The 58251-nt window shown below is 39.6% G+C and overlaps 1 protein-coding gene and 1 pseudogene across 5 annotated transcripts; one reads left to right on the forward strand and one right to left on the reverse strand.

Annotated features, from left to right (window-relative positions):
• Positions 1-2236: 2236 nt before the first annotated feature.
• On the reverse strand, positions 2237-21091 carry LOC147455023 (protein ABIL1-like). 5 transcript variants are annotated; one of them, XM_086516889.1, is made up of 9 exons: positions 20724-21090; positions 20439-20521; positions 20195-20345; positions 20018-20120; positions 19864-19938; positions 17000-17087; positions 16856-16899; positions 16702-16772; positions 2237-2507 (listed from the first exon to the last, which is right to left on the reverse strand). In XM_086516889.1, the coding sequence occupies exons 1-9, from the start codon at positions 20823-20825 to the stop codon at positions 2325-2327; spliced, it is 900 nt and encodes a 299-aa protein (XP_086373015.1). In that variant the 5' UTR covers positions 20826-21090; the 3' UTR covers positions 2237-2324. The 5 variants fall into 5 exon arrangements, with proteins under 5 accessions (XP_086373015.1, XP_086373014.1, XP_086373018.1 ...); XM_086516888.1 differs by having other exon boundaries at positions 16702-16775; XM_086516892.1 differs by having other exon boundaries at positions 2237-2483; positions 16702-16775; positions 20724-21089.
• A 26088-nt stretch (positions 21092-47179) lies between these two features.
• On the forward strand, positions 47180-55129 carry LOC147455024 (uncharacterized; annotated as a pseudogene).
• Positions 55130-58251: the final 3122 nt, after the last annotated feature.

The following is a 58251-nucleotide window of genomic DNA, read 5'->3' on the forward strand; positions in this document are numbered from 1 at the left end:
GTAGCTAGAGAGCGGTGTGCTCTACCACTTTTTGTATCCTCAAGAATGTGCCTTGAGATTATTTCTTATTTCCATACATTTCTTGCATCAGTCTATGATTTTCTACTTAGATTGCCTTGAAAGTCTTTTTGAATCATTAAATTTTTAAAAAGATTATCTCAAATGTCCACTCAATTTTCCTTAAAATGAAGCGACATGAACATTGATTTTTTAAGTTTTGAAAGTTTCCCAACATAATATCTATTATTTTATTCATTTCCTCAAAGTTTGCAAAGATCTAGATTGTTTACTTAATTTGCCTTGAGAAAAAACGCCTAAATAATGGGATTTCAGCCTTTTGTGCAAAAGGATGAAAAACACTGAACTTGAGTATTTTTTTTATAAGATAGCATTTAATACAATGTTTGGTGTTTTTTCTTGGTGCCCAATCCACACATGAGATTGTTTAAAAGATGTCCTTTTTGTTAAACCGGGTGGAGCTTATGCAAAGTAGATCGAGGGAGGAGAGTACTATCATAGCTCTAGCTCTATGATGGTGGTCAATGCCAATCACACCAAGCAGTAGCCGTAAGTAGCGATGTTGAGGTTGGGCTAGGGTTGCTAGCATATTTGACTTTTGTTTGTATTCCTTGATAGGAAAGGAGATTGAATGTATAAGAGAGAGAGCTCCCATAGCCAAGAGACCCCACATGATGCCAAGACTATCCCTGGGAGATAATAAGATTCCTTTGTGCTAAGAATAAGAAGAGAATGGCTTGTTAAGTGCTCAACAAGGAGAAAAATTGCGCACATACATATAATGTATAAGCTTCAAGAGAGCAATGAGTTTCCACGTACACATGGAAAAAAATGCCATGTGAGATTGGAATCCTTTTTTTACATCCACCTTCTCTCTCTCTCTCTCTCTCTCTCTCTCTCTCTCTCTCTCTCTCTCTCTCTATCAACCTCCTTCCTATATTTTAGTGGCTCAACATTTACCTCCCTCTTTATGGTCTCCAAAAATTGAACCAATATTTTATGTTGGATAGGTTTTTTAAAGTTGGGACGTCTCTACTCGCCACTAGCTATTGTTAAGGCACTTGCTCTCCCTTTTTCCAAGTGCTACTTATCATGTAAGAAGCTATTTCTCTTACTCTTGGATACTAATGCACAATGCTCATAAAATTGATTCACTTCAAAATGTGCATTATTAAGTCCCTCTCTCTTTCTCATTTGTAGAGAGGGAAACCTTCACATCAATTGGTAAGCATCTTGAGATCTTTTGTTAATTAGAAGCCTTGCATAAAGGACTATAAAAAACAGACGATCAATGGACCTAGCAATTTGAGATTGAGTACATTAATGTCTATTACTTAGTTAAATGTTAATTACATCGATAGAAAGTCATGCTATCGAATTCACAAGTCACGGTATCAAAGTTCCTAATAGGTATAGATGGGCTACATCAAATTGCCTACATTGATATCTATTTTTCAATGAGACATAAAGTACAAGTTATAGCCTTCTAAATGGGCTACATGAAATTTACCTTGGTGTCTGATTTTCAATCGAACTTGAGGTCATGTGCTTGCAATGCTCTTTAACTAAACTAAAATCTACACGAGATACAAAAACTAAGTGACCAAATGTAAGAACCTTTGTAGATCAAGGAGGACTAGAAGACATAAGAGAAGAAACCTCTTCTATTTCTAGGTTACGTTTCTTGACCATGGATTTTCTAGAGCTTGGATCTTGAAGCTATACTCCTCCCCCCCTCTCCCTCAAGATAGATTTATCAACATTGTCAATCAGGCCTCCCATCAAACCAACCGGAGCCGGCAAGGAGAGTCACTTTTGTCCATGTGCAATTTTGACTCTTCCGCTCTCACAAATTATGTAAAAACCATTGCCAGGTAAACCTCTAGCCCCCACAACCACTTCAGGTGATAGTAATTATCCATTCTTTGCAAGACATGAACACAACAAGACTCACAAAACGATGATGCTTCACAAAGAGTTTAAACCTTAATTGGTGAAAACATCAAAAATACGCAAGTTATAAAAAACACCAAATTCAAGCATTTTGTTGTCATCAAAGACTGCATTGAGGGAATTTAAGTCGGATATGAAAGAGGAAAGGTAGAGACGATAGGTCATGGCTATAAAATTGCACATTTATGTGTGTGTGTGAGAGAGAGAGAGAGATTTGAAAAAGTGCAAGACAACATCAGCAAGGTGAGTGAATATAGATCACATAAATCGAAATGATCCCTTGTTATTCCATTTTTCTCAACATTGGGCACACATACACAAGTAATGTAATATATAACAATCATTCCAACAGGCTATGATTGCTTGGATAAGTCAACAGATTTAGATTTAAGTCCTTTGGTTCTTCCCAAAAAGGAGACAAATGGAATTCTGCAAAATGCGGTCCCTTCTTTATGCTCCACATCCATCATGAACAATGATCCCAAAGTTTTTGAAGAAGGGGACATGAGTTTCTGCAATTGAGATACTTCAATCACCTTTGAAGGAAAAAGCATTGAAATTCAATGAGAGACAAGCAAGATTGCAAATCTGAGATGTTGCAATCCACAAAATGTGTGGGTATGTTTTTTTTTGAGTTTTTGAAAGTTAATACTACGCATTTAGGAATCATATTAATGCTAAAGCATGAGTGAATTGAATTATCTTCTCTCTCTCCAAACAGAGGAGAAAGAAGCGGGAAATCCAGAAGAAAACACAAGGCACAACTTCCGCTTCGTTCATTCCCTCACCTCCCCCTCTTAAATGTTACATGTTACTTAGTGCCAAGGCTTGCTCGTGGAAGGCCTTGGCACTAACTAACACAAGGCATTTACGAGGAGGAGGTGAGGGGATCAACGGTGAGGAAGTCACTTACGAGATCTCAAGGCGGGATCAACCAAGACACCGGGAAAAAAATAAGGCCGGACTAAATTTCAGAATTTACACACAATTTCAGAATTTCAAAATGTGCACTGTGTATTGCATTAAATTAAAAATTTATGCATTGCCCAATTTTGACAAATTTTGGAATTTGTGTATCATATTTTAAAATGTGGCATATGCATATGCTCTAAATTCTCTCTAACAATGCCAATTACCAAATTCAGAGTCTTGTTCAATTGCACATATGGGAAGGAAGTGCAAAGCGGAATGGGAATTTTTCAAGAGAGTGAATTTGTTAGCAAGAGGGCAGTATACTTGCAAGTACAAGTTTTGCCCCATGTCTCGGATGGGGGACCTGACCGCATCAAGACGCATATGCTTGGGTTGAAGGGCCATGGGATTGACAAAAGGTGTGTCACAAACTGATGACGTGGCTCACACACACACACACACACACACACACCCCTGTGGGGGGCTGAAATGGTGGCTGGCAGCAGGGAAAACCCTAAATGCTGACGTGGCTGGCTATACCCGAACGGAGGCAGTGCCACGTGGCAGGCTGTACGGACGACCAGCGGCAGTTTTGGGCGATGCTTTTTCTTTGCGCAAGGCTGGTCATGCTGGTTGCTTTATTTTATGCTGTAGTTTTTGAAGGTTGCTTTATTTTATTAAAGCAAGAAAGAAAGAACATTTGCTTTATTTTTACGCAAGGGTTGAGAGAGAGAGTAATTCCCTCTGCTTTATTTTTACTAAGCTTTTGATTTCCAGCTTTTGGGGCTCTGCTTTTGGCATCCCTTGTACTCTTTAAATAAGTGGGTAGGCCAAGCACAACTCTGAGGATCTGGATGCAGAGTCTGAGTGTCAGCGCCGCCTGCCCGCACTCTTGTACTTTGAACTCAAATTAATACAAGAAGAAATACCGAAAAGGGCGCCAGTCTTTGGGGCCAATAACTCTAGGCATGGAACTCCGTCGGGGGCCAGTGTCGAATTAATTGTGAATTGTGAACTATTTTGAAGTGGTTATTTGTGCTATCGCGGTAGATTCTCGACTTGGAGTGTCCAAGTCTGTTACAATGGTATCAGAGCACGGCCGATTTCTCTTCTACAGGAAATCCGATCCCTAATATTTTTTCCGTGGCACCTATGGCTTCAGGCAAAGATCAGTCGACTCCCTTTGCATCTGGAGATGCGGGAAGGGATCACAATGAAGATTCCGGCAAGGAGCATGGCCCGCCTCGGCCTACTCAGGCGGAGCGTCAAGAGATGGAACGCCGACAATTGATCGGCGATGCAACAAAGATGATGCTTAATTTTGCCAAGGACCTGAAATTGGCTAAATATATGAGCAAGACTTCTCTTGAAGAGGTGCACACGCAGTGGCAGAAAACTACAAAACCACCCCAAAACCCGCTCTCAAGAAACCTCCTACTCCCAGGAAGTATACAAAGAAAGAATTAGAAGAGGTGGTTGATGCACGAATTGCTCAACTTTTTGAAAGCACGGCAAAAAACAAAAGAAAGGCACTGACTTCCCGGGCTATTTGGGTCGTCAATCGACGTTTGAAAAGGCAAAGAAATAGAAGAAGTGTGTTCGATTTGAAGGAGTACCCAATTCTTCTTCTTCTTCTTTTGATAGTTCTTCTAGTTCATCTGACTCGAGCAAAGAAGACCGAAAAGGCAAAAAGAGAAGCAAGAAGCAACCTTCTTGCTTCGGAAAGGGCAAGAAAAAGGCAAAGAAGTCTAAATCTCGCCCCGTGAGTGACAGTTCTACAAAGGACTCGTCTACAGACAGTTCAGACTCTGACGACAGCAACTTTTATGCAAAAAAGAAGAATTTTTATAAAGCCAACCCGTATGACTTTTTGGAAGACAAAAGCAAGAAAGTCCGAGAGTTTAAGGAAGGTGGACAGTCAATTAAATTTGACACGTTTTCTCGTTATAGAGATGCTTCGAAGGCTTTGTCTTTTGTACAGCAGTTTGACATCGCTTTCGCGGGAGGGCATTACTCAGAGCACTCTAAGATTCGAAGAGCTGCCTCTTACTCTAAGGGGAATGCTCGAACTTGGTGGTCCACGCTTCTATTAAGCAAGACTGCGCCAATTAAATGACTGAAATTCAAGAGGCTTTTTATTTCTTCTTGGTTGACTCGAGAGTATGAACGCGATATACGAACTGCTTGGAACCATCGTCAAATGACCAAGAAGGATACAGTGGACGCTTATTGCGAGAGATTTTGGAGCTCTTTTCTACCCGCCTCGTCATTTAAGAAGATCTCGTTCAAGGAACAGATTGAGCGGTTTACCTTGGGTCTTCCTACAAAGATCCGAGATCACTACTTGGAACAAAAGTTGGCTTCCATTCAGGAGTTGATGAGTCATGCAAAACAAGGTTTTGCCATTCACTCAGGCAGTTTGACCTACCCCACAGATGAGATCATGACACAAAGAGCTGAACAGACTTCGACAAATGAAAGTAGAAACAGGAAAAGCAACCCAGGAAAGAAAGATGCACGACCCAAACTCACTCCTCAGGAGAGTTCACTACATCAAGGGAAGTGCTTTGGATGCGGGGAAACTGGACATATCTCCGCGAAGTGCCCTAAAAAGGCACAGAAAGAACAGAACAACAAGGATGATGAAAGGCCTGAGAGTTTGAGAGTAGCTGAGGAGCGTGGAAGAAAAGGCAAGATGAAAACAAGACTTGTTCCAGATTGGGTACCGATCTTAAAACGTTGGACGAGAGTACAGAACTTTGCCGAGCTTGGGGCAAAGTGAAAGACCAAGAAGCCCCGATCTTCTTTGATGGAGGAGCAAAGGCCAACTTCATTTCACCAGAATTGGCGGCGCGGCTCGAGATCACTCCCAATCGGATGGGACCACTTGCAGAGGCAGTTCTAGCGGCACTAAGCAGGGACGTAGCCATTCCACCTGTCATTGACAAACTTTGGTTGCATTGTCAGGGGTATTTGGGGCATAAGGACTTTTACATAATGCCTTTGGAAGGTTGTGATGTCCTCTTGGGAATTCCTTGGTACCACAAGAACAACGTCGTGGTCGACTATCGGGCGAGGAAAGCGACATTGACCATAGAGAAGGGCAGAACCATTGTACTCGATATAAAACTTAAGGGCGAGTCTGTCCCTATTGTATCGGCTTCGGCCATTTCTAAATTAATGAAATCCAGTTTGTTTGTTTGCTCGATCTTTTTGAAAGAGTTGAGTGATGAGGATAGCACAAATATGTATGAACTTGATAAAGAACGCCAAAGATTTTCTCCACTCTCATGCCGATTGCTTCTCAGAGGGCCTGCCAGGCGAGTTACCACTCGCTCACCCTGAAGATCATACTATTGATCTGATACCTGGAAGCTCGCCACCGAACCGGCCACCTTACCGTGTGAGCCGAGCCCAGAACGAGCCCAGAACGAAGAGATTATGAACCAAGTGAAAGACCTCTTGGAAAAGGGTCTTGTCCAGCCTAGTACTTCACCGTATTGCTCTCCAGTGTTGTTGGTTTTGAAGAAAGACGGATCTTGGAGAATCTGCATTGATTATAGAGCTCTCAACAAAATAACCATCAAGAACAGATTTCCGATTCCAAGGATCGATGATATCCTTGACCGACTCAGGGATCCTCGTGCTTTAGCAGGATCGACTTGAAAAGTGGATATCATCAAATCCGAATCGCGCCAGGAAATGTCTACAAGACAGCCTTTCGGACGACTTTTGGGTTATTTGAGTTTTTGGTGATGCCTTTTGACCTAACCAATGCTCCTGCGACATTTAATCGGATGATGGACAGGATTTTTCGAGAGTACAGGCTATTTGTTGGCACTTTCTTTGACGACATCATTGTTTTCTCCAAGGATGAGGCAGAACAAAGAGATCATCTGCTTCAAGTCTCTCAGGCATTACGAGACCACAAGTTAGTGATCAATGCGAAGAAAAGTGAATTTTTCCTACCAGAGATAGACTTTTTGGGACACATTGTGTCAGCAGGAGTGCAAATGGATCCGGCCTAGATAGAGACTATCCGTGATTGGCCCAATTTGAAGAACGTCCATGAAGTTAGAAGCTTCCTGGGATTCTGTTCGTACTACAGGTTGTTCATTAGAAAGTTTGCAGAGGTTGCTTCCCCTTTGCAGATCTTGACACAGAAAGGAGTCCCTTTCTCGTGGGGGACCCACAGAGGTGACTGCCTTTCAGACTTTGAAAGAGAAATTGACTACGGGACCAGTTTTGACTTTGCCGGACTTCCAGAAATCATTTGAAGTATATCATGATGCTTGTGGTCGTAGTTTGGGTGCGGTCTTAATGCAAGAAGGCCATGTCATTGCTTACGAGGGCCGATTGTTCTCAAGGCCGGAATTGACAGCACAGATTTATGAGAGAGAGCTTTTGGCGGTTATCCATGCTCTTACTCAGTGGGGGCACTACCTACTCGGAGCAGATTTTACTGTCTTTACGAACCATCAAAGTTTACGCTACAGAGATACTTCTTTTGCCCGAGACTCAAGAAGGATGTGGACGAGTTTGTGCGCAGGTGCTTGGTATGCCAGAAGGTCAAGTTTGACAGGCATAAAGCACAGGGATTGTTACAACCTTTGCCCATACCCACCCGCCCCTGGGAAAGTATTGCAATGAATTTCATTTTTTATCTTCCGAGAACACAGAGGGGTCACGATGGTATCTGGACTGTTATTGACAGATTTAGCAAGCAGGCTCATTTCATTCCAGTGAAGAAAACAGTCAAGCCGGATCACTTATTAGCGAGACTGTTTGTGGCCCAAATTTTCAGATTACATGGAATGCTTGATACGATTGTCTCCGACAGGCACCCAGATTCACGAGTTTGTTTTAAAAGGCAATTTGGGAGATCATTGGCACGCGGTTGCAGTTCTCGTCATCTTTCCACCCGTAGACTGACGAGCAATCTGAGATTGCCAATCCAGTGATTTTAGATTTATTGAAGTCTTATATCTCGGATCAAAAGACTCAATGGGAAAAGTATCTACCTTTGGTGGAATTTGCCTACAACAACACAATACACTCTTTGACAGGAATAGCGCCATTTGAGATTATTAAAGGTACTGCGAAGGTTCCACCCTTCCTAAGCACGAAAGATAAGATTTTTTAAGCTGATGAGTACACGCGCGACTTGGACACGGCTTTTGCCAAGGTCCGCGAGGCTTTGCAAAAATCTCAGAAAAGACAGAAAAGGGCAGCGGATTGCCATCGTCGCGATTTGAAATTGAAGGAATGATTGGGTGCTCTTACGTTTTGAGAAGGCACGCCTGAGAAAGAAGAAGGGGAAGGAGAGGCTTTTTCCAAAGCTTAGTATGAGATACTACGAACCTCTCCAAATCTCCAAAAAGATCAACGATGTTTTCTTCCGACTGAAATTGCCCGACACTTGGAGGATTCACAATGCATTTCATGTGAGTCTCTTGAAACCCTTTAAAGGTGATGTGCCTGAAGATGGGGAGCCCGTTGAGCAACCCTAAGTGGAAGAAAACGAGGAGATCCTTGTTCTTGAACAGATTTTGGCACATAAGAACAGAAAGAATAAGGGTAAAGTACGAAGGCGGTTCTTGGTTAAATTCAAGAACTATCCTGCATTGGATGCGAAGTGGATGGAGGAGGAGGACCTAGCAGATACTCCTCAAATTGTGAACCTTTACCTTGAAGCTTTTGGTTTAGCATAGTCTACTCCAAATGGAACCCCGAATTCAGCTTGGCCGGAGATCTGGTGCAGTGGGTTGCACAAGAGGGGAGTTACTCCGCTCCTTTGTCAATAGATGCCTTGATTTTTATGAATACTAGAGTCACTGATGTCTCTTTGAGCTTCAGGGATACTGAGAGCTAATAGTATTCTGTTGTACGACTTTATGAAATGGAATTCCAGAATATGAAACTGATTTGTTCTTCACTTGTTTTTTTTTTTTTTTAAGTGTAGGAACTGATAGACGAAATGACTGCAGCATTTTGGTCTAAATGATCTCAAATAGACATGGTTGCAATAGGGGTTAGTCAATCGGGTATCTATGAAGTCCTGAGTGGATCTAGATGTGATTGCTAACTGCATTGCCGATAAATCATGGTCTAAGATCCGAATAAATGTTGAATGTGATTTGTCATGTGATGTCATGTGATGTCAAGTGATGTCCTATGATGTCGTGTGATGTGACTGTCGATTGGTACATGTGCTAGATGTGTGTTCCTGTGCATAGGTACTAACAGTCAGTGTCTGCTAAGACAATTTATGGCTTCTGTCTGTTTTGCAGGTGTAATCGAGGGCAATTACAATGCTTAAAAGAGGGGGGTATGTCACAAAATGGTGATGTGGCAAACCCTAACACACACAGACACACTCCCAAAATGGGGTAGCAGAACCGGTGCAACAGGGCCGCCCCGTGAAATGCGGAAAAATCTGTTGACGTGGCAATCCGCAAATCGCGGCAAAAATTATAGAGGCTGACCAACGGCAGCTTTTGCGTGGAAAATCTATGCCAGCTTTTGGACATTGCTTTTGCTGCTTTATTGGCTACGCAAGGAGAAGCTCTTGCTTTATTTTCATTAAAGCATAAAGAGAGAGAGAGAGAGAGAGAGAGAGAGAGAGAGAAAGAACCTTTGCTTTATTTTGTGGCCAAGTATGGCTTGAGAGAGAAACCTCTTTTGCTTTATTTTCAAAGCTTTGAAGTTTCAGTTTTTGGGACAGCTTTTGAAGCTTTTGGGGGCTCTGCTTTTAGCATCCCTTTGTAACCTTTAAATACGCGGGTTGGCCTCATAACTCAGAGCATCTGGACACAGAGTCTGAGTGTGAGCGCCTGCCCGCACTCTTGTACTTTGAACACAGATTAATACAAAAAGAAATACCGAAAGGGGCGCCAGTCTTTGGGGCCAATATCTCTAGGCACGGAACTCCACTGGGCCAGTGTCGAATCAATTGTGAACTGTGAACTGTTTTGAAGTGTTTATTTGTGCTGTCGCGGTAGATTCTCGACTTGGAGTGTCCAAGTCTGTTACGGGTGGCGAATCAAAACAAGATGTAATTCCTTCCAAGTGGCTGCCTCGCTACCTCCTCGACACATGGAGGAGGATGGTGAACCGAACCAAGACGTAATTCCTTCCAAATCCATAGCAAGCAGCATATAAATGATGACAAATGAGCCATATCCAAGGGTGTATCTGTGAAGATGAATCTGATGGTTGGGTGCCAAACACTAGTAATATCTAGAGATCCAAAATAAGGAGAGGTATGTGACAAAGCATGGTGTAGAAACTATTTCCAAGGCTCAACCCCTAAAAACAATCTGCATATTATGAGCTTCGCAAGAAATTCCTTGCTTTGCATCTCTGGATCAATAATCCCGGGTCCTCCTTCCTCTCTAGGCAAAATGACAGTGTCCCAATGGACTCGTGGTCAAGTGTCAGTAGAGCCACCTAGGCCACCCCACAAGAAGTTGTGTACAAGGCACCTCAATCGGAGTCAAACGCACCACGATGCTCGAGCGAAGAGTCATGCACAATGTGGTGAACCAAGGGTCACAAGAAGAACCTAATTTGTCACAAGGGCTCTGTCAACCAAAGATAAATGCAAAGATGACCAATGGCCCAAAGTTGCTTCTTGATAGACTTTAGTACGGGTGCAAACTCATGCTAAACTGACACATCAATGCTGACATGGAAATCCAAATACCTGCAAGTCTGCCCTCAAGATAGCAATGTGAAATTATCCTACGCACCCCACTCACAATCCTCATCCCCTTCTACAAGAAAACCAAAAGACAATCCTCTCTCTCTCTCTCTCTCTCTCTCTCTCTCTCTCTCTCTCTCTCTCTCTCTCTCTCTCTCTCTCTCTCTCTCTCTCTCTCGTGTATCACTTGTGATCTATATCCATCTTTGTATTAGCTTTGTATCATTATATCAATCCTCATCCCCTTATGCCTCCCCACCTATTTCGTTTCAGTTTGAGTTTTTCAGTTCTTTGTACTTTTTGTACTCCAACATTGTATCAGAATCACCAATTGTAACTTTTTAGTCTCATAGATCACTTTGGCCTCTTGGAGACGTTAATATAACATTTTATTTCATTTCATCAACTCTCTCTCTCTCTCTCTCTCTCTCTCTCTCTCTCTCTCTCTCTCTCTCTCTCTCTCTCTCTCTCTCTCTCTCTCTTTGTGTGTGTGTGTGTTTGTGTGTGTGTGTAACAAGGTTCTATATCACAACCAGATGTACATGAGACTCCCACACATCTCATTGCTGTGTGTCACTATTCCTTGTTGTTATTCTGCATACCATGTGACTACGGTACGGGACAGTACAATGCGATGATATATACAAGACAAAACAACCATCTAAATAACCAAAGGACGAGAGTAAAATAAACAATGCAAGTCAAGTCTCATTGCTACACGAAAGAACAATCGATGATGCCTGATTCACTGGGATCCCATATTAATATGAAAGTAGACACGCACACATAGATATATATTTCGGAAACAGACACAAAAAGAATTGAAGGATTCAAAACCTTCAAATAAATGAGTGACGTCATCACTTAGGTCATAAAAGATTCCACGATTGTGCCTGCACACAGTGACTGGAAAAAAGCGTGAGCATCAAAAATTTAGTGGCGTGACCCTTGAAGATTCTATCTTGAAAGCAAAAGCCACTTTTGAAAAGAGATTCCTTCTCCATCAGTAACTTAGCGTGCAAGACAAGATACCACCTCTCTATATAAACAGAGGGCTCCTTTGTTGTAAATCATCTTCAGTTGAGCCTAGCCTTGTGTATAAGCTCCATATCGATCCTTTGCACACTTAGTGTCTTTCTCTTGTAACTCTTTGCTTGACAACATACTCCTTCCGCTTGCAATTGGTGGTGTGTGTGTATCCTGGTATCAGAGCCTATGAATATTAATATATCTCGTTGTATCTTATCTTGATCTATGCTTAAAATCTATAAGTTCATTGTTGAATACTTCTTGCTATAAAGTGATTTGCATAGACTGCTCTCTCTATCATTGTTTGTTTAAGAAGCAATTGCCATTTTCTTGAATTACGTCTAAAGGCAAGGTCGCATGGTCAGAAGGTCGTTGTCGACATTTGGGTGAAATCCATAGGCACAAATCTTAGAGAAATTCCCGCAGAAATTCCTACCTCTAAAATTTCAATGGTGTTCTTGAATAGATCATTGTCAAAAGTGACCAAGTCTCTTGCACGTCTCTCAATCGCTTGATACTTGATTAAGGAACTTAATACAGGACTTAGATTACAAGACTCGAATGCAAGACAAGGCTTGATTGCAAGAACAAGAACTAAGAGAGGACAGTCTCACAACTGGTGTTGGCAAGACTGAAGGGCTTATAGCCCAAGACCCCTATTTATACTAGTGCTTAAGGAGGTTACTTGACGAGATTAGAACTTTCTAGGTTCTTTTTTAGGAGGTTTAGAAGTTTCTATGTGCTTCCTCAAGCTAAAGGAGGTTAAGAAGCTTCTAGGTTCTTTCTTAAGTTTAAGGAGGTTAAGAACCTTCTAGGTCCTTCCTCAAGCTTCTAGAACTTTCTAGGAACTTCTAGATTCTTCTTTAAACTTCTAGAACCTTCTAGAAACTAGTAGATGCTTGTAGAATCTTTTAGAATCTTCTAGAACTTTCTTCAATCTTCTAGAATCTTTAGAACCTTCTTGAACTTTCTTCAATCTTCTAGAATCTTCCACAACTTTCTTCCAAAATCTTCCAAGACTTTTCAGAATCTCCTAGTGCTTTCTCGTAGGAGACTCAAGAAGATTGACTCTAAGTATCCATGACATTACCCCATCAAAAAACATTAAAGGAGTAGTCACAGAATCAATTGACTACAGTTGGGTAGTGGACCCAATAGAGTCAATTTGGGATATGTCAAATGCAGAACATAGGTCTGGAATCAAAGATTATGGTCATGTATTCTGCCAGGGAAATTGGGTTCACTTTGATTACTTTTATGAAGAGTCCATCTGCAAGAAGAGTTCATTCCACACAGCCTTCCATCACCTCCCATTACATATGAAAATCCTTTCAACTGTGAAGATGAACCAGAAATAGACGATTCCCAAGTAGAAATCCCTCTAGTGCCATTGCCATGGAAAATGATGAGCCAATGGAAGAAGCATCCACAAGCGCCGCCTAAACTTAAAAAACTCCCCAACTTGTGCAAGGTATAAAAAAGGAAGGTGATAATACCTTCTACAACATAGACAATCTAGAACATGAAGATATCATCCTGGCTATAGAATATATGCATAATTGGATCTACAAGAAATGTTATTTGGGCGAATGCGGCAGCAGACTGCAGTCGAAGCTGCAGTAAATGAATTTTACAAGCATTCTCAAGCGATGGTGGGAAATGCTTCTCCCCGAAGTCAAAAACTCTATTATGCGACCTGAAGGAAATGCCTCTCCTCTCTTGATCCTAATTGAAAGTATCTATAAAGAGTTCATTGGGCATTGAGAACATCAAGCAACCTTGGCATTACAGGCTTTTCATGAAGTTCAAATCTGCAACTTCTCCTCTATCCGGAACTTCTGTATTTACTGCAGAAATTTAATATACAAAGCAGGTAAATACCATTCTAGAGAAATCAAAGCAGAATTTGTGCACGAGCTGCCAAAAGCAATTACAAAATTGCTTATTGAAAATTAGATAACCAAAACCTAGATCTCCAGCTAGGTACACTTGGAGATATAATCCAAGCTTTACAGGTAGTAATACAAGAATTATGTATTCAACATTAGGCACAAAAAGAATTGGAGGATTCAAAGCCTTCAAATAAATTCTACAAACAAAACTACTAACCCAGAGACTTTGGATACACCGACAAAAAGAAGAAATGCTTGTGCAAGCATTCCAAGAAGAGCAAAAGGGCGAAGAAATTCAAGAGAAGACCCAAGCATCGATTTTTCTGGAAACGTGAGTCCACGTCTCCAAAGAATGATAATAAATGTTTTATTTGTGGCAAAACAAGTCATTGGGCTTCCGAATGCCCCAAAAAGGAAAAATTGGTAGCATTGAAAAACATGATCCTTGAAGATGGGTATAGCTACTCAGAGCTATTCTCTTCCGACTTCTCAGATTTTGAATTCAGCATCGTTCAATTTGAGAGTAGATCTTCTTCATCAGTAAGCAACAACTACGAATCCGACTCAAGCTCTGAAGATCGTCCTATTGCTCTTAATGTAATGAGTTTAGAAAACTTCATGCCCACTCCCTTTAATCCTCAACAGTGGCAAAAAAATTTTAAAGAAAAATAACAATACAAGTTTGAAGATTCAAATTCAAACGACTCAGATTCCTCTCCCGAATCTGAAAGAATAGGAAAAAAAGCCTTCACTAAGAAAAACCACAAAGAGGTATCTATTTTTCAGAAGCAACTTAAAATTTCTCTAAAAGAAGCTGATAAACCTAAAGCACCCGCTCTAGAAAGAATGATTATTCCAGCTTTAGCCAAGAAAATGAAAATGAAGCAAATCAAAAAAAATAAGTCTCTCTTTGATCATAATTTTATCAACAATCTAGTCTCAGACAAAATAAAAGCTAGATCCATCCATGAGTTGCCGCCTGGAAGAGAACCCTCCTCTTCCTCTGGTTCCGATGATGAAAACCCCGAACATCCCCAAGATCTTCCCTCTACATCACAACAACCCCCTAGTCTATCATATAAAGAATTTCTCCACAAAGAAAAAGAATTACGACAGCAAACAGCAACTACAATTCAGACTCATGCTTTGAGGATTGTCCCATAGCTCTTAATGTAATGAGCTTGGAAGATTCAAAGTCAAACAATTCAAATTTCTCCCTCGACTCTGAAAAATCAAATAAAAAGACCTTCTTAAAGAAAAGTTACAATGAAGTAACTACATTTCAGAAACAACTAAAAGCTGCTCTGAAGGACGTTGATAAACCTAAGCCATCAGCTGTAGAAAGAATGCTTATTCCAGCTTTAGCCAAGAAAATGAAAATGAAACAAACTCAGGAAAATAAGCCCCTCTTTGATCATCACTTTATCACCAATCTGGTCTGAGGCAAAATCAAAGCCAAATCAACCCATCAGCTACCATCCGGAAGAGAACCCCCCTCTCCTTCCAGTTTTGATGATGAAACCATCGATTCTTCCCTCGGTATAACAAAAACTCCCTGGTCTATCATACAAAGAGTTTCTCCAAAAAGAAACATCATTACGACAAAGAGAAGAATTGCTTGAAAAGCAACAAGCTCTACTTCAATGGGAAACCAATTTGCAAGAAAGAGAGAAAGCTCTCCTCCCTAGGCGAGGTGAGAAATATCCACTATATCCACCAACCTCACCAGCTCCAGTTATAACCTCTCCAGTTCCATAAGATATTTTGCTACCAAAAGAACAATCACCAGAAACAGTCGAAGAGCCAACACCAAAAGGTAATCTACTATCCAAAGAAGACATACGGAGCCTTAAGAAAACCTTATACATATATATATATATATATATATATATATATATATATATATATATATATATATATATATGTATATATATATATGTATATATATGTATATATATATATATGTATATATATGTATATATATATATATATGTATATATATGTATATATGTATATATATGTATATATATATATGTATATATATATATATATATGTATATATGTATATATATATATATATATATATATATATATATATATATATATATATATATATATATATATATATGTATATATATATATATATACATATATATATCTATACATATATGTATATACATATATATATATATATATATATATATATGTATATATATATATATATATACATATATATATCTATACATATATGTATATACATATATATGTATACATATATCTATACATATATGTATATGTATATATATACATACATATATCTATATGTATATATGTATATGTATATATATACATACATATATATATATGTATATATGTATATGTATATATATACATACATATATATATATATGTATATATATATATGTATATATGTGAATATATATGTATATGTATACATATATATATATATATATATACATATATATATATACATATATATATATACATATATATATATATATATATATATATACATATATATATATATATATATATATATATACATATATATATATATATATATATATATATATACATATATATATATATATATATATATATATATATATATATATGTATATATATACATATACATATACATATATATATGTATATATATACAAATATATGTGTATATACATATACATATGTATATGTATATGTATATATATAGAGAGAGAGAGAGAGAGAGAGAGAGATCACAATCACTTTCACTATTCTTGACATAAATTTACTTAATCTATTGATCTACGGTAAAATTTTGTTCTAAGCTTATGAGCTAGCTTATGTAGGCAAATTGGAGACAAGGAACTTGTTCCACAAACATTCAGGAAGCCCAATGTTATAGTCATCTTTAACAAGGGTGCCCGATGTCCTCTGTTTTTGACAATGAAGTGTCAACTATCAGAAGCTTAAATAACACTTTAAAAGGCCTATAGGTATCTGTAAGACTGCAACCATTCATCTTAACAAAAGGTAGGGACCTTCTTTATAACTTTCGAATAGCATCGCATGCATGCAGTGTAAAATAAATGGGGAGACTTTACAAGAAGCAATTACATTGATGTAGGCCTTTGTAAATAACCAGTTAATAGGTGCAAGCATCCAAAATAGATAAAGCGAGTGAGTACATGCCTTGACAGAGGGACTGAAAGGTTGATTGCACCTGGGAGTTTGCCCACTGGACAAAGAACGTATAAAATGTTCTGCTATAATGGCGAAAGAAACATGGAATGCCTTTATCAGTATGGTACGGGATATATAAGTAGGAGAAAAATGTAGAAGTAACCTTGTTTATTGAAAGAGTCGTATTTGTCCTCCATAGACGTTGACCTTTAAATATATCAACAAAAGAAAACTCCCCATGACTAACTCTAAAAAGCCCTTTGGTAAACAATCATGAACTGTGTCGTAGATTGTCAGTATCTCTCACCTTTTAGCACCTAGCAAACCCTTTGAAGCCGCAGATGATGATGATTCAAATGCCAAGTACCATGAAAGACTCTTCAAAGTGCTGGAATCTGCATAAGATTGCCATAAATTGTATTGCCAAAAAGCCTTGACACAAAGCGCTAAAGGTACAATTGTTCATCAATAAGTGAGCTTAGAATCACACGTTACCAAAAACAGGAAGTTCCATTAAAAAATTGCAGGTTACAAAAGCTAAGAAGTTCCGAGATGATAAAACATGCCGTAAAACTACATTTGGAAGGGAGACTGATAGTAGACAAGAAACATGAAGTTCCAAATTCGAAGGTAAAATTAAGCAATACTCTAAGGCCAGGCAAACATAGCACATGCGTCTTGATGGACAGAAACTACCTCACACAGGCCAGGTACAGCCACAAAAGGCCCTCAAACTGGCTCTAGGAGATATGGGGGCACTATCAGCTCTACGGAGAGGATGAACAAAGAGGTGATAAACTCTACCGGAGTGTGCATGCAAGGTGCATAGGAACCTTGATTGGAGGAGCAACTCCTAGTACAGTGTGCTCTCAATAGGTTTTCCCAGTCAGGACCAGATTTGGTCCAGTTTGCAAGAGCACTCCAGTTTTGATCCAGTGACTCATGACTCTCCATTTATTATTCTAGGTCGTGGGTGATTTGTGGGTAGTCAGGCAGGGGGCACCCATTTGGGGCGTTGTACCACTTGGTGTGAGCAACTATGCCCGTGAGATGTTTATTTCTGTAAAAAAATCTCTTGGAAAAACTGAGAGAGAGAGAGAGAGAGAGAGAGAGAGAGAGAATTGAAATGAAATGTTATATTAACGTCTTCAAAAGGCCAAAATGACCTATGAGACCACTCTGTTACAAAATAGTGCATCCAATACCATGTCTGGGTACAAAAGAAATAGAACAAAAATACTACTACTAGAATCCATCCTAATCTGCACTCTGGATGGAGAGAGAGAGAGAGAGAGAGAGAGAGAGAGAGAGAGAGAGAGCGCAGTATGACACACACACAAAGCAAGAAGACTCCCAACGGTCTTTACCTATTCCAGATCGACCAAAGGAGCCTATAGCTATGGACTTCATATTTGACCTATGGAAGACTCAGGGTGGGCATGATGGCATATGTACTGTCGTGGATAGGTTTAGTAAGCACGCTCACTCTGTACCAGTAAAGAAGACAGTGAAGGGCGATCACCTGGCTAAATTGTTTGTATTGCACATCTTTTAAATTCATGGGATGCCTAAATCTAATGTTTTGGATAAAGACTACCACGTTTACAAGCTTATTTTGGAGAGCAATGTGTGAAAATGTGGTACTACACTCATTCTCGTGGTTCCACAAACGGATGGGATGTCAAAAATTACCAACTCTGTGGTACTAGACTTGTTTAATTGTTGCATCTCTGAAAACAAGTCTCAAAGGGAGCAATATTTGCCATTGGTGGAGTTAACTTATAACAACATTGTCCATACATCAACAAGGAAAACACCATTCGAGATTGTCAAGGGTGGCAAGAAGATTCCGTCTTTCTTGTGCACCAAGGGCAAGATTTTCCTTTTCCAGGTTAAGGAGGCTTTGTAGTCTGTGGAAATCTTAAGAGGGGCACAAGAAAGCAGTAGACAAGCATCGACACCGTTGCACTTGAAGGAAGGTGATTGGGTGCTTCTTAAGTTTGAGAAGGCACGATTGAGAAAGAGGAGCTTTATGCAAACCTAAGTATGCAATACTATGGGCCCTTATAAGTCTCCCAAAAGATATTGATGTCTCCTTTAGAGGGGAACTAAGCTCCACTCACTGTGTCTCGTCTACAGTTTTTTGTATAAAACAAATTCAGTACTTGTTTCAGTTCAGTCATGGTGTGTTGTCTATTTTACCGCCCTGTCAATGACTCCCCGGTTACATAGGGAATGTCTCTTAGCCCTTACATAGGAGACAGAGAAGCAAATAGAGGCTAGAGAGAAAAAGAGAGAAGAGAGATTCAACATCGTTATGGGGTCCCTACCAACCCTCTCAAGAGCCTCCTATACAAGAGAACTATACCTAAATGCATATGCCATCAAAGTACCATCGATGAAGATCCAATCGATATTTCACCCCCAAGAATGCTCCAATCTCGTTTCCAATACCCCAAGTCACTTTTCCGAAGAGACACCTCTTGCGGCTGGTTTCAATGAACATGTAAGGTTCCGATGCAAATTACTTGGCTGAAAATGAAGTCTTCTTGGTCAAATTTTCAGAGTTCAACTCAGAAGACCTTCCTATAGCTGACAGCCTGCATTTCAGGACTCGAATTCACATGATCTAAGGGCCTGATTTCTTCTAGTGGACCAAATTGCCAGCAATCCCAGATCTGAGCATGGGCTACAAAAACACAAAGACTGTCACCTATGTCAGGGGTCGTCTATGGCTACAAATGATGGGAAAATTCCCTGGTCTAATGGAGCTGCCAGGCAACGAGAATCTGGCTGAGATAGGTTGCCCTAGTTGACTTGTTCTATTGTTGCAAAAAGCCGCAAAACTGCCAACGGATGGGGCTCTTGAGGCAGGTAAATGTTTGAGCCCTTTAATGAAGTTTAGTCGAACAAAAGCTATGAAAGATCCCATGTCGAAACTCATGAATGAAATACCCTTAATAACTAAGTGAGTGTCAAAACATGCTCACACATCACATGCTCTGTGCCTGATTTGTATGATACCACAACCGCGCATGCAGCTAGTCTAGACTACATACCAACGCTACCAGATGCCAAACATGCTTTCAAACAACTACTGTAGCTTCTCTATTTTTTAACCAATGATAATCAATCCATACTCCACATTCTTATAACCTGGCGAAACCTTACCTGATCCAGCATTAACTTGGAAAATTTCCTGAAGTTTCCCTGGTGATAATTGTGGCAGAGACGGGAAATGTTTCCCTGAAATGAGATATCATAAATGAAAACAAGATCATGCAACAATTATCGAGCCTTCTTTTTTTTTGCACAAAGCATTGACCTCCAGAATTGTAATGCTTGAGATATATTGGCTTCCTTGGTTTCATTTGTTGACAACGTGTTAATCCTTTGCGATCACTCTTCTCATGGCATGCACTCAGCCTCTACAAATCCAGAAGTATTTATGAGGCTCACTAACTATCAATACAATAAAGTGTGGCATATGAAGACATCCTACCGCTGTAACACACGCTGTTCGAAGATCCAATTTAGAAATCTCAACATCGAGCAAAGATAAGGACTCATCCAAATGAGATGCTACTGTCCCAAGATGGTCCACTGACTTCACAAGAGCTTTGGCACAATAATCTTGCAAGCTTGGTTGGATCCTGTTTGAACCACAAAACAAATTCCCCCTTGAAAACTAAAATCCCAAATGTATCTTCTCGTATGCTCACAAATAACATCACTTAGATGCATACGTGTTCTTTTGATTGCTGTGCAGATAAGCCACCTCATAATACTCTGCAGCTGAATGGAGAAGCAGACGCAAATTCCTTAGCTCCTGTACCAAAACGAGATGCACATGATTGAGCACCACACAACAAGCTCGTGAAGTGGGATTGTCTAATCCGAACAACTTAGTATACATATAGTAATATTTGGATCAAATATCATTGTAATGCTCTCTCTATCTCTACTAACTAAACAACAAACGGATTTGATCAATTTAAGGGTTGCAGATGCTTGTTGATGGAGAAGGGTACCTGCAGAGCTGTAGTGAAAAGATCCTGGTTGTGGCTGTGTGGATGACTCCATGGCAATGGCAAGGGTAAGGGCAACGGTTCCGACTGACTTGCACGTGCCATGCCGAAGTGTGGCAGGAGTAGGCAAAGGTGAAGAAAGCGGCCGCCTGCTGATCTTCATGGTTGGTGCCGTTATGAGTGCTCCAGGGAGATGAGGCTTGCACTCGAAGCATGCGATGCTGAAGATGATGATGTGAGAAATGGACACCATCATTTGCCACGCGCGAGTTTTCAAAATTCCCAAGTGCAGTGAACGTATATGAGGAGTGTTTTAACGTATTTGAGGAGGAAAACTCTGATACTACCAGGATAAAGGGTTGTCTTCGTGCTACAGAACGGTTATGTAGAACGGTTATGTAGAGGAGTCCAATGGTAGAGGAGAACATTGGACTGCAATATATAAACTTCATTGCAAAACATGTAGTTAACATAAACTTAAGGAAGCAATTCCAAACTCAAAAAATATAAAAAACATCAACAGACTATAAAAATTAAAATTAAACTACACTATCGACCTCATAATCGTGTATGGGTGTCGTCCAATTGTGTAAGATGGAAGACAACATTTGTGTCAAGCTACATAAAACAATGTGAATAGTTAAACATTTCGTATCGCAGTGAAGCGTCACAGCATGAAAATGCTAATATACAATGCACATCATGCAGAATTGCCATACAAAAGTATGGTGTGGAGTTGGCATTGTGGTCTCTCCAAAAAAATTATACGAAACAGAAGTTGTGTCCTGTCCCGTAGGATTTATGTGTTGAACCAAGCAAATTCATAAGCATGAGGAATTGGATGTAAATAACGGATCTTGCAATGTTGTCGAACTAAAGTCATGGTGTCCGCTGATGTGAATATATGTCCTTTTTGTCACACACAAAACAAGAGTTAACACAAAAATACAAAAGATACAAGAGATAGATTAAACTTAAAGAGAAGCACATGTAACTTTACATTCTACATCATAGAGGGTGTAGGATTTATTGTAGTGATGAGTTCTCAATTCGAAGACCCCAGTGGAACCTAGTGAAGCACGTCACTAGCATGAACCATCTTATAAATTGCAAAGTTTACATATCTAGATCATTAGCAATTGTCTTCTTTTGAAAACATAGCTGTTGTCGAGGAGGTGACGGGTGTCAGGCTTTTCCGAATTAGGCAGACGAGTGTAGTGATTTTGAGTGCTCTGATAGCACCTCCACCACGCTCATCATCTCCTTCCGTTATGGGATGAGGCACATACACAATGTGGCCAATACCACACAGATCAAAAGAGCACTCTGCTAATGATAGACTTGATTAAGTGCCACCTCTCATACGGACCCTCTTCTATATATTCATTCTAGTGCCTTTTTGCCCAAGCCTCCTCGACAGTGATACCTCTGTCTCTCAATTAGCTACAACCCAAGCTACCTCCGGTCCCTCAATGGTGCTGACCTCTGTCGTCCTACCTTCAAAAGGCCTTCGAGTCCTTTGTTGATCTCTGACATCATTTGCTCTTAAAGCACCACCTTGGCTTTGGTCCCTCTTGCTAGTCTAGTCAAAGATAGAGTCATTGGATTTCCGATCGCGAATGATGAATACACTAATCAATTATGGTTGTTTTGGTATAACTTTTGAGCTGTAACTTCTTCGGAGAGCTTTGAGCGTTGTAGCAGAAATCAAATCAACCCGCAAGTACATAATCAAGCCTTTGACCCACGAAGCTTCCTCGAGCAAGGTGTCAATCTTCATGCAGAAAACTCTGGCGGAATTGGTTTCTCTCTCCCTAGCTCGCGGAAGCCCACTAGCAGGCTTGGGTGCACGCATACGCGCTCCCTCTCTCACACACACTTGCTTTCTCTCGCTCCATACTGCACTAGCAGAAACGCTCATGGACTAGTTACAGTATAAAGTTTGTCTCTCTCACACTCACTTGCTTTATCTCTCTCCGGCTCGCGAAAGCCCACCAGCAGAGATGCCATGGAAGGCCTACCGAGATCATGCGTTTGACTGCATGTAGCCTCATTAACTAACAGGGAGAGACTTTGCTATTCAATAGCTTTAGAGTACTTGTCCCTCTTTTTGAAGGTCTGCACAGAGCATGAAGCTTACTTCATATGCTCTTACAAAGTGTTAGCAGAGTTCAGGATCGGCGTCGTCCAATATAGTGTAAGCAGGAAACAACAGGCAAAAGCCTCGCTTGGTGAGTACCTCAAAGGCTGGCTACAATGCTTGTAGCCTAGAGGGTTACTAAAGAATTTCATTGTGTGCGTGGTGAAGGAGAACAAACCAAGCAAAGAGAAGGGTAGACATGATAGCATCATTGAGCGAGATAGTTGACATGAGGGCAGAGCCATCTCTCTTCATCTCTCTCCCTCGTTGGGAGCAATGATGATGTGTAGAAGGTGCAAACGTGCAGCTGACGGCCTGCAAATGAGTGTTGTGTGCCTTAGAGATTGCACTTAAGTGCTCTATATTATATCAACAAAGAGTGTTGTGTGCTTTTTTGATTCATATGACCAAGCCGACTATGCCACAACTCAGTAAAAGGAAGCTCGACTACATAGATAGAGATCTCTTTCACAGAGGAGACATACAAGGAATACAATGAGCCAAACTTTTGGTCTTTGAGCATGACCAAGCTACATTTTCTAATAATCCAATAACCATTGCTAAACAATGTAGTGCATCCAAGATCATCAAGCTATCATGTTGAAACCAAATTCTTGGTTAGATTTGTCACATTTTTAACACCTCGCAGCGAGAACTCGGTATTGTTGTGCATACGCACTTCACATCTCCAATGCCACATATTTCATGCTTATGAAAATCACCCAGCTTAATTGAACCATATGTGGAAGCATAACTAGAGAACTACTCCTTATGAGGAAAAATATGAAAATTGGCACCTGATTCAATAATCCGATTTTGCACATATCATTCATCACGAGCTAACAACACCTGTGGACTCAAATCAAAATTGAAGACTAGTGAATCTGACAACTACAGTACGTTAGCAAGAACATCAATATTGGGGACTTAACAACATTGAGATCCTCTATCATCACACTTCTTTTAGGAGGTGCAAAACTAACAACAATGGATTTACCCTTCTCTCTTTGCAATAAACGGAAATCTTTCTTCATGTGTCCTTTTTTGTGACAATGGTAGCATTCAATGTTCCTTGTGTCACGTCCACGTCTCTTGCTACGTGCATTCTTATGTATGATCTTGAGAACGATTGCGACTGCGATGGCTATGACCTCTCTGTCTTTGATTGTTCCTTTGGCCACTTCCGCTTGCTATGAACACATCACCATGCCCACTAGTGTCAACAGACTAACATCAAATCTTGTCCATGAGAAAAGCACAAGTAGAATCATTGAAAATGAGCTTGCCCTTAGGGATGGAGTTACTAATTGCAGTGTTAAATGTATCCCATGATGCATGCAAAGAACATATCAAGAAAATGGATTTCATTTCATTTATCGAAATTAATCCCCTCTGATGTCAATTGAGTAAACACACAGTAAACTCGTTCACAAGTGAATTGACACTACTACCTTCTTTCATGTTAGTAATCATAAGCTTCTTTATCAAGAACACTTTGTTCAATGTACTTTGACCATCCCATTTTAAGTATTAAGACTCCCAATTCTTTAGCATTGGTCTTGTCTATAATTGTGAAGAATATTGACTCACCAAGATATAACTTAATAGTTGCCATGGCACAAACATCAAGCTCCTCCCACTGATCATTAGTGTACAAATCTTGTCTATGCTCTTTCAATAGCACTGCAAGTCCTTTTTTGAGGAGCACATCAATAATTCTCTGCTTCCATATAGTGAAGTTTGTGCCATTGAACTTCTTAATGTCATAATCTTCTCTTTCAGAAGATACATCTATACTGACAAGAACTAATTGCAAGAGAGAAATGCTAGGAACTTATAGGGGAATTTTTTTAAAGAAAATTTCATCAAAGTGTCCTTTGCTTGAAGATCAAAATCTCGACTAGAAACTCAGCCAAAATTTATTGCAATGCCAATGCAAAAGACTGATGTAAGTAAATATACAAAGATCAAAATCTCAAGCACAACTCGGTAAAAACCATTGCATAAACCAACAAAGAGTGCTAACAGGGTATAAATTGGCATATATAGCTGAAAGAAACTATCGAAAGACCTCCAACTTGGCATCAAAGCACCTATACCCATCTATACATGTCCTATGGTGAGGCCACAAATGGGGACTTTGAGCAACCTAATCCACATCACGATGGGTAACCCGGCTGCCAATGCTCGGCTTCAAAAAAACAACACTCACAAAATGCTATGTAGACACGACTAGACACAGTCTCAGAACGGACCTTCTGGACCAAGTCTCTAAATGGTCAAGATTTTCAAAACAAGCCAAGATTGGCTCCACAATGAGGTAAAAATGGCATTATCCACAACACAACATACATTTAAAATGTGAAACTATCACTACAAAACCTCAAGACATGCGCTCAAGTAGGCGCCAATGAGATGCAAGCAAAATCTTGATCGACATGAGCTCCTTTGCGAGGAGTTAAAAAATTCCTCTCAATAGAGCTCAAGCACACCCAAGGTGCTAATCATGCATAACCATACACATAAATCTCCCAAAAGAGAAGCAATTACTAGTCAGGAATCTCCCACTAAACCTAGAATCTGTCCTGACAAAACTTGTCAACTAGAGACAATTAAGCTAGGCAAAATCAAACCACATAAACCATCCATACAATGATTGGCACCTATCAAGGGTAAGAACAACAGACTCATAGGGGAAAGCTTGCCAAGAACATCTATGCATCACATAACCAAACCACAATAGGCATATATAAAAAAAATTGTGCAAAATAGAGCACTAAGATGCAAAGTAGTAACTCTAAACCACTTTCTTTGACAATGTCATTAAAAAAACTATTTTATATATGCCGAATCCGATGTCAATGTCGATGCTAAAGAAGTCTATGTCAAGAAAACTATTGGATGTTGATGCCGATTTTTGTCGTCGGACAAAAATACCTCGCTGATGTAAGGTGTCGAGAAAGTCTATGTGCTCTCTCTGTCACCCGCTATGATGAAAACACCAGAACCCCGTCAATATTCATCATCGATGCCACAATCCAAAAAGATGAAGCCCTCAATTTTGAGAGATTAGGCTCACATCAAAATTGTGTGTGTGTGTGTGTGTGTGTGTGTGTGTTGGAGTATTAATCTATATACTTTATTCACAATTTGAATAATACATTCAAAAAGAGAATGACAAAGATAAATAGAAGTGATAACATACATTAAAAAAAAAACAAACCATGTACATTTGTAATGAAATTTTGAAGTTTTATTACATTCAAGAAATAAAAATGAAATAGCCGCAGTAGAAGTATCTTTGCCAAAATTTGGTCAAACAACACTTGAATTCAAAGATAAAAGAAGTCAGAATCCTTACCTGCAGCCATCATGCAAACAAAAAAATCATTAGCATTTTTGTTTAGTCATGGAATGCAGGTATAGGACGGACCCGACAATTGTCATCCATGTCCCACTTATCCAAAACATTCAAAAGTTGTTCAATGATGCCAAAAGATTCTGTCTTAAGCCAAGTAAGCATATGGCAGCTAAGAGTAAATACTCTAGGCAAGATTTTCACTTCAACTAATTTTGCTAGTTAAGAGCAATAGCTTTGTCAAAGCATATTACTTAAAAGGGCAGGAATAGAAAAAAGCCATCCTATCATTGTTTTTAGCACATGGTTTGAAAAGAATTTAAACAATTGCACTCATGCTCTAGAAAACATGATTGATGGGCAATAAAAAAATTAAGTTTAAGCCTAAAGTTATGTTATCGAGGTTATGTATTACAATAATGTGAAATCCAATTCTATGTAAAAAAGATTGCATCAATTGAATTTAATTTCATAAGAAAGAAAACCCCGAAATACCATATAGAGAAGCCATCCACCTGAGAGGAGGAGGATGACGCGACCATGGCATCAAAATCTGCCCGTTTTTCTACCATGAGAGAGGCCGCTTAGTCAAATTTTGTATATCGGCGGCTTTAAGAACGTGTCTTTCTGCCTGGCAACTGATTCTTTTGAGTTTTCCCACCTTTTGTATGGGCAGCCAAATCGAATTTGGGGAACACAGATAAGTGTAGTAGACGATTTTAGTGTTAACGTAAATCTTGAAGCAAGGGGCAAGAGCGCCAAAGTGATAAGGCTAAACTTAATGCAGAAAACTACAAGCTCTTGTGCTGAGAATACCCTATTGCATGAGAGCTTGTGTGTGAGAGAGAAGGCAAGTACTGCATTGCAACATAGGAATAGTGTGTATCGCTGTGTGACTGCAATACACAAGGAGTGTGTACGAAAAACACCACCCAATTGTCCGCTTTAAATAGGTTTGCAATATGTGTGTGTGTGTATACGAGCGAAAGAGAGAAGGAGAAAAAAAGCCAAGAAAAGCCGTTTCGCTACCTACCGATGTATGTACCTTTTTACAGTCATGCATTATTGCATGCAAGACTGTATTTAGTGAGGGAGTGAGTGTGTGTGTATATAGTGGGCAGAAGGTGTTAAATTCTATTCTATAGGCGGTATCTCACCAGCGCAGGTCACAAAAGCATCAAAACTAGCATAACAGAGTAGCATGCTAATAATTAAAACCAATTGCCAGACAAGTAGCATTTCCCATTATTTGTTTACTCTCCTCTTCAATGGTCAGTATGGCATGCCGTAGATGCATCCATGAGATGCTGTTTTTTTGCATCGGATTACTACCTAAGAGACCTTGCTGATTTTTTGCATCGGATTACTACCTAAGAGACCTTGTTGATTTATTCGACGAGGAGAGTTGAACTCCATACTTGTAATTCTAGAGAGGCATTATATCACGTTTGGGTGTAAAAAAACTTTCCTTTATTTTTTAATGCCAATAAGTGTGTGTTTTTTTGTGTTTTAAAGTTGAGTATTCGATGTAACCTAGTGAAACATTTGAGTTTGAATAGAATAAGTCTCTCAAAGAGAGGTATTAAAAAGCGGGTAACATTCCCAATTTTTTATACGTCCCTGTTTAATTTTAAAAAAAAAAGATAAGTCCCTATTTTGTCCAACAACACTTTGTGTGTGTGTGTGTCCACGTTCAAAGTTCATAGCCAATCCTAGCAATAAGAGTCATTAGTCATTGACTAATGTGTGTGTGTGTGTGTGTGTGTGTGTGTGTGTGTGTGTGTGTGTGTGGTACTATGCACACAATCCCTCTCGCCTTCTCCAATGTATGTCGTGAGAGAAGTAAGAAAGCTCCCTCCCTCTACTCTCTTTTGATGTTAAAAAAGGAAGCCATGTGTGTGTGTGTGTAGCCACACGCGCGTGCACACACACGCACACACACACTCCGTGGCTTCTCTATTGTTTTCTCCAATGCCAAAGAAGGAAAACATGTTGATTCTCTTTCTCGCTTTTGTTCTTTTCTATGTAGATTTGAGAGCTCTCTCTCTCTCTCTAACTAACCTTGCGTTGGCCAAAAATAGTCTCCTCCCAAGTCTATTTTCCAAAATGTTGGCTCCTTTGTGTTGTTGTGTTGATGTTTTCAAAAGTCCAGTGCTGGTAAATTTTGCCGCTAGCACTATGCTAATGCTTTCTTCATAGCTCATCAACATTAAAAAAATTGTTTTAGGGATGCTTTAATGTGCTGCTCAAAAAACCCCAATGCTTCTCTTCAAAACTCACTCACCTGCTCAGTGTCCTATACTCACTGAAAAAAATGTATTGCACACCAAAGGCTTGAGCCTTAGCTCCTTTCACAACCTATCCACATGGCGGGAGGTTTGATACCACTTATGAAGAGTGCCTCGTGTGTGCTCACCATGTTGTACAAGCAAGGAGAACACAGAGAGTTTGGGTGGAGCTCTCAGTGAGAGTAAGAAGATAACTCATAGCTCCTTATTCATAGCAAGTGGTCCGGCTAGTTGATGTGAACCCCAACAAGTGTGGGCTCTCCATTATGAATCTCATCAACACAATATTGGAGCATTGAGAATCACTTAGCAGCCCCATGCATACTACATCACATGTATCTCTCTCTCTCTCTCTCTCTCTCTCTCTCTCTCTCTCTCTCTCTCTCTCTCTCTCTCTCTCTCTCTCTCTCTCTCTCTCTCTCTCTCTCCCCCCCCCCAACTGCAAGTTTCTCTGTGTCTATTTGATAGTGTTTTTTGAACAAGTGGTATTAGAGTGAAAAGATACATAGATAGGCTATTCAAGCACATTAATTGGTGAAGACAAATCGTAATAAATTTTCAAAGTTTAATGGATAAAACTTCCAATTGTGGAAGAAGCAAATTGTGGATTATCTCTACTAGGAGGATCTCTACTTGCCTCCAAGTGGAAAAGAGGTGAATCTAGAGTCTATGATAGATCCAAAATGGGACATCTAGCATATAAATTCTCTTGGGACAGTTTGATTGTGCCTTCCTTCATGGGTGGTGTTCAACATCTCAAGTAAGAAAGCTACACCTGATTTGATGTTTACTCATGACAAGCTATATGAGAAACCTTTTACATGAAAACAAATAATTTCTTATCTAGAAACTCTTTAATCTACAGATATTCAAGGGAGGATCAATAATTGAACACTTGAATGAGTTCAACATAGTTATCTCACTAAACTTAGAGCCCTTTTGGTGCTATGCTCATTGCCAGAGACTCGGGAGCTAGAATAGCTTGGTCATGGTCATCAGTGATTTTCTTTTGGTTCTAATGTGCTAAAGTTTCATGATGTTGTGACTGCCATCCTTAGAGAAGAGATGTGGAAAAAGAGCACATGTGAAACATCTAGTAAAGCTAGAGAACTGAGGTAGAATAAAAGAAAGGGAATAAGGGTCAAGCTCTTATGGGAAGTCAAAGCAGAGAAGATCAAGATTGGTCACAAGAAATTTTAGCACCAGAATTGTGGGGATTCGTGACACCTAAGGAAGTCTTGGGAACGGGGGGGGAGAGAGAGAGAGAGAGAGAGAGAGAGAGAGAGAGAGAGAGAGAGAGAGAGAGAGAGAGAGAGAGAGAGAGAGAGAGAGAGAGAGAGAGAGAGAGAGAGAGAGAGAGAGAGAGAGAGAGAGACTAGATGGAACAATGAAAATATACATAGGTGGTGTCCTATATAGCCCCAATGACGTGCGTGTGACATCACTTACTGGGTGAGTGTGAAATGAACTAATCAACTATGATAGGTGGAGAGATATGAGGTAGAGAGGCATATCAAACCCCCCTTCAGCTCATAAGGTAAGTCGAATCGATGCCACATAGCTCAAAACAAGTCACCGTAGTGGCAGGTGAAGGTAGGAATGCCAACATAGACTTCATGGGCTCAGAGGTGATGATGCTCCAACATGGCTATATAATAACTTTCCATATGTGGCTTAGAGGTTGAACAAAATTAAACATGGCTCAGAGGCATGAGTTCTAGACACTCAAAGGTTGGGTCACATGTGTCCTAGGCACACTTAGAGGCTGATAATAGTCGATCAAAATACAAGTTCTTTACAAGATAAATCTTTAAACTTGTGCCCATATTTCAATGTCATATTAGACTTATGAGAATCTCCACTTAAGAATTAAAAAATACTCTTTATTGAGTGGAAAAAAGACCTTTTATGGTCTCTCTACCATAACCAAAAAAAAAAAGCCATACAACAAGCACACTATGTATGCGCATGAAGCGATATTTGGTAGCGCTAATGCCTTGGGGCATACCCAGGTATTGAGGGCCAAGCACTTGTGTAATCAGCACCAAAAGGTAGCTGGCTATGAAGCAAAAGCAGAATGAGGGCGACCAAAAGGCTTTCACAATGAGAAGGGAGAGCTCAAGGCTTTAGGGGAGGGTGCTCCCTCCTTGATTTTAGTGCCCTTGGGGACTTGATAGAGTAGGGAAGAGCTTGAAGCTTTCAAGCTATGGATTCAGTAGTGCTAGCCCTCAGAGTAAGAAAGTAAAATTCCATGCTTTGATAGCCAAAGCTTTTTTGAAAAGCCTTCCAATTCAAATTGGCACATCACATCATTGCTTAAGCCATTGGCAAACTATGCATAGTCCTTTTAGATGCAGTTTGGCCAAGTAGATGGATAGGAATAGATAGGATAACTCCCCAATCCAATAGGATACTGTGTTGGAAATGGGGAGAGAGAGAGAGAGAGAGAGAGAGAGAGAGAGAGAGAGAGAGAGAGAGAGAGAGAGAGAGAGAGAGAATGGATGCATACGATAATGATCAATTTAAATGATAACGACTAATTGGAACAATGAAAATATACATAGGTGGTGGCTCAATGGTGGCTTATATAGCCCTAATATTGTGCATTGGGTCACTATGAAGTGGCCCAATCAACTACGTTAGGTGGAGAGATCTTAGGTAGGGAGGTATCCCATAGAGCTAACAAGAAGGATTGCCAAATTCCAAGGAAAAAGGCAATCAATAAGCAAATGTCACATCAAGTGATGTACTTGATGGTGCTTTAATCTTGGCTTTGGACAATGTTCAATCTTGGGTAGTGGACCGGTGCTTCATTTCATGCAAAACCATGAAAGAAATATGCCCAAGACTATATCCAAGGTGATGATATTGGAGTAGTTCATATTGGTGATGACAAATGTGTAGGACGAGTAAGACATGCTTGGACTTGCAAAGAAAACTATTCTCTCAAAGATAGCTTGAAGATGAATTCTGCAACTTGACATTTAGAGATGGTTTATGGAATTTTTTAGAAAGATGCTTGTGGGTGCAAGAGGAGAGAAGCAAGGTACATTATATATATGTGCCGGTGATGTTAAGGAACGTGCTACAAATTTGAAAGATGCAAATCTAGAATTTTGTAAGCATTGTGTAGACAAAATTAGAAAAGAATCATTTTCTCAAGAGTTTGGAGATCAAATAAATCAAACAAGTTGGATCTTGTGCATATGTATGTGCGGTATATGCTCAATTAACATCTCTTGGTAACTCTCACTATTATGTGGCATTCGTTCATGATGCAACTAGGAAGACTTGGATTTACTTCTATTATGTAGCTCATTTGTTAGAAAGTGGCTAAGTGTATTCTTAAGGTTCATGTGTGAGGGTGCCAACAATAGAGTGCATGGATAGCCAAACTAGCGTGGGTAGGTAGGTTGCCATATAGCCCGACGATGAGAGATTTATCATTGTTCCCTCTACGACTGGATGGAGAGTTTGAGCCTCATCCCTCTTGCAGTTCCAAGTGTCCATAGTTGACGTGTTAGATGGTGCAGTAAATTGGTATTAGAGCTTGGTTGTATAGGGAATGTGTCAATCTTTGTTGGTGGATTGCTGCAATTAGACGAAGTAGCCTAGCGAGAACTCAAACCAACATAAAATATGTCAATCCGAGGACGTAGCTGACCTGACTAGTGCATGGAAATGTCGAATGCAATGTCCTAACAACAATGCATTGAGGAGAAAGATGTCGCTCTCATGTCAAGAAGTAACTAAGAGGAAAACCGAAGTCTCCTTTGCGGTCTATCTCTCACTCTAATGGTCGTTACGGTGTCAAATGAACTTTAAATGGCATGAAACTTGAGATTAGGGGTCTCTAAGCCATAGGCAATAGGTTCCCACCAACAAAACCTGCAAAAGTCACCGTCTAGTAGGTGAGCAACCCTGACCATTGCCACCTCTTACCTTCACCAAAAATGACAAATGAGGGGTCGTTTGGCTTGTCCTAAGCCCTTCTTACCTTTGTACATGCATAGTTTCACTTCAAACACCATTAACAACTCACAAAGAGAAAATAAACACACAAGGCTACCTAGAGCTAAAACCGCTCATTGCGTCGCACACACGCGCGTGCGCGCGCGCACACACACACACACACACACACACACACACACACACACACACACACACACAACACATTAGACATGTGTACACAATGCTAAGAGTGAGAGGAAGCAACACAAGGAGTTTCATTAATAATGCTTACCCGTACAACGAGTAGTGAATGTGCAAGTGTAAATGTGCTCTTCACTACGTAGCTCAATAGTTATTTTGTCCTCAATAATTACAAAATTTTGGCTTATATACCCCATGTTAAAATTGGGCATTTTGGCTAGAAAGGGATAATTATCACAAAAATGTGGTGGAATTAGGATATCTAGCCACTCATTGAGTACAAAGCTATTCTGATACAATCAGATTTTGTCATGGTTCATGAATTACATTGTTGGCTTAGGCAGAAATAAAATGACTAAGTGGATGAGTTTTTTTTGACCCGTCAGAACTGGCGTGAGAGGGGCCCTTGCTTCAACACTCCCCCTTCTCGGCTTCTTGTCGTCCCTAACAAGACTTTACTCTTTGAGCAGGGGCTTTCTTTGATTTTGTTCTTCCAAGTATTGTTGGAAGACCATCATCATTTGCTGCACCTGATCCTCCTCCTGAGGCTCATAGATTCTTGTTAGTGGGTTTTCGCGTTCATGGAGTGGTATAGGCTACAAAGCTTAGCCATAGATCCTTGCATATGGACATGGAGATCATGGAGTTGATCTCAAAGTAGCCTATGTAGAAGGCTTCTTCAAATGTTTGCATATAGTGGCTTGGGAGGAACGTGATCCTGGAAAATAGGTCGTAGATGACCATCTTGGGGGTATCATTAAGATTGAAATTGAAACCTTTGTACCCCTCCAAGAATGAAGTCCATTTAGCTTTTTTGGCCTTTGTAGTCCTGAATGTATTGATACAAGTGGAGAGCGTGTAACAAATTTTAAACATTATTTTGCAAGCAATATATGGTTTCCCTTGGACTAGGCTGATCATTTGTTTGATTGCCTTTCTCATGTATGTGAGTGAAGGTGCCTCTCTTGGTTCAGGGAAGACCGGGTAGTTGAGCCATGTTGGGTGGGAACAAGCAGTTGCTCGAAGTCATCCCACCTTCTTCTCCTGATGATTGGGCAATATTTGGGCTCGATATGAAGGTGGGTGGAGCAAAGGAGTTTACCATTACTTCCTCCTTGTTCTCCCTCATGAATTTGGTTTTTCCATTCTGGCCTTGCCTCTTTGATCTATTCTATGGTCCACTTTGATAAATCTGCATTCTATAGCTACCCTCGGCACATCAGGTAAGATTGCCGACAATAGCTCATTTTTCTCTTCTACCGTGAGCCATTTTGGTAGTGGGTAGGGAAGCTCTGGTTCAGGAACCTCCTCTCATAACTGCTCTAGAGTGATATATATTTTACCAAATATGATGTTAACAAATGGTGTTTGTAGAGGAGGTTCCTGGCCACAACTTCCTTTGTCACTTTCCGATAGATGCGAGTACTCTAGCAGTAATTTTTATGGTGCAGCTGAAGTGCCCACACCACCAGGCCTTCAAGCTTTTTTTGCTCTTGTTCTGTCTCTTCTTCTAAGTTTTCAAATTTTGGCCTTGTCTCCAAGGGTCCTTGCTCTCGAGGAGGGAGATTCTAAATGTGTTCAATCTTTGGAAGCTGATTTCTAAGTGCCTCCACTTCCTTCATCAGCATCTTGATTGTTTCATCTTTGTTTCTCCCTTCATTTGCCATGGCTTTGCTTTTGGTGTGAAGTGCCTCTTCTAATCTTATCTTTGTCGTACTCACTTTTTGAGTTTTTTAGCATGTTGTTGAAGGGTATAAACCAGGACATAGTCGCCTGTTTTGAATTCTTTTGACCATACATGCTTGTCAAAGAAGTCCTTTTGTCGCCTTTTCTTAGCATAGATAGATACTATAGCTTGGAGAAGTAGCTCATCTAGATTTTCTAAGCCATCTAATCTTGAAGATAACTCATGACCTATCGACTCTAATTTTTTAGCTACTCCTCAAGGTTGGAATTAAGAACTCGATAGGCAGGATGGCCAAACACCATATTGTATGGTGTCGTTCAATGGATGTCTTGTAGGCCACTCTATATGCCCATAAAGTAGAATGTAACTTCTGGTCGTATTTTTTTCTTAATTTTGTGACAATTTTAGTCAATATTGTGAAAAGTGCTTTATTAGTAGCTTCTGCGTGTAGCTTCTACTTGACCATTGGCTTGTGGGTGATATAGAGTGGACTTCTTATGAATAATCATGAATTCCTAGAGAAGAGTTTCAATAACTTTGATTATGAATTGTGTGCCTCTATCACTAACAATTTCTATGGGTAATCCATATCTTACAAAGACGTTTTCATATAGAAACTATGTAGTGGTTCTAGCATTTGCTTTTTGTGTGGCTTTTGCTTCAGCTTATTTTGTGAGATAGTCTATGGGCACAATGGTATATGGGATCTGTAAGCGGGTGGTGAGATTGGTCCTACGACATCTAGTCCCCACTTAGAAAATTCCCTTGCTTCCATCATTGGCCATAATGGCATCTCATCTCTTTTTATAGGTGCTTTGTGCACTGACAATTTTCACATCATTTAACATTTTCTTTCGCATCCATGGTCAATGTTGGCCACCATATTCTGGACAACAATTAAGACAATCTAAGATGTCTTATTTTTTAAGAAATGGAATCCACTAATTCCTCTATGTGTCTTGAGTTGGTTATCTTTCCCTCTTTTGTAAAGTTGGTGTTGAATTAAGGTGAAGTCTCTAGTCTTCAATTCAATGGCTCTATGTGTGGCCCATGTTGTGTTTTCAAGGAATGTCCTCATTTTGTTAGATAATCAATCATATATTGACTCCATTGAGGTGCAATTGTTATTTCAAACAATGTGGCATATTCCGCAAGTGGATTGTTTTTGGATGTAGCACAATTCAAGACATATTTATGTACATCAACATGCATATCCGACCAATACACTCCAAGTTGCTTTTTGCACTGATGTGCCTTTTTATGGGAACAATGGAAGGCTATGTCCTGTACATGGGCTTCCATGAGATTACATTCATATTCCTCTGGACTTATGCATAAGCGCAATATTCCATCTAGACCCAGATGGTACAAGCATCCTCCTATAAGCTGAAAGTTTTTGGCTTGCTTGATTGTTTGTCATTGAAGGTCATGTTCCGTCGTGTCAAATGCACCTCTGTAGGTCAAAAGTGTGACTATCTCTTGAGATTATTTAGGAACCATCTCGATGTTGAAGAGGTTTGCATTAGGTGTGTCATCATCTACCTCCTTGGGTGCTTCTCGTTTGGTAACCTAGAGAGGTGATCCACTCTAAGGGGTGTTTTGCCTTTCTTAACCAACACCATTAAATAAAACTCTAGCAATATGATGAACCATTGGAAAACATTTTTTTTAGCCAAAAGATAATGCCTCGATTTCTTTATGGCATATATCATACCTAGCCCTTCTCATTTTTTGCTTGTGTAGTTCTTTTCTATGCTATTCAACTGTCTACTAGCATAGTAGACTGGGAAATCCATTGTACTTTCTCCTTGTTGAGCCAAGATACAGCCTATTGCAAATGCCAAGGCATTAATGTGAACATGGAATATTTTATCCCAATCTGGTGCTTTAAGCATTGTTGCTGATATAAGCACATCCTTAAGTTTCTTGAATGAGTCTTCATTTTCTCCAATCCATTCAAAGAAAACTATCAACCTATACAGGGGTTGTGCAATGACTACATACACGTATATGAACCGCTGGTAGTACCCACAATGTCCCATGAAGGATTATACCTGTTTGGCATTAGTTGGCCTTGACATTTCTACAATCACCTTGATCTTGTCAAGATCCATGGATATACCATTTTTAGAGACAATATGCCCTAAAATTCTGCCTTGTCTTACCATGAAGACAATTTTTTTTGGATTTAGGCAGATTCTATAAGTTCCACACTTCTCGAATACCTTTTTGAGATGCTCAATGTGTTCTTCTCTAAGGATAGAGTGAACTCAAAGGTCATCCATGTATATTTCCAAGAATATCCGCAAGTATTCTTTGACGGCGTGCATCATTAGTCTTTGGAATGTGATAGGTGCATTGGTTAAGCCAAAAGGCATTACCCTATAAGCATATATTCCCCATTCTGTGGTGCATGTTGTCTTGTATTGGTCTTCTACCGTGATAGCTAATTGGTTGTATCCTGAGAATCCATCTAGGAAGGAGGAGGCTTGCTTGCCAACCACTTGCTTATGCTCTGTGATTGGTAAGGAATAGTTATCTCTTATTGTTGCAACATTCACTTTCTTGAGAATTACACATACACGTAATTTTCCATTTTTCTTGGGGACAACTACAATGGGTAACACCCAATCAGTGTGTTCAATCTCATAAATGTATTCCCCCTCCTTGAGCTTGTCAATCTCCTCTTTAATCCATTTGGAAAATGTGTCATTCTAAGTATAGGGACGTTGTCTGCAAGGTTTGGCATTAGGCTTCAAGGGGATTTTATGTTAACATATTGATGGATCCACTCCCTTGAGATGACCATGCAAAAACATCTCTACATTCCTTGAGGATTTTGATGAGCATTTCCTCTTCCTTTATGCTCAAATATGTCGCTAGACCAGTCTCGCATGATCCGGCTAATCTAGCTGAATCAAACTCTTCATCTGGTGTTCTTGTCACATCCTTGTAAATATGGTCTTTCAATTTTATCTTGGTTGTGGTCTCCATGTTCTTTAGGTAAATATGGTCATACCCTAATCCTAGACCAATTTTATCCTTGTTATGGTCTCCATGTTCCTTAGGTAAATATGGTCATACCCCAATCCTAGACCATTCTCAAATGTCTCATGAATAGTCTTCCAAGTATGATGTCATAGTTGTTGTTCTTGCCAAAATCAAAAATGGAAAATGTATGCTCATATTCAATTCCACAAGAGGTGACAACTATTTTCTCTAGAAGTCCTAGGGGTTTCTCCATATAACCATCTGCCAGTTGTAGTTTCATTCTTGTTGCTCTTAAAGCAAACTTTCTCCAATTTTTCCATGTTTCTTTTGTAAGAATGTCTACCCTAGTCCCACTGTCAAGAATTGCCATGGTGGTGACACCTTGAAATTCCACTGGAAGAGTCGTGTTGCCATCTTCACCTTCATAGTATTCTCCTATCTTGCTCAATGGTACTGGCATGGTAGTTAAGTGAGATTTTTTGAGTTCTCAGATTCCCTCTTGAATTCATGTCAAAGGGTCCTTCACACAAAACTTTTCTAGACATCCTCCTATCATAGTCCACATGCTAGGTTATATTTGTAATAGCTCACCTAACGTGATTGTGCATGTTATCGATGTCGACAAAATGTCTATTAGACACTTAGAGTCAATGACCTTCTTGGAAGAGAGCCTCTGTGATGGGACTGCAACAATATTTGATTTGGCCTCATGCTCTTCCATTTAGGACGGTAGTGTTCTTAGTAAATGTGGTTGATTGTTTATAGATAGAACAGATCCTTAGTCTCCCCAATACAATTGCATCTCTAGATTCAATTGAGATCCTGCCTCAAATTCCTCTATCGGTGGAAGAAACACTCCTCTCCCATCACTTGTCTGTTTTACACGTTTGCTCAACTCATTAGCTTCGTTGGCCTCTCTAACTTGTTTTCACAATTTGTTAAGACCATCTACTTCTCTACACTCCTCTGGTATGCCTGGGTGAAATCCATTAGAAGACTGATCCATGGTGTTCATCACCATCTTTGGCCCTTGTACCAGTGTTTTGGTTTATGGTTTGTGCTTCTGGCTAGAATCTAGCTCTATTTGCTCCTAGTTTGGGTGGGATTATTGGTGATGGTGGGACAATTATCACATCTTTTGGTTTCTCAGCTGGAGTCTCTGGTAAGTCTTGGGCCGTTTGAATCATTTTTTGGCACATTTCAAGCCTTTGCTTCTCTAGTTCCGCATATGGATTTGTCATCCACCTTTGTTCTTGAGTTTGATTGTTTTTGAGCCGTGCATCATAGGCTTTAAAGAGGGTGTCTAATGGTTCATTAACCTTTTCTACCAAAATCAATCCTCTTGAACTAGCACTCTTAGGTTCCCCAACTATGCCTGGCTCTAGTATTACCTCAGGGGTTTCCTTTTCCTTGTTTGTTTCTTCAAGTTTTCTTAGTTTTTCTCTTTTCTGTTTTAGTTCCTCAGCTAAGGAAGTCTGTTCCCATTCCCTTCTGGCTTTCCTAGCTTTCCACGAGTTTTTCCGACTTTTATGTTCAATGCTAGGTGTGTCTGTTTTTGGTTCTTCAATGATAGGTTCGTTTACCATTTTCTGAGCATGTTCTCTTGTGATCACATGGAGTGGTATCACAAATGCATTGCCTCAAGTATATTCAATTTAGTTTTACTCATTTGTTAGGGTTCTTTGGGAAATCAAAAATCAAACGAGTCATTTCACAATCCGAACAATATGTATTCAACTTATGATCTTTGTGTGAGGACATTCTTTCATCAAGTGGTCACCACCACACTTATAACATGGTCCCTTAGGTTGTTGAGGTGTTCCTTGAGCAGCTCTTTGCTAATAAGCATGTCTTGATCCCATTAATCCTCCATTAGCTACTATAAATAACAATGTGTGTTCATCCAAACTGTATATATCTTCTCCTATAGCATGTGTAGTAGTTGGTGCTCTAACCAATCCAATCATGCTCCATTCATGCTCCATGGTTTTGATGCTTTGGGTTCTTTAAGTATATAATATCCCGTACTGGTCATATATCCACTAGGCTCCTCGTAATATGCAAGGATTGGCACAAGTGCCTGCTCCTTAGGTTCTTCTACAATTGGTACGTATCTGACTCCTACAGATCTCGTTCCTGGTAGTGGAAATTGTTGTCCTAAGACTAGTTGTGGTCTTTTAACTTCCAATGGTCCAATAATAATTCTTGCTATATATCTTGGCATTGGTGGGACTTGCACTTGTGCTCCTTGGACTTGCGGGGTATACTGGCATTCCTTCACGTACCCCTTGTTGTGATAACACTCTTCAATTGTGTAATTTGTCTATTTTTGCTCTATCTCACACCACTTAGGTTGCTTAACTGTGGCTTAGCAAACAAATTAATCCTCTTCAGAACTTCTTTGATGAGTTGTTCTTGATTTAGGGGAGATTCGGACTTTTGTGTTGACTTGGCAGACTTGAGCCCACTATGTTGTGACGAGGAATTGTCATCTAAATCCTTTATTCTCCTTCCTTGTAGACAACACAATTATCTACTAGGTAGAGGGCTTCTTTCATCAATTCGTTCAACGTAGTGCTCTTTTTCATGTGTAGATATTTTTGGAGATATGCATTCCTCAGTCCTTGGATAAAAATGAGTATTAACCTTGACTAGGTTGGTAGTTCTTCTACTGGATATCTTTTCAGTCTTAAGGCTACTTTTTTTACAAATTCACCATCTTTCTGCTTGAATTTATGGATTGTGAGACGATGTTATGAGCTATTCCTCTTTGCGAGCATTCCTCGATAAACTCATCAAACACCCCCTCAATAGACTCAAAATCCCTACGTTCTACGGAATCAAACTAGGTGGTAGTGTCCTCTTTAAGATTTAGTCCAAATCCTTCTACATTGGAAATTCTAGGACTTCCTCATCTCTGGTTACACACACAAAGGCTGCCACGTGATCCCTTGGATCTTTATTCCCGAAATATTTCTTATTTATCCAATTCTCGACATGGGATGATCAAATCCTACAATGATCTACAAACCTAACTATGGGGTCTCCCAGTCCTCCTCGATGAGCTCTTTCTGGTCTTGGGTGCGGTAAGGGTTTCGCTCCTAGAGGTCCTCCTAATCCATAATTCATGGTTGGTCTCATAGGTGGATGTTCCTCTCTTTGGACCCTTTCTACTCATTCTCGTTCTTGATGTGGTGCTTCGGTCCTTGCCGGATTTGGCATTCTTGTTCCACTCTCATCTTGGTACCACTGATGGAGTGGTGGTGCTCCTAGCCCTATCATGGCTTGATAACCACCTCTGTTTACATTAGGTTCTGATGTTGCAAATTGTTGGAGCCATGCTTGCAATGATGGTGTTGTTTCTTGCTGATCTTGAGGGTTGGACAATGGTTGTCTATTTGTATGCGTTGTGGTGTCATGATCATCTGAGAAAGGATTTGTGGACTTACTCGAGGTGTGTGGGCTTTTGCTTCTCTTAAAAAGCTCGTGTCAAAAATTTTGGAGTTATCACCCTTTCTACATCCCCAAGAAGGATTGGTTCATATTCACGTCCAAACTTTTCGACCAAAATGATGTTGACTCTTGTTGCTGTGTCATAGGAAAACAAGTATAGGACTTTGTTTATGCTTAGTTTATTCACATGGGGCTCCATGAATCGGTAGTAAGAAATGACTCTCCCATCCCCATGCCTGTAAATCCCTAGATTTTCATGAATTGTAGCCACTCTTTCCACTCTCTTGTTAATGTCAAAAGCTTCAGGAAGGTTAACCTTAGGAGGTAGTTCTTGGGTCTCCACACCATCTTCCCTTTTGTCACGTTGTCTCTATACTGATGGTACTTTGCTAGGTCTTTGACAATGAGGTACTCATTCCCTTCCTCATCACGGAATCTATCAACATCATCGTGTACTCAAACTATTTCTAATCCTTGAGCAGGCCGTTCTTCAATACAAATGCATTTGAGTCCTCAAGAATGTGTGTAAGCTAGGGCTCCTTGTGTGTTTGTTCCCTCTAGGAAGATCATCGTGTATTTTGGTGTGATCAAAGGGGTTTGGGAGGTGCTACCTCTTATAGTCCCTTACTGTTGGAGCCTCTTAGTTGTTGGCTAGCCATCAAGTGAAATGATTTGTCAAAAGAGGTGTTAATATCACTGCCCTTTTCTATGATTGGAGCTAAGGAATCTAACCCTGCTTGATTTACACTCTCTTCTATTGATACAAAACTTCCTTGGTCGTTCCACTGGGATGATACCACTCGAACCTCAGATTTTGTTTCATGTTCTCCTATGAAAGATGAAAAAATTTGTAGAGAATGTGGTTTACTCTCTTCAGATGCAACAAACCTGGCATTTTCGTATGAAGATCGTATGTCTCCTTGGAAAAATTCATGTTCCATGTTGATTTGAAGAATAGGTGCTGACAGTAAGGTAGCACTACCATCTTTGTGGTTTTTGATCACTTCCCATAAGGATTATGGCCATGGATTTCCACTTCAGGAATTGACTGTATCTCCAAACATTTACCCTCATCTGTTGAGTTTGCGACAATTCCAGTAGTACGAGACTTATCCTTGTGTGTTTTTGCCAGTTTGAATTTGTTGTTTGGATTCTGGGAGCAATTTATGGGCAAATGATTCCTTTCACAACAGTCACAAAATCCTTGAATTTTATGTTTTTCACCTGTGTAGGTTTCCCCCCACGTTCCTGTGTTTTCTTTTCCCAGCTCATGTGTTACAAGCTTAGGAAATTTTGAACCTCCAGGTTCCATCAGGGCTTGAGCAGTTTCTACAAGTCTTTTGTACACCCCTAGTCTTTTGGTTTTGTCTTCTGGATGCGGATAGGTCAGAAGTCTTTGTTCTAACATTTGGTTGTTAGTGAGCTTGCCACGTAAGCTTGCAATATTGCGTTTAAGTGCTGGTTCACTTTCACCACCAAGACCAAACCACCTAAGTCAATCTTTGACTCTTCTGCTCCATTTGTGTCTTTCTTACTTTCTTGCTCATGTTTAAGCCGTTCTTTTATTTGGTTCAATTTAGTTTCCAAAGCTTCTTTTTCTTAAGCCTCTTGGCTTTCATTTTGTCTCGTTTGGATTTCCATGATTTTCTGCCAGTTCTCACCGATATGTTCTCGATTTTTGTTTGAATAGGCAGTATGGGTTCCTCCTCAATGGGTGCATTTTTGGTAGCTTTTTGATCTTGAGCTTGAGTCATCACCTTTAAAGGAATTGTGGGTTCTACCTAAGATCCACTTGAAGAGGGCATCCCTTCTATAGTGTTCATTATTGCTTTCCCCTTGTTGTCTGGGTTCCTAGCAGAATGTTGGAGTAGATGGTCTCTTCCACAATCGTCACAGAATCCAAATATTTCTATTTGTTGACTCTTGTTTAGAAAACCTCTTGCCCAATGGTCACCTCCACATTCATAGCTTAGAACTTCTTGTTGCATAGCTGGTGGCCACTGCTTGTCCTTATCTGGTGAGATGGTCTTTGAACCATACTCTTGATTGGCTATGAACTTGAGCGTATTTGCATCCATGGGATACTGATTTCTTGTGGGTTGAGACACGTGTTGGTTTAGTGTAGTTGACTACTACTCTACCATCATTTAGAAGAGACGTTTGTTTCCCTAGCATATGTTACAATTTTGTTTGAGTGGTTACACCATGGGGTGGGATGATACCCTCCACATATGTCACACATTCTTAATTGTGGTTGTCATACATTTGGGTTCTATATGTAGACTTTGTTTATTCTTCTAATCATCTCCTCGACGACTTGATCAATGCTTGGCTCCGTAGGAATTTAAACATCTCGCTTTGTTGCAGATTCGCTCTTTGAAGAAGAGGCATTACTTGTTGCATTGTCTGTAGCTTTGGTCACCTCTTCGTAGGTCTTACAATTGTCAACTAGATATAGAGCGTCTCTAGTGGCTTTCTCAAACGTTGTGTATCCTTTCAAATATAGGTCTTTTTTAAGAGTTTCATTTCCCAAGCCCTCAATGAAGAAAAGTGATAACCTCTCATCTTGCAGTAACTCTCGTGCAAGAAATCTCTCTATGTATTGTTTGAAGCAAAGCAGAGCTTCCTTCACTCTCTCGTTCTTTTTCTTTTTGAAAGCATAGATATGTGACACTATTTTGTGCTTGATTCCCCTTTTTGAGATCTCCTTTGTGAATTCGTGCAAGAGTTGTGCTATATTTGGAAAACCATCTATGTTTAGTGGTTGGAATTACATCAAAGTTATCCCTTCCAATGTCAGGCCAAATCCCTCATACTGTGTATCGAAATCCGCAAATTTTTCAGCTCGCAAAAACAGTTTGAAGAGTGAGACATGAGTATATGGATCCCCTGACCCACTGTACTTTGTCTTGACACATTGGGCCACTTGATATGGTCTTAGTCGTTGTGGTCCACTTACCAATCTAACCAATTTCCGGTTCCTCGCACTACTACACAAGGCAATGCCTTTGTAAATAGATTTGCAAGGTTGTTCTGTGGTGTCAGCACATAAGCCAAAATGATCTCTCCTACAGAGAGTCTCTCCCTAACATAGTGATAATGCACGTTAATGTGATTTATGTGAGCATGAAAAACTGGGTTTCCCGTAACTATCAATGCGCTCTGACTGTCAGTGTAAATGATGTTGGTAGTATCCTATTCAACACCCAAATCAGCCACATAAGGTGTTTGAGCCATACACACTTAACTATTGTTGTGAAGACTTTCATGTACTTAGCTTCACAATTGGAAGTTTTGATGGTAGGTTGCTTCTTACTCAACCATGATATGCATGAATCGTCAAGCATGAAACAAAAACCACTTGTGGACACTCGTGTGTCATAACAACCATCCCTGTTTGAGTTCAAAAAATGCATGCAAATCTAGCAGCAACTATCCTTGCTTGGGATAAAATAATCCAAGATGTAAAGTGCCACTCAAGTAACAAAATACAACCTGTCAATGCTTAGACACTCGGCCATGCATAAATTTGCTAACCTGTGAGATTGCAAATTGAATATCCAGCCTTGTATTGCATACATAAATAAGGCATCCAACACTGATAAAGAGTGACATCTGCAAGATCTCTAGCATCATGAAGACTCAATTTCAAACCCGTTTCCATTGGAGTAGCAATATGTTTGCAGTCCTCAAGTCCAAACTTACATAGTAATGTCTCTATGTATATTGCTTGACACAAAGCAATACCTCCATCACACTGCTTAAAGTGTATGCCTAAGAAATAATGCAAAATCCCTAAGTCTTTCATCTTGAAAGTGGCACTAGTCTTGAATTTAGCAATGTGTGTCTCATTCGGACTAGTAATTAACAAATCATTCGCATACAAAATGACAATGAGATATACATTACCCTCATGTTTGACATACAAAATGATTTCAATTGAATTGTTACAAAAGCTTCGTTTAGCCAAAATGAGTGTCATCATTCTCATACCAAGCACAAGGAGATTGCTTCAACCCATATAAATCTTTCTTACATTTGTACTCTTTCTTTTCTTGTCCTTTTTTGACAAAATCGAAAGGTTGCATTACATATACTTCCTCAAATATATCACCATTCAAAAGTAGTAACAATGTTTGATTGATGTACATTCATCCAAAGTAAGCTGCCAATGCACATGGAAATTGAACAATAGTCATACAATAAGTGGGAGCAAAAGTCTTTTCATAGTCAATGCCTTTCTGTTGTGCATACCCTTTTGCAACAAGTATAGCCTTGTAGTGATCAATCTCACCATCCGGCTTATGTTTCAATGTGTAAACCCACTTTGTACCAATGGACTTTTTGGCAGGAGGAAAATCACATAAGTCCACCATCATCTATTTTGATTACATTGCAATCATCTAATTTTCTGAATTACGTGCTTCATAAAAAGAAAGAGGTTCCTCTTCATCACATAAACTGGAAACAACCAAAGTATAACAATCTGAGTCATATGATGCATGCAAGAACTTGAATGAGCACTAGACATAGGTGCATTGAAGTTACTATCACACAAAGTATGCACCAACCATTTGGCATACCCTAGCCTGTTCATTTTCAGTCCTTTCCACATCAAGTATATCATGTATATCTGCATTAGTAATACCCCTAGCCTCTTCATTTTCAGCCCTTTCCGCATCAAGGACATCATGTATATCTGCATCAATAATAGGTTGATTTGTAACCTTTTTGGAAACCCCTATAGGTTGTATATTTTCCTCATTGGAACTTACATTCCAATTTCCATCATTAAAAAGAGGCAACAAAGTGTCATAAATTCCATGTGAGATTACATTAGTGTCTCTGGTACATGATAACAAAGGCTGAATGGAATCTTCCACAAATACAACATCACGTGAAACCAAGATACATTTTGTTTGCGGATGATATAACCTATAACCATTGATTTCAGGACTATCCACCAAAAATGCATTTGATAACCTTATCATTCAATTTTCTATGTTGATTTTGTGCCACTAGAGCACAAACTGAACAACCAAAAGTGCGTATGCGATCAATAGATGGGTTTTTATCATGTCATGCTTCATAAGGAGCCATTGCAAGGCTTTGGTAGGACACGTGTTAGGACATGACAACCTCAAGCCAAAATGAATGTGGTAAAGCTTGACTCTTGAAATACATTGTGCCATCTCCATGAGCAACCTATTTTTTCTTTCACCATTTTTTGATGTGTATATGGAACTATAAACTGGTGTTTTATCCCATGACTATTAAAAAATGCACTAAATTCATGAGACATTTACTCCCTCCCTCAGCCCATAGTATATTTAGAGAAATTTTCAGCCATGCTTGAAACACATGAACACTTTGGACTTAGCTTTAAGAAGATACACCCATGTATGCTTGGAGTAATAATCAATGAAAGTTACAAACTACATCCATGTTTGAAACACATGAACATATTGGATTTATCTTTAAGCAGATACACCCATGCATGCTTGGAGTAGTAATCAATGAAAGTTAGTTTGCATAGGGCCATAAACATCACTATGCACAAGTTGTAATCTGAATGTAGTCCTTAGTAAACCATCCTTTGGAAAATTTGAACGCTACATCTTACCCAAACTATGGCATTCACAAACATGCTTAGAGCCCACATTGGGTAGTTATGCCCATCCAATTTATCCTCAACAGCAAACATCTTGAAAACATTGGTGTTGTTGTTAGCCATGATGAGTGACTGTATTTGATGTGAAAATTGCCCCAAAAGAGGAAAAACAAAGTATGACTAACACGTGCTATATAGCACAACCCACGGAAGACTATAAAGGACATGTTCTACAAAAATATTCACTGAAAATAATTCTACACAAAAGGAACAATCTGTGTGCGTAGTACTGTTGATAGTAAAAACGAAGGCCAAAATGAATCAAAATTCTTAGCACACCAAGCTCTATGATCTTACCCTAAGTATTACTTTGACTTATTGATGCTCACCAAAGCTCACCAATCCCGGGTGTTGGCGGCAATGGCGACTATGCACGTGAGGACATAACTTGCTTTGATACTAATTGTTGGAATTAGGGTTGCAAGGATGCACACACGGCTTGGAGAAGATGAAGAAGCTAAAGTCACAAAACTAGAAGTATACTACTTAGTGTGCAAATAGAAAGATAAGCTAGCCCTAGGGTGACGCATGTATATATAATGCATGGTGGAAAACACCTCTCCTAGTGAGGGAAAAAGTGCCTCGATCGTCATAAGTGTGTTTCACACACATCACTACCACATACATGGTAACACATAAGACTACAAACAATGAAAAATACATTGGATATGAATAGTTTGCATTCCATTTTGTCCACACCCATCAAATGTACAGTCGGAATGGGAGAATTTCTTTGGATTAAACTACGCCTACGGAATGATTTGCAAAGCAGCCTTGAGAAAATGGAAGTTAAAGGGAAAGTTAAACACTTGAAACAAGAAAAAGAACCAAGGAAGATATTCAAACCTATAATTGTGAATAAAGTAGGCGATTATTGCAAACAAAAAGAAGTTAATACCACATTGCTTGTCAAATATGCTAGAGTGAAATCTCTTGCCATACTAGATAGTGTGGCAGGGATAGCCATTGCTACCAAAAAAGGTTTTGGAGGCTGGGAAAAACTGGCAATAGAGAAAACTTGAATGAAATTGCAACTTGCAAATGGATAGGAAGAAAGACCCTTGGGATTGCTAGAAGGAGTAATAGGCACATCCTACAAGATGGACTATGAGAACACTTTTGCTATTGTAGACTTTGGAACCAAATCAAACTATGAAATCATATCGGGAAGACCTTTGTTGAGATGATTTAGGATTGGGACTACAATGTTGTCTATCTTAGGCAATGTAGTTATAACAAGAGTGAGTTTAGTGGAGCATTACCACAGGGATCTAAATAGGACCTCATTAGAGGATTCGGATATTGATTTATTGGCCTTTAGAAGCACAAAGCTACCATCATGGCTTAAGGATGATACTCCTATGTGGATGTATGCATCCTCAAAACACAATAGATTACAAAAGAAAGATTGTACTCTAGAGAGGATGTGGCAAAGGATGCATATATTTTTGAACCCTTTTGAGAACACTTGTTTAAGCCATTTGGTTGGACGGATATTCTAGCTACCATGGAAGTATGTGTCAATGAATTAAAAAAACAAATTTTGCGATAAGAGAACAATCATACCAATCCCATAAAACTCAATAAGGAATAAAAAAGTAGGTTCTTGAATTACAAGAAGATAAAATCTCAATTCAAGATTTAACCCACCTAGAGGGAAAAGAGGCATACTACAAAGCTACCAATGACTTGGAAGATAATAAGATCACCACAAGTGATTCTTGTTCCAAGAAGGAGAGCTCATGAACCAAAATGCTAAACAAAACTGAGGAAGAATATTTGTTTGACTCTCCAAACCTATAACCAAGCCATAAAAAGAGATACCAAAATAAGAAAATGACAAAACTAGTGGCAGCTAAGAAGAATTATACGACCAAAGAGAGAAATATTGGGCATTATTTTCTAGCATATAAATTCACATTTTTTTGTGGATCACAAGGCCCTCCTTTTTCTAGTGAATAAGCCTTGCAACATGGGACAAATTGTTAGGTGATTGATCATCCGCTTGAGTTTGACTTTACTGTTGTTGTAAAGAAAGAAATGACTCATTTAAGAGTTGACCAGTTATCAAGAGTCATAACAGGGGAAAACCAATGGGTATTGATGATGATTTATCAAATACATATCTATTTCATGTAGAATTGATCCTTAGATGGTTGGAACATATAGTGATCTTAATGACCATTGCACAAATGGCACGACCAATGATGGGGGTTTGAGCCTTTGCAAAATTAAGAATACATTTTGTAGGCCCAATTGGGGACAAACAATAACATTTTTGTAGTATGGGCATATCAAGTGGCTTACAAGACCGCTTTAAAATCAACACCATTCAATTTAGTTTTTGGAATAGATTCATTACTTCCTATTGAATTTCTAATTCCAACCTTCAGGTAACAAAAACACTTGAGTGGGATGACCATGAGCTATCCAATTGATAAGTTGAAATTGAACAACTTGACAAACAAAGACTATTGAGACCATTGCTCATATGGGAAGCTTAGCTATGAATTCTCAAGTGCAAATAACTTATGCACCTAAAGCCCATAACATTGGAAGCCATTGAACATGTATTATCTAATGATTCCGTACAAGATCACATGGATGCTAAAATCCAGAGTGGTTCATCCATAGGTCATTGAGAGAGAGCACTAATAGATATAGAGGCCAAAGCCAATGTATGAACTTCACAACTTATTTCAAAATGACCACTGAAAAAATGGAACCATACAGGATGAGCCTTCGTACATCCAACCAATCTTTTTTCTACACGATTGGGAAGGTATATATCGATGTTAATGTCCAGGATATTCCTTGCAAACACTTGTTCACTATCCTACCATATAACAAGGTTGAAGAAAAGGGAATCTTTGGAAAAGTTTGGATTCAAACTTAAATTTCGAACTGAGAAGATAATTCATTACAAGTAAAGACACCACAAGGGAAAGATACAATTGAGTTTTGCCTAGTGATTTCCCTCACATAAAATAGTTTGAAGAGACAACAAGCTGTTCATAATTTATTACAAGTAAAGACACCACATAAGAAACATACAATTGAGTTCTGCCCGAGTGATTACTCTCACATAAAACATTTTGAAGAGCCAACAATCCAATTGCAGCAGTCAACAAGCTCAGTCAAGAGAGACATGCAAGGAACCAAGAAAGTTTTAAGCCAAAGACTACCAAAAGTTGCACTATACAACCCATCATTTCATAAAAAATATCTCAAAAAGTCACTATATGCGATGGCTTAAAAAGATACATAATATCTTTTGCCTGAGATTTGTAAGGAAAACGGACACAAGGCATATACTATGCATTGGAAGAATCATCCTTTTAGATCTTGCTATGAATTGTTTCAGAGTTAGAATAAACTTTTGAAATGTAACTTGGCCCAATCCCAGAGTCAATACTTTAACAATGAGCACAATCTTTTACCACTAGACAATTTAGTTTTCAAAAAATAAAATAGGAGGTCAAAAAATCAACCTAGGATGAGGTAGCATCCATGTCGACAATTGCCATGTTTGATTGGTGGAATAAAAAATATTGAGCCAATAGATGGTAGACCACCACCAACTCTCACCTTTTGCCAAGAAATCAATGGCCAACACCAATTCCCTCGCTTCTTTCTCAAAATTATTCACACACCAAAAAAAAAGTTTAATAAAAATATTTCAAGGCTAAGTGAGTAAAAAGTCCCTCATTTTTTTGTAAGAGCTATCATGGTGAGACAAAGTAGCATTCATGGTTTTGGTTGCACCATAGCAATAGATAATTAGGTCGAAGGAAGAGAGAGAGAGAGAGAGAGAGAGAGAGAGAGAGAGATCTCAATACGCAATGTAGAATGAAAATAACTTGCTTGATCGATTAGAATTTGGGGAGAGGATTACAAGCTTAGGATAGTGGCCATATATAAGCTCAAGGTGGAAGATTGGAATCAATGAGTGGATAGGTATGCAGCACATATGCTAATGGGTAAGGGTCATGTGAGCTACCACAAGTAGCATGTGGCTATCAAGTGTGTATCATATGTTTATGTAATGAGTAGCATGTGTGAGGATCTAGGGTTCCATGGAAAAAAGTGACTATGTGCATAATGGGATTTTTCTCACATTGAGTGTATAAGCTAAAGGCTTACCCCAACACTTCTATAGGAATGGGAGAATAGAGTACTGCAAGGCCATCCACCTCCTCATTGCCTATCTTATACATGCTAATAGTTTGCAATTAGCAAGCCTCTAATAGGTCTTGTAGGCCAAAAGGCCAAAATAGAGATGTGTATAGTGCATGGTAACCAAGCAAACACTAAGCATACATCGTGTGTGTAGCATAAAACGAGCCCAAGCATCCACATACTATACATCTCCTTAAGAGTGCAAGGGACATAAGCTTCATTGCGCAATAGTACCTCCATTCACGGAGCAGGCATGGATACAAGAAAGAATGAGGCATGGTTCATGCATTATCAAGTAAAAAAACCCCATATAGGGCAAGTAGGAGGTAAGATGAGCATCCTTAGAATAAATGTAAGGAATGTAGTTATATAGTTTGAAAATGTAACACCTAAATGTAGAATTCTCCAGCGTGTCACAATCCTTGGGAGCTCCACATTTTATTAACAATTGCCGTGAGAGAAGGTTAGTGATGATAGTCTAGTAATGTTTATTTTCAAGGCGTCAAGAGAAGTAAATATGGCTAGTAAACCATGTTTAGAGGCTAAAAAGATATAGAAAAAATCCTTCAAGAGCAATCTTTTGCGGAGCTAAAAGTTCCATAGAGGACTTATATTTCAGATTCTAAATCAAACACCATATCTTTTGGCTTATTCCTTTCGATAAAGATAGTCAAACAACAACAAAGTTACCCTTATAGAGTGGATTCTATGAAGGATAGAAAAAAATTCAGTGAGGTCCATGTTTTTAAAGCAAAGAGCTCTTTTTAGTGATGTGTACCAGAAAGACACAATGTGTGTGTGTGTGTGTGTGTGTATGAGAGAGAGAGAGAGAGAGAGAGAGAGAGAGAGAAAGCACGCACACATGTACCTGTGCATGTGTGTATTTTCAAAGAGACTCGAAAACATTGTGGACTCCAACTAGCTTTGATTATCATCCACTTAGAAAGAGAGATTACAGTATTTATTCTAAAGGCTTCATAGAGAGCTACTCTTGATATTCAAGGACCCCAAGACAAATCTTTTTGGCTCATTGTTCTTTTGGAAATTGTTTCAATGATCTATACTTTGAGGTCGGTCTGACTATATATTCATTTGTCCTTTGTCGTTCTCAAACACTAACATGTCTTTGATATTATCTTGAAATCTCTCCATGTCAGTCACCCAAGACAATTCTTGGCCAAAAAAAGAAAAAAACGAAGCACACTCAACATAAAGTGAGCCTCGAAAGATCAAAAACTTAGGAACACTTGAATTTTATTATGTGTGTGTGTGTGTATGTGTTGGTCATCAAAACACCCTTTTGTTTCACTTTTTTTTGACTTGCTGCCTTTGAAATGACATTGAATGTACTCCATATTGTCACTCCATTGATTGACCTAAACTACGTCAGCTTTCATAATCCTTTCCCTTTGAGTTGGTGAGTTGTCATTTCCAAGCTAAGTCTACCCAATAACTAAGTGTCAAAATAAAAGCCATATTTGTCTTCAAAACGCTTAAAACAAGTTTAAATATTATACTTGCTTTGCATACAAATTTTGCCACTTAAATGTAATTTTTGTCCTAAGCCATGACCAAATGTAAACTGAGAACAAATCCTACAAAATAAGCTTTTAGCAAAGTGTGGGCTCCATAAGATGATTTTTTATCAGAGCTTGTATAAGGATGTTGTGCTTGCTTTAGCAAAAACTTGCTTTCTTCTACCCCCCCCCCCCCCCCCCCCCCCCCCACAACAGTTCTTGGAGAATCCTTTTTGTGATGTTACACGTTTGATCTATGTTTGCGACCTTTCAAGAACTTTAGCAAGGTTCTTTGTAATCGAGAAGTCCTTGAAGAAGAATAACACACAAATTTCCGAACACATATCGAAAGTTAAACATTATAACATTCAAAGCAAGGAAATCATTTAGAGTAATTCTTTCCAAGATATAGCTCCACATAAAATGACTACAGAGAGCCACCCACCACCTTATGCATCATAATTGCAATTGAGTGCTCAAGGTGTGAAGAAAAGAAGTACTCTTAGAATCCTTTCACACTACATCTAGATTGTTATCAATAAAGATATTCTTAAGAATAACCGATTGAAAAGATTGGCTCTCTTCAAGCCCCAAATCCTAGGTCGTTTGAACCTTCATTTTAGAATTTGTGAATGTCCCATAGGATACATACTTGTTAAAGCTGGTAAAGGAAGCAGCATGTGATTTGAGACAATCGTTTGGTGGAATACCTCCAACTTGCTTTACTATACAAAGATTTTAAATCTCCATCTTTTCAAACAACCACGCCCCATTGCGTGTTGGGCATCTTGCATTTTTGGCCTGTAGTAGGCCATAGTGGGGTGGGTGAATTTTTGGTGCAAATTGTGGACCATGGATGCAAGTCGATGGGATGGAGGACACGTGTACATTCTATCTTTTTTTTTTTTTTTAAAAGGTTTTTGTGAAAGGTGTTGAGATTTTTGAACCTCTTTCTTTCAAGAGGACCATTGAAAATTGGGTCACACACAATCTTTTCATTGTCTTCCACTTTTTTTTTCCTTATTTTAGTTTGTGAAAAAGTCATTTCATTTAAGAGCATGGGCTCCATTTCATTAAAAAAATTTAATATGCCAATCGATTGAATTGTTTTTAATAATTTGCTTGAAAGTGAGGGGGTTCCTTAATGTTAGGTCTTTTCTTGATGTAGCTCGAAGTCGGGCGGGTCTCTGTAGGTCAACTGTGGACTCTGGAGTCTGCGCATGCCATGCGGTGCATTGAAGGCCTGTCTACAGGACGTCATGGGATTAGCACACAGAAGACCGCGGCTTCTCTTGACAACGTGTTCATGGTCTTTTTGTACTACCGCTTGAAGGCGAGCGTCTCTCTGTAGTCCAATGTTCGGGAAAAATGTGTCTCAACATAATATCATGTCTTTTTCAATTTCAAAAATGCTGGTTGAAGGCAAGGGGAAAAGGAGAAATTCCACCCCCAACATAGAGAAAAATAGTGTTAAAACCCAAAAAATAAACCTAATTTTCTAAAATTTCCTCTTGGCAAATTCAAGAAAAGGAGTTTTGTATCTTTGGATTTTTTTTTCGAACACTGGTGTAGCCAAACTCTACGCATGCGGTGCATTGAAGCTCTATGTGTGTGATGTGATGGGTTTATTGTCATATTCCTTGGTCTAGTTGAAGACGTGCTCTAGCTCTCTTATGAGGTTGACCGCTATAGCCTTTTGAGTCATATCCTCTCTCTCTCTCTCTCTCTCTCTCTCTCTCTCTCTCTCTCTCTCTCTCTCTCTCTCTCCTGTGGCTATGGTTTAGGGCATGTGCTCCGTCAATCTAAGCCATACCTACGTTTTCTCTGGCCTCTAAGCGAATATCCTGCATCTGCTGACAGATTGCATGAGGTTGTTTCTGCTGGCTATGGAGTACATCGGAGCTTTGGCAATTTATCCTCTTCAACTTATGTGAGCCCTCTCAGCCAGGGGCAATCAAGCAGTGAATTAAATAATTCTCCTTTCAAGAATGCGATAGTATCCGTGTTTTGGGACATTGACAACAAGCCCCCACCATCATCTCAAGTCTCTACCTTTGACTTGCTGCTTCGTTATTTGGCTCTGTTGTTGAGATGGTGGCATATGCGAACCACAATGCTTTATGCATGTCCCAAATCGGGTGCGTGAATAGAGGTGCAACATAAAAGAGGTAGAGATTTTTGAAAAGAAAGGCCTTGTGCAACTAGGGCAACCCTATGTGTGTAACCTTTATGGTCAAAAATTCAAAACTAACATTCTTCTCAAGAAGCATTTCAAGCAACTTCACGAGATAGAGCATAACAAGAGGATGACAAGGTTGAATTCTCTTACGGGAAAGAAGAAAGAGAAATACAAAGCAGCGATGCTTCTAAAGATGCATATGTATAAAGAAGTGGCAAGCCCAATAATGGTTCCAAAGGTTGGCTAGATTTGCCTCGAGCGGGTATCTTTGTAAAGACAGTGCAGCATAAGCTTGAAGCTGCAGACATTGAGCTAAAGAAAGAGATGGCAGACTCCATACACAATGGCATCAAATGTATTGTATCCGACGACATGGATTTCGCATGGATGCTTGCAGATGCCAGAGATTTGGATCTCTAGACAAAGCTCTCTAGACTGTTGTTTTTGGAGAGTCTAGGTCATTGAAACGATATACTAAATTCTAGTTTCCTTGGGAGGACATTGTCAAGGTGTACCGGCACAATATTTCCAAGAATCTATTTAGGCAGGAGCTGTTTATCACGATTCTTCTTAAAAAAGAGAACTTGAAGTGTTGGCAGGAGTCCGCAATAATGATTTGGACGTGGTCGTGATGTGCCTGTGAAAAATGCTAGCTTTTCAGCTTTCTCAAAGGAGAGCAACATGATGCACATGGGTTTCCATCAGATGATGACATGGAGTGGTCTTTTGGTTAGGACGATGAAGAATTTGATGATGAATGTGACTTCGATATTGGCAATAATGAGGTGGTTTGAATGCCTTGTACATATGTTTACACAACTCAAGGGTAGAGAAAGTTTATGATTGTTTAGCTGTGTCTGAAGACAAGAGGCAAGTTGGCAGCACATGATTGCAGCTTGATGTTTTGGGTGTTAACCGTCTTCTTCATGCGGAGTAACTTAAAGTTCATACGGGATCTTGATTGTCTTCTTCATGAGGGGTAAAAGTTCCATGAAGTATGGGATTGAAAGCAAGTCGTTTGTTACACACGTCCTTTTCAATGTGCCAATGTTGGATCCTCTTCTGTGCACTTTGTATAAAGGGGTTCAAGCTTTGGTGTAGCTTAATATGTGGTTTCACTACGTTCAAATAAAAGTTTGAAGCAAACAGATGGCTTTGCTGCAATGGACGCGGATAACACGAGTTTCCTCTACCTAGGAAGAAGCCTCTGGTTACACTTGTTGTACGGTTATATCTTCACACTGAGCATCTTTGTAATGTATTGCATGGCTAATGGTCTTTACTCTTCAAATGTATGAGCTAGGTGTAACTACTAGGCAAAGAAATTGCACGAATTGATGTTGTGTCGGTACTCTATTTGAGTCATCAAACGCAATTCTATTACATCTGTTCTTCTCTCCAATTTTTTATTTCCATCCGTACATTGAATGTTTCTTTGACCATGTTATTTACATGTGCATTTGTAGAGTTGATTCTTAACGAGCAGCAAAGGCCATGTACAGAGTGCTGGCAAATGAAGTGACAAGCTCTGGTTGAAAGCGGATTGCAATACCTCGATTGGAGTTTGTAGGGTGCTTGTATGATGGGGTACTATCCATCCTACTGGAAATCCTTTACCACATCTTATTACTACCATACTTTGATGGTGTAAGTGCAAGTACTTTTTCCTCATCACTCCTAAGAAGCATATCACTACCATATTGCTTCATTGGTGGAAGTGCTACTCGGGATTTATCCCCATCACTCCTGGAAAGCATATTGTGTTTACCATATATGCTTGAATGGTGTAGTAAGTGCAATAAAATTTTCCTCATCGCTCCTAAAAAGCACAGTAGTACCATGCTTGAATGGTGTAAGGGCAAATGCTTTTACCACATCCTTACTTCTCACAAGCCGATGATCTCTTTGTGCTGCTCATGTGAAGGTCTTGTTATATGCATTACTATCAAGGGCACCCCTAGCTTCTCCTCCCAAGACAAAGGCTCCATAGCTCCTCCACTCATATACAACCTCTCCTCAATATAAATATATATGCATGCATCCTCTACATCATCCTCAACCACATTGATGACTTTGTTGAGCACCTCTTATCAAAGTAAAGGTGCTAGGGCTCACCACCACTCCATTCTTGCTTCACATTGCGATACCTTTACACAAACCAAGCAAGAGTTGTCCTTTCAATTGTGTTATAGCACTATTTTGTGCTTTATAGAAAAGGAGAAGAAAGCCACTAAATGGATCTGAGTACCAAATTTGTATTTGTAAAGAGAATATAAGTTCTCTCTCTCTCTCTCTCTCTCTCTCTCTCTCTCTCTCTCTCTCTCTCTCTCGTGTTCAACTCTCCTCGTCGGCTTAAGGTCTCTTGGGATAGTTCCCTACGACGTTAAAATTCTCCGCCTCCTCCTCCTCCTCCTCCTCTCTCTCTCTCTCTCTCTCTCTCTCTCTCTCTCTCTCTCTCTATGTGTGTGTGTGTGTGTGTGTGTGTGTGTGTGTGTGTGGAGTTCATGCCTCACTAGAGATCGTTAAGAACCAAAGATCGTTAAGGTTTCCAGAATAACCTTTGTATCACCTAAGTGTGGTAGATTGGTTATCCTAGTTTCCTTTGCATTATTAGGTCTTGAGTTCAAGACACATTGGATAGATCTTGGGATTCTTCCTACCACGTAAAAGTAGATCCTACAAACATAACTCTCATCTACTTTTACATTGCATTTCCTTAGCATGCCACTGTGATTCTTCACCTTGTTCTATATGTTTTGGTATGTACACTTGCCTTTGGGTAGAAAGCGTCTTGAGACACTAGAACTTATGTGTAGCAACCTATGCACTCCTATGCCGACCAAGTCCCTTAGGCTCATTAGCAAGCAACATTTTATCCCCAACCATGCAAAAAGTTCTTGCTGCACTTTTTTCTCCTCGAAGATAATCTTTTGGTTTTACAAATCCTCCAAGTCGAGTGTGCATTCTCTCTAACGTACGCAAGTGCATGTCGTAGGCTAGGAGCACTTTGTTAAGTGTATATGTCATCTATTGGCTCTTTGTGTTTGATGATGATTATGGGGGGATGATCGGTCCCCTCTCACATCTCTCTCTCTCTCTCTCTCTCTCTCTCTCTCTCTCTCTCTCTCTGCACATGCACTCTCACAATTAAGTAACATGCCCTTGGCAAGAAGGGGTAGGGAATGGTCTTCTAGTGACCAATCCCTGAATTGCAGCGACGGCATGACGACCGATGGAGGCCGAAAGCTATGCAGGAGCATGAATTCCAAGGGAATGGTCACAAGCAGCAAACCATTCCGGACCATCACGAGTCGGGAAGAGGGGGGCCGTCCAAAGGCTACACGTGGCACAAGCGAAATCTGCAAAACGCACTGGCAAGGATGTGGGAGCCTGTTAGCAATGGTGCATAGAGCTATCTTGAATGTAGACAATCTGAATTACGAGCTTCGAGGTGTCAACACCTCATCACATTCTGACAACTGACCTGTTGTTACCCCATCGCATAGATTCCGCATGCTAACCTGTTGCAAATCTGATGCTTGCAGCTTTGATTATGCGCAGGAAATGCTAGTTGATGCACTACCCCTCAACTCCCGATCTTGACAACATAAGAAAGCAAGTGGAAGACATTTTTTGTGGTGAAAGAACCAAGAATATGTAGGGGAATGGAAGTGTAAATTCTGAGTGAAAGAAGAGCATCACATTGATAATAAGAAAACAATATTTTTAACATCATTTCAAAAAGAGTTTGAGAAACTCTTAGATGCTACAAGCTTCCTCATCTTAAAGGTTTACTAGGACAATAAAAGTGATTGAAGAAAAGAAAGAAAAACAGCCCATGCATCGATTTTTTCCTAAGAAATTCAAAAACGTTACATCAAGTGCTAAGAACGCAAGCCCAAACTTCACCTTACTC

Source organism: Adiantum capillus-veneris, chromosome 7, assembly GCF_014529385.1.
Source record: "Adiantum capillus-veneris isolate H3 chromosome 7, ASM1452938v2, whole genome shotgun sequence".
Lineage (NCBI taxonomy): Eukaryota > Viridiplantae > Streptophyta > Polypodiopsida > Polypodiales > Pteridaceae > Adiantum > Adiantum capillus-veneris.

Coding starts and splice junctions, on each gene's coding strand:
- LOC147455023 (XM_086516888.1), bottom strand. CDS start 20,825: ATGGCACGTGCAAGTCAGTCGGAACCGTTGCCCTTACCCTTGCCATTG. Junction 20,346..20,438: donor CACAGCAATCAAAAGAACAC/GTATGCATCTAA, acceptor TGGTTCAAACAG/GATCCAACCAAGCTTGCAAG. Junction 17,088..19,863: donor CCAAGTTAATGCTGGATCAG/GTAAGGTTTCGC, acceptor AATCTTATGCAG/ATTCCAGCACTTTGAAGAGT.